The sequence below is a fragment of the Nuphar pumila genome, chromosome 10, assembly GCF_984573655.1.
Source record: "Nuphar pumila chromosome 10, dmNupPumi1.hap1.1, whole genome shotgun sequence".
NCBI classification, from domain to species: domain Eukaryota; kingdom Viridiplantae; phylum Streptophyta; class Magnoliopsida; order Nymphaeales; family Nymphaeaceae; genus Nuphar; species Nuphar pumila.
The window spans coordinates 93548905-93620993 of NC_143258.1; the positions used below are offsets into that span (position 1 = coordinate 93548905).

At 36.9% G+C, this 72089-nt stretch overlaps 2 protein-coding genes across 3 annotated transcripts; one reads left to right on the plus strand and one right to left on the minus strand.

Annotated features, from left to right (window-relative positions):
- The first annotated feature begins 20164 nt into the window (after positions 1-20164).
- Positions 20165-23877, plus strand: LOC149827396 (multicopper oxidase LPR1 homolog 1-like). Its single transcript, XM_090018504.1, has 4 exons — positions 20165-20391; positions 20683-22140; positions 22844-22895; positions 23804-23877. Exons 1-4 carry the CDS (start codon positions 20203-20205, stop codon positions 23875-23877), a joined length of 1773 nt encoding a protein of 590 aa, XP_089874630.1. The 5' UTR covers positions 20165-20202.
- A 596-nt stretch (positions 23878-24473) lies between these two features.
- LOC149827397 (universal stress protein A-like protein) lies at positions 24474-34009 on the minus strand. 2 transcript variants are annotated; one of them, XM_090019336.1, is made up of 4 exons: positions 33782-34009; positions 31431-31522; positions 30231-30352; positions 24474-24828 (listed from the first exon to the last, which is right to left on the minus strand). In XM_090019336.1, the coding sequence occupies exons 1-4, from the start codon at positions 33948-33950 to the stop codon at positions 24750-24752; spliced, it is 462 nt and encodes a 153-aa protein (XP_089875462.1). In that variant the 5' UTR covers positions 33951-34009; the 3' UTR covers positions 24474-24749. The 2 variants fall into 2 exon arrangements, with proteins under 2 accessions (XP_089875462.1, XP_089875463.1); XM_090019337.1 differs by having other exon boundaries at positions 30231-30349; positions 33782-34008.
- Positions 34010-72089: the final 38080 nt, after the last annotated feature.

Genomic DNA, 72089 nt, shown 5'->3' on the forward strand with positions numbered 1-72089 from the left:
CATATGAAAGGATATTTCATACACATCCTTGGAGGCAGATTATATGACAACAATATTATGGGCCATATATTGTATAACTTATTCATATTTTTGAATAAATTGAAATAGTCACTTGCCAAGTTGAGACGAACATCTCGAGGTTATGTTGCTAATCATGCATAATATTTTGCATTTTATTCATACTATTTTATACATGATCCAGTGAAAATTTGCATTAAAAAACTTATTCTTATCAGTGTTTTTGAGAAACTGCTTTGAAATTAAAAATATCAAAAAATTGCATATTTCAGAACTTTCCCTGCATTGTTCAGTATTTTGTTTAGTTTAGAAGTTTTTAATTTGTAGTTTAATTAGATTAGGAGTTAACTAACTAATTATAATTAGTTTAGAAGAGTTTTTTTTTAAACACGTTTTTGAGGAAGACCTTTTTTGAAATTTGTGAATTTTTTTTGGACTTCCATAAAAAAATATGTTTTGACCTAATGCTTAGTATAAATAATATTTTTCCAGCAAGAACCCAGGTCTTCTCTTTTGGAAAACACGTCCTCTGTCTCCCTCCATCTCTTCTATTCTTCTCTCCTTTCACTCTTGGTCGGTTCCTCCCTCGGTTCTTTCTTTCCCTATTGTTTCGTCTTGCTTCTAATTTTTGCTATTGCCTGCTTTTCCTTATCCTCATCACCAAATGTACGTGTAGCCCAGAGGAAAGACCACGTTCTTCCTCTCAACCCTTCCATCGAAGGTAAATCATAAGGTTTGCTTCTTCTCCCCCATCTCTGTAGTATTTAGAAACATTGCATGCATCATATTTTATTTTTGCATCTTCATCGCATAGAGCTCTTTATGTGTTTTTGCATCTAGTTAGAGCCAACTATATTTTGTTTAGCCTAGATCTACTTGTTGTTTTTCTTGTAAAATAGAATAGAGTAGTTAATTGAATCTTTGGTTTAGTAATCTAGATTGGTTTCTTTGTAAAAATATGCATAGCGTGAAATCATCCAATACTCCGGATGGCCCTGCATGATCCATTGATTCACGTAGAATCATTGAGAGGTGTGACCGTGTGTGCAAGTATGTGTGGAGCAGAACATCCAATTGATATTTTATATTCTTCCTGACCGTTGGTTCAAGTCACATCGAGGGGTCACCGATCAACGTAGGCATCCGAGCATGCCAAGGGCGTGATCATCAGATCACACAATAATAAGTCTTTTTCAATCAATCTGCCCAGTTGGTCTGTATTGATTGTTTGGATCACGTGGCTGTTGGAATCAATGTTAAGTTCGGTAATCATAATACACGTCCAATGTTGTATCTCCAGCAAATCGCACGATCTGTACAATCCACTATGTTGAACGATTCACGATGGGTCAATTGAATAACTCAGTTCAGGCATCAGCGTGACTGACATGAACAGATTGCGTGTTTTGATCTTGGGTGTTCAACACCATGTAGTCTAGATTAAGTCTCATGAGTTTACATATTAAATCATTAGAATTAATTAAGCCCAATGTGCATGTAGTCTTAGTTGATTAAATCTGTTTATAGCTTTAGTTTATTTAATCCAGAATAGCTAAGTAATTAGTGATGTGTTCTTTTATTTAATCTACTCCAGCACTATTATGGTTCCATTTATTTTCTTTAGTTCAAATAGATTACAGTAAATTGTTCCTTTCTTGTTTTGATGTCATTACTTAAATTTACGTTTTTATTGATTTACTCCATTTAATTTGTTTTAAGTTGTTTTCAAGTTATTAATTTATTCTCTATATTTTGTTTCTTTTAAATTCATTAGTTCATATTTATTTTAGCATAGTTTAGATTTCTTTACACCTGATTATATAATTGCTACTTAGCTTTTTAGTTAGTTTTGCTATTTTGACTTTTAGTAGTTTGTTATTAGTTAGTTAGATTATTATTTTTTGTTGATCTTTAATTCAACTGACCCTGAGTGTTTGTCTAGTTTTGTTTTGCTTTTATTTTGTTTTGTATTTGTGTTTTTGTAGGGAAGCAATTAGATGTGCGATAAGCCCTCAAGCAATCCCTCTAAGGTCCTCAAAAGGTCCCTTCAAAAGGCTCTTTGAGCCCTCAAGAAGCTCTTTATGAATCAAATAAACAAGAAGAACATGCATCAAGGGAGGGACTAGAGCTCAGAGCACTGAAGACCTTTTCTTTCATTTTTAGTTTAGGGTATGTTTATTTTATTTTATTTTATTTTATTTTATTCATTAGATTTGTAATAAGACCACTTTATTGTTTTTATTTGTTTAAGCCCTCCGCAGAGGGCAGTATTGTTAGTTAATTAATTACTTGATTTTTTTATTTTTTAAGGCAATAAAGAGTAGATTAGTTTTCTGTGAAATACAAAGTGTTTCTCCCATTCCTTGAGATCGACCCGGACTCCACCACTCGTGCGAGCCGGTTTTTATTATTTAGTGTTTGGCTTGCATAAAATGTTTTCATCAAAATTAACCTTTAAAAATCTACTTCATAAAAGTTACACCAGCTGTGAACAATACATGTTCTCTGTTAAACTCCTTTCAAACTATAAAATCTGATGGATGAATTAGTATGTTTTCATACTGTGTATGTTGGGTCTTGTGCTACCTCATAATTGATGTTGTTTTCGTTGTCATGAACAAGCGTTGTGACCTTGATTTTAAGAAAAAATATCATTACACATTTTCAAGAATTTTATTTCCTTTGCTTTTGTGTAGTTTCCAACTTAAAGCATTGCACTTTGAGTGTCTTTCATTCTTCTCATGTTCCTCCTAGAAAAGCATGCAGTCATTCACACATGCATCTATCTTCACATAATCAAAGTCGATGCGATTCATAAATTTATTCGCCTCGTAGCAAGAGTTTGATAATATTTTTTATTTGGGCAATACTGCCATCAACAAATCAATCAAGATGTTGAATGATATGTTACTTCAATTGTTCATTGTTTTGATATGTAACAACTTGATAATGAAAGCTAGTTTTGTTAACTTTGTACATAATGAATATAGATCGCTCTAGGGATCACACATTAAGTCTTGAAAGGGCTTATGTTTGCCTTCATCATATGGAGCTATGTCCAACATTTCTCTGACCTGATCATAAACCTCTGTCGTATCCTCGCTCTCATTGTGATATACACGCACTGTATCTATATGGTTTGGGTCACACTCACATGAGACTGAATATATTTTGTACTAAAACTATGTCCAATCAAGTGTAGTTTGATCAGTCATAGAACTTTAAATTTTTTATTGTTGCAGTCTTGATATGGACCTCGCATCTTACCAACAAAATCAACATGAGCACATGATGCTTTAAGGAATTGATCAATTTCAGATGTATAAGGTTTAAAATTTCATAGATGGCAACCCCACTACATTCAACAAGAGAAACTTTGATCAGTGAGATATATATGTATTTAATTTATATATTTATAAGTTTATATATATATATATATATCAGTTTGAAGAAAAGAAAAAAAAACTTAAGAGATAACTAGAAGAACATCATAGATACAATTATGTATACAATTTAAACCCCCTTTGTGAGAAACAGGTGCATCAGATCACTTCAAAATTCTAAATTAAACAAAAGAAAACAAACATATTTTGCATGCATTCACACAATGGAATGCACATACATGATACAATGCTGACAAAAAAAATCCTAAAATCAAATCATAAGTAAACATATATTATTAAAACCCTAAACCTAGCCAAAATAAAATGTTGGATTTAGTATGCATTCATACAAAAGAATGTCAAAACAAAAACTAAAACATAAAAAAACCTAAAATATAATCATAAATAAACAAATATTAGCAAAATATTTGGATTTTGCATGCATTTACTCAATACATACTATAATTTTAAAATTAAACTAAAAACTAAAAACTAAAATACTGATTAAGTTGATTTTCTAAAAAATCAGTGAAGAATTGATTTGATACAAATCGATTAATTCAGGTCAGTCTGATATAGTTCAGACAACATTTGTTTCTACTGAACACCATCTTTGGTTTGTTTCACAATTTATTGTGAACTTCGAAGTCTTCTCCAGACTTCCTTTTCTCCTAGTTTCTTCAACGTGAATGAAAGATGACCCCTTCTACTTATATTGCATTGATCCTTCAAAGGCTTTTTTCTTTTTTCTTTTTTATTTTTGGTGAAAAGTACTACTTTCATGGTTGATAATTATGTCATTGTTTCAAATATTCTCCTTGGAACTCCATGCTCTATAGTTTGGTAGTATTTTTCTTCTATTTGATTAACCATCATCTTCTACCCCAAAAATCTCCCTCCCCCTCTCTTTATTTCTCTCTCCTTAAATCCATCCTTTATTCTTCCCTCGTATCAACCATTTCCACTTCAAACTTTCTACAAGCCTCATACCCAACAAAAACAGAGTTACCATTAAGGTGGTATCTCATGTGGTAAGCAAGGTCCTGTGTCAAGCTGAAGGCCCAAGATCAAATCCTTCTACCACATGGGGCGGCCGTTGTTCTAGAAGGGGTCCGTCTAACCCCAGCTTGCCTTTCAGAAAAAAAAAACAAAAACACAAATAAAGTTGTAAAATGTATGCTCCGACCACCAACCCCACTCCTCCTCCTCTCAACACCAACACCAAGCCCAAACCCTCCAACCCCTCCTCATCTTCCATGTCCTCCTTTGCCTCCCACCTCCAAATGGTTAAACTCAACAACTAGATTCTCAAATCCCTTGACAAGCTCTTCAACTACTCAATCGATTTGAGGGTGCAACTTGTGGTGGAGCTGAGGTAGATGAGGGGCGTAGGAGAAGAGATTGATTGAGAGAGGGAAAAGGGCACACTCACCACTATGTGTGATTCTCCGACGATGGGTGAGTTCTTTGGCGGTTGCAGAAAGATTGAGGTAGAGAACAAGGGAGATCAAGGTGGCGCTCGTTGGTCTGCCGGTTACAAGCAGAGAGAGAGAGGGTGAGAGGAGCAATGCAAAAAGAGAGGGGGGAAAGAGAGAGAGAGAGAGATAAACCTATAACGACTATAATTATCATCGTTATAGAGTAAAACCTATAACGGCGAGATCCAGATCTTGTCGTTATTGATCTATAACAACAAGATCTTCTAGCCGTTAAATATAGTTGTTAAAGTGTTTTAAAGACAATATCTAATGGCCAAAAAATCTTGTCATTATATATGTTTTTAATGGCAAGATGTAGGCAACGGCAAGGCATTCTAGGGGATATACAGCTCATCATTATTGATGAAGCTAATAGCGGTGAGATTCATGGCCATAGCAGAATATAATGTCAAGATATTTATATCTTGGCTATTGGAAAAGAGTCACTGCTATTGACCCTCATCCATGTAGTGAGAAAAAATACATTATTTTAAAGCTGAAAGAAATAGGATTACAAAAAATATATAAAATATATTTAAAATATATTTCTTATTACCCAACGAGCTTATACAAGCCGAGCCTGGCTGAATAGATAGCCATTGTTCATATTCAACTTGCAAAACCTATTTTACAAGTTTAAATGAGCTCTTTATAAACAGAGCGTGAGCTACTTGGCTTGTTTCCCAACTCTAAATAAGGGGTTTTAAGAAATTAGAACCAACAATTTTCTTTCTATTAGCTGTCCTTTTATATTATCCATAAACCATTTCTTGGGTGATTTTTTCAGGTTAAAAAAGTGAAGCAAAAACATAGTAGTTGCTACTTGTCGGCCTTTTGTCCCTCATTTTACTGCAAGAGGTCACTTTTAGTGGTTTGGCTCCACTACCACTTCCAATCACAACAACTCAGCTTCTTTATGTGGCTAGCTCCCTCCAAATGTACGTCAATAAGTTTCTAGATATTCCAAAGATTTGTGGGTGCTCTCTCCATGATGGACTGCAGGTTCAACTCTCTTAGACACTGAAGTAACATGTTGTTTAGCAGGTCATGCGTTTACCTCTCCTCTATATGTGATTTTTTTTAATCCAGCAAGGTCTTACGTGTAGTTGAATCCAATGAGGGCCGATCGGGTTCAAAATGAAGAGAGAGGAGGGGTACAAAATATTTTTGTTTGACTGTTGATCTAGCTCATTGAATGATGCTTAGTGCAAAGATGATCATGATGTAGAGAGTTGATTAGATACAAGGCTCGGATACCAATGTTGAAACACAGTGATTTCAAAATCTGGTATGGATGGGGTTACTTACTTGAATAAAGTATGTCGCTAGAAGGAGGACTCAAACCTCAATTCTATGTGAAGACATGTGCTCTATCGGTTAAGCTATGTCAACCCTCTTCACATTATGAGTTTACCTCCCCAATTCTCCCATCAACTCATTTGTAGCTCATGTCTCTTCCATGCCTGTTGTCATGTCCATGGATCTATGTATAATTATCTATGGAAGTTTGGGCTTAACTCTACTATTAACATAGAGATAATGTCCTATTAAGCTTTATAACCCTTATTAATAACCCATGTTCATTAGGTTACATGCATCTCATAAAACATATTAAATTATCTTAATGAGCTCACCATTCTTGTGGCTCATGGGGTTCTATTTGTGAGACCCTGTAGAACAATGGATTCAATATCAGGACCCAACACTCTAATCACAGCAGCTCAGCTCCTTCAAGCGGCCAGCAGTCGCCAGACATGCCAAAGATCTATGGCTACTCTCTCCATGATGAATGGCTCATGCCAGCAATCTCACCATAGGGATGTTTGAAACAAAATTGGTACCAATTCTTTGCATACTAGGATATTCTTTATCAGCCATGGCATAGAGACACCATTTGTGACTTGTCGTATCTTAGGGACACGACATGTAGATTTACTACTTTTTTATGACATGTTCTTGACACTATTTATTTTTAATAGTTTTTATATTTTACTATTGATAAATGTATATTAGAAATTAAAATAATTAACACATCACTCATAAATTAAGCAAGGGAAAACCTTTTTTTTTGGGCTCAAGGAGCCCCCCCCCCCCCCCCACATGGACTTTTTTTTACATTGACATGCATCCAAATAGAGCACCATGACAGAAGAATGAATCCAGGGAGGCCTACGTGTACAGGTTATGTGACATTGAATGAGATCTAGGGTTGATTAAGTGCCTAACTGTGACACAAGATAATCAAATGACAATAATATAGACCCCCACAACACCAGAATGCATGCCTCAGTCACAATGTTGTCATGTGATTGGCTACGTCACATTTGTATTCTTGCTCTATGTGACACATTGATCACACAACAGAATTTTACGTGGGTATGTAAGGTTTTTTTAATCATCAATATATATATATATATATATATATATATTAACATTAAATTAGTTGTATTTAATATTAGATGGATTCAACTTAATTAAAATAACTAAAATATCTCACTCTAGATGATCACCCTTAGCATATACACTTAGCACTGTTTCAGGCCATATAGCTGAGGGAGGTAGTGAACGTGAGTCACATCACTGCATGTATGAATGCCACCTATGATCCCATCCTTTGGGACATCAACAGTTATGCACAAGAACCGTTGGTTCCCATCCCTGTCAATGAGATGACATGGAGAATACAGTCAAGATAGCCCCTGGAAACATGACAACTGTCATCGTGAAGTTTCGTTATGTTTATAAAAATGCACCCTATCCGTTCGATTCAACAACTCAGTCGGGTTACGTGTACCATTGTCATGTAAGCATCTACAATTCCCTTTTGTCTAATTTAAATGCTCGGGTATGTTTGGGTTTGTGGAATTAAGTGTAATTGGAATGTAGTTTTACTTAATTTCACTAAATCCTTTGGACAGTTTGTAGTCACAAAGAGGGATTTAGTGGAATTGTATTCCAATGCTACTGAATTCTATGAACCCAAATACACCCTTTGGATTTGAAACTGATGCCAACTGCAGGGCAGAATTTGGTGTTAAGCTTAGCACTGTGAGCTTACCTGGGCTAGCTAATTATGTAGGCACTTCATCGCCTCTATGTCAGAGACAAAAATTCACCAATCACTGGGCGAGACACATCCATGTGCCGTGTTTTGTTGATCCAATGTGATGGTCTCATCACCTGCTCTACCTATAGAGCTATTGGTTGGAACTTCCACAACAACTCAGTAATGGATTTTCTGTAATTTATTTTCCTGCATAGTACGTGTACATTCACTACGTGATGTCACCTTAATATGGTTTATTCTGTTAATGTTGTGGTGGATGCAGATTTTGGATCATGAAGACAATGCCATGATTAGGCCTTTGATGCTGGTAAAGTTGGATGAAGATTAGAGTGATTAAGTTGTAGTTGTGGTATGATGTTCACCATACATATGGTTTTCTGCTAGAATTATGATACAGTGGTATATGTATCATGTTGGGCTTAAAGTGCTTTTTTATACATTGGTTTAAGTAAATAAAGCTCAATAAGTTGTTTGCTGATACAACTCACTTGATCATAGAATGAGAAAGGAAATCTATATCAAATCCCTAATATTACTGCTGAAAGTTCCAATAACAAAATTTGGTTTATCACATGTCCATACAAAGGCTCAATTTGGTGAACAAATTTTTGAATGAGTTGATAGTAGACCTTGATGTTTGGTCTAGATGGTGCATTGGATTAGCAATAACAAAGTTTTAACACAAGTTCATTTCCTAAAGAAGGGGATCTTTCCTTCATCATGCGAAACTCAATAATCAAGCATAAACTCTGCCTAAATGTCGGCTTAACCAAGACACTTGTAAATTAAGATGAACATTGTAGGCAGCTTTGTAGGTAGTAGGTATAAGCTCCCCTTCCTTGTCAAGAGTTTCGGCAGATTCAATTAGGGGCAAAGCCAGAAATCCAAGTTAAGATGGTCATATATATATAGACCCGTATGTTCGAACATGTTTTTCTTCGAATGCACTGGGTAATGCTGCACAATTTTTTTTCAAAAATGATAATTAGTGGTGGTTTTGAACTGTCGCTAGTTGTCATTTTCCCCACCCAGAGATTTAGGGGCAGTCAAGACCACCACTCAATCTAGTGAGTGCAAAAACAAAAAAATGACGAATCATCACCGTGCGCTATCAATGGCAACACTTCATCCAATATATATCATCAAACACTTATATATATATATATATATATATATATATATATATATATATATATAAATAGTGATGATACGGTGCTCTTGGAGCACCTACTCCCTCTTATTAGCCATTGGATCTTTTGAGATAACAGCTGTGATGCATGCAGAAATGTAGTTGCTCTCACTTTAAATACACATGAAATACCTTAAATGGTACTCTCTCATCATTTCTAATGCAACTGCCTTAAAATTCTCACATTCTCATCTTTTCCCATGCAACTGCTTTAAATGGCACACACTCTCTCACAAATAGATACCTTGGTGAATATTGAACATGAACATGGATAATGGATAATGAATGATACGGTGGTCAGAGGTCAACATGACCATTTGGGCATGGGTACGGGCCATTCACTACCTACTGCAAAATATATAGTTAATATGTAATTATGGAACACTCTTGGACTTACCCGTTCTTCTGGACCTAACTTAATGAAATCCCATCCAGTAAAACGGTGCCACAGGTATGCAAATGATGCATAATTATTTCTTATCGGGGGATAGATGCTGATCTACCTCATGGCTGGATAGATAAATGTTTACCACCGTTAATACCCTTCACCAAATTTTATGGTCTGTTATACCCAAAGATCTCTAAACGAACCATAAATGACATTAGCTCAACTTCACTAAGACCTTATAAATGTTCAGGCACCCAAGTATCCCCAAAGCTTCCAAAGGGCAGAAGTCTCTGACCAGCTAAGGAAGGATTTCCTAACTTTTGATGAGCTCAAGAGCTTCTGTTATCCTTGGCCATAAACTGTGCAATCAATTCATCAAGAAAACTGGTGTAGATCCAACCAATGTAAAATCTAGCTCAAGTACCCTCAGTGGGAAGTCCTTAATGAACTTAGGAAGGTTCTGCTAACTTAAATTAGCACGGGAAACTCCGGTGTTCTTCACTATTTTTCTTCTCTAAATGACAATGTTGTTAAGAATCAATTGCACTAAGTGGTTTTTTTATGTAAAGAAAATTTCTACCAAACTATAATTTACCTAATAGAAAACAGAAAATAACAAAAAAAATGTGGGAAATAAGAAAGAAAACTAGAATTAAATTAGAAATTAAAAGGAAAACTGAAAATAACTAATTAATTGCAATATCACAATCAACTTCTTATCTACAGAGATCCCTCATATATAAATAGATGATATTTTTTTCTAATTTTAAATCAAGCATACTATCTATTCTGACCTTCTAAAAAGATAAAACTTATCCTAAAATATGAATTGTTGGAAATAAAACAACAAACTAGAGAAGAATATTGTTCTCTAGAATGAAAAACACGCAGAAATGGTGGTAGAGAAGGAGAAGGCTACAAAAGGCTTCAAAACATTCCAACGACTTATCAAAATGATGATACATGGCTGCTATATATATAACATTCAAGCCCAACCAGAATTTAATTACATAATAAATTCCTACCATAGAAAAACTAAAAACTATTACATTTTCAAGGAGAAGAAATAAATGGGAGAGGAACCCAAAGAGTTTGCATAGAAAAACTGCAGATAGCCTTAATGTAAAATAAATTCTCAAAATAAGGGTGGAATACGAAGAGTCTAGCTTATAATTCCAACAAGCCTTAATGTAAAATGAGTTTCCCAAAAATGAGGGAGGAATACGAAGAGTCTAGCTTATAATTCCAACAGCCTCTCTTAAGCTAGACTATAATGACACCTAATTTCTCTCTCAATTTATTAAAAGTTTCATTCTTCAAGGCTTTTGTAAAGATATCAGCCACTTAGTCTTGATTCTTGCAAAACGTGACATTGATATCTCCATCTTTGACGAAGTCTCTAATAAAATGATACTTGATTCGAATATGCTTGTTTTTGCCATAAAAACTGGATTTTTGGTGAGTGTTGTGGCTGAACTATTGTCGCAAAACAAAGGAGTGCTTTCACATTGAGGATGCTTTAACTCTTGAAGAATCCACCTTAGCCAGAGAGCTTGACAACTAGAAAGAGCCAATGAAATATACTTAGCTTCGATTGTGGAGAGAGCAACAACAACTTGCTTCTTCGATGCCCACGAGATTGCACCTGAGCCAATGTGAAAAATGAAACCTAAAGTGCTTTTACTATCATCTTTGTTTCTACCCTAATCACTATCACAAAATTCTACCAATTTTGAATCTTCGACACATTTATAATGAATTCCATAATTGATAGTGCCATGCACATATCTCAAGATTCTTTTGCCTATGTCCCAATGAGTATTAGAAGAAGATTCCATGAATCTGCTAATCATGCTGACAGCAAACATAAGATCAGGTCTTGTAGCAGTCAAGTACATAAGACTACCAACAAGGCTTCTATAGAGAGTTGCAACGATCTTTCTCTCACCATCACTTTTGCTAAGTTTCAATCCAACTTCCATGGGAGTATTAAGAGGTGTAGCACCCTTCATTCTGAACTTCTTTAATATATTTTCAGCATACATTTTGAGATATGAATATTTCATCTTCAGCTTGCTTTACCTCAATGCCCGGAAAAAAATGGAGAAGCATTATATCAGTCATTTCGAATTCGTGCATCATGTCCTTCTTAAAATTTTCACACATGCTTACACTAGTGTCAGTAATTATTAAATCATCAACATATAAGCATATGACTAAGAACTCCCCTTGAATGCCTTCTTTGATGAAGAGAGTATGCTCGAAAGGACACCTTTTGAAACCATTCTTCAAGAAATATCCATCAATGTAACTATACCAATCCCTTGGCACTTGTTTCAGCCCATATAAAGCCTTCTTCAATCAACACACTTTGTTTTCTTCATCCTTCTTCACATAACTCGTAGGTTGATCAATATACACTTCTTCTTCAAGGAAACCATTCAAGAAAGCTGATTTAACGTCCATTTGATAGACCGTTTATTTTCTTTGAGCAACCAAAGCTAACACCATGTGAATTGTTTCAAGGTGAGCCACAGGAGCAAAAACTTCATTAAAATTGATGGCATACCTTTGCTTGCAACCTTTTACCACTAGCCAAGCTTTGCATTTTTCAACTTCTCCATTTGAGTTGAACTTTGTTTTATATACCCACTTGACGCCAATAGATTTGTGTCCACTTGGGAGCTCAGTCAACTCCCAAGTATGGTTTCTTTCAATGGAGTCCATTTCTTGATTCATAGCAATTCTCCACTTCTCTTCTTGAGATGCTTTTTCATAAGTAATTGGATTAGCGTCCGCAAATAAAGAAAAATTCACCAAATCTTCCTCAAGATTTCTTCTTATTGTTTCATAAATTTCTTGAAGACTTCTTGTCTTCATAGGAGGAGATTCAGAACTTCTTAAAGATGAGGAAGACAATGATAAATGCGCAGATGGAGAGGAGAGTGAAGTATCTCCTTCGCCACCATCACTATTAGGTTCATGATTGTCCTCCTTATTGATGAAATGTGAATTTTTATTTTCATTCTAGACATCTCAATTTCAAGATTGTTCTTCATTGAATTTTACATCTCTGTTTATGATAATTTTCTTGGTGATTGGATTGTAAAGCTTATAAGCCTTTGAGCATTCATTGTACCCAACAAGGATACATTTTTCAGATTTATCTTCAAGCTTGCTCCTTCGTTCATCGGGAATATGAGAATAACATATGCTGCCAAGTACTTTTAAATGAGCAACACATGGTTTTTGCCCACTCCAAGCTTCTTGAGGAGTTAGGTCTTGAACACTTTTAGTGGGGGCACGATTAAGAAGATAGATTGCACATGCCACTGATTCAACCAAGAATATGTTAGGCATACCTTTAGATTTTAGCATACTTCTTGCCATCTCCATGATCGTGTGATTCTTCCTTTCCGCAACGTCGTTTTGTTGAGGTGTGTACCGAGTAGTCAACTGATGATGGATGCCCTTCTCTTTCAAGAATTTCTCAAACTCATTGGATATATATTCAGCCTCACGATAAGTACGCAAGGTTTTAATAGAGAGATCACTTTGCTTTTCAACAAAGGTCATAAATTGCTTAAAATATTTGAACACCTCAGATTTTTCTTTTAGAAAATAAACCCATGTCTTTCGACTGAAGTTATCAATGAATGTTAAAAAGTAACGATTACCTCCAATAGATGTGGTGCACATAGGGCCGCATAGATCAGAATGAACCAACTCAAGTGGTTTTGATGCTCGCCAAGATATGCTACTAGGAAAAGAGTCTCTGTGATGTTTTGGTGACAAATTTTGTCTTGTTGATGAATGTTAGGCATGCTTCTGACCATATGTTTTTTGCACATGAGAGATAAAGAACTGAAATTCAAATGCCCATATCAAAGATGTCATAACCATGATGGATCTTTAATAATAGTATTGAAGCAAGGAAGAGCAACACTTTGAAATATAAATGAAAACATTTTGTTTTGAGTCATTTTCACCTCGGCTGTGAGAGTATTCTTTTTGTCCTTGATTTCACATATTTCTCCTTTGAAATGAAGATTATATCATTTTATAATAAGTTGCCCAACACTCAAAAGATTGTGTTTGAGGCCTGAAACATTGAAAACATCGGTGACGGGCTTGCTGCCATGGTTAGTTTTAACAAGAATATCACCATGTCCCTTGACAGCAAGCCTATTATCATCACTTGTTCTAACTTCAGTTTGGACCATTTCATTTAAGTCCACAAATAAAATTTTTTTTTCAGTCATGTGGTTACTACAACCACTATCAATATACCATACTTCATCATGTATTTCTTCTTTGGTATCACAAGCAAGAAAGAGAATATCATCATCAAGAATTTTATTTTTCTCATGCATGAAAGTTACCTCCTTTTGGTTTTCTTCTGTCAATCTCTTTCTACATAACTTTATGGTGTGACCATACTTCTGACAATGAAAGCATTGAACTTGTGAGAGAGAGCAACATCTACCTCGACCTCTTCCTCGTATAGAATAAGATGAATCACAATCATCTTCTTTCGTCTTTTTATTTCTACCACCTTTGTATCCTCTTCCTCTTCGTCCTCGAGCACCACCACGAATAGAGAAATGTGTCTGAAAAGCTTGCTCGATTGGAGGATAATCAAATTGCTTTATACGAAGTTCATGAGATTGAAGTGATCCCATTAAACTATCAATGGACAAGGTGGATAAGTCTTTGGATTCTTCTATAACAACAACAATATATTCAAACTTGCGAGTTAAGCTTTTCAATATCTTTTCAACAACTCTTTGATCGTCAAGTTTTTCACCATTTACTCACATTTGATTAACAATGGAGAAGACTCGATTGAAAAATACTTTAATAGTTTCAGATTCTTTCATTTTTAAAGAATCAAATTCACTTCTAAGAGTTTGGAGTCTCACCATTTTTACCTTGTCTTCTCTTTTATATGTTGTATAGAGAGTATCGTATGCTTCCTTTGTCGATTCCGTCGTAGATATTCTTTCATAAATTCCTTCATCAACAGCTTGATAAATATAGAACAATGCCTTATTGTGCTTCTTCCAGTTTTCTTTCAACTCAGTTTATTGTCGTGGAGTGATGCCCTCCACATTGTCCATCACATCGAAGCCACTTTCAACAATGTTCCATAGATCTTGAGAACCAAAGAACGCCTTCATTTGAATACTCCACTTGTTATAATTTTTTTCAGCAAAGCAAGGAACTTGTGGTTGCACCATATTGTTGGAAGTCATCCTAGCTCTCATACCACTATGTTGAAAATAAAACAACAAACTAGAGAAAAAGATTGTTCTCTAGAATGAAAAACAAGCAGAAATTGTGCTAGAGAAGGAGAAAGCTTCAAAATATTCCAACGACTTATCAAAATGATGATACATGACTGCTATATATATATATATATAGCATTCAAGCTCAACCATAATTTATTTACATAATAAATTTCTACCATAAAAAAACTAAAAAACTATTACATTTTCAAAAAGAAGAAATAAATGGGAGAGGAACTCAAAGAGTTTGCATAGAAAAATTGCAAATAGCCTTAACGTAAAACGAATTTTCAAAATAAGGGAGGAATACGAATAGTCTAACTTATAATTCCAACAAGCCTTAATGTAAAATGAGTTTTCCAAAAATGAGGGAGGAATACAAAGAGTCTAACTTATAATTCCAACATGAATCTAATATAATGGTCCAAATACAAAATATTCAAAACAAAAAATAAAAATCTAATAGACCGGGGTCTTTTGCTCCACTCTTGCATCATTTTTCAAAATATAAAAATATCAAATTGGTTCTAAAGCGCGCAATAGGGAAAGCTAAAAAAATATCAAGTTCTTCAAGTTGATTGATATTTGCTAAGGTCTTTATTTGAATGCTGCAGTCTATATCAGGAATTTCAGAAAAGTGAGGCTCATTCCAGAATTAGGGGCAAGAAGTTGGGTGGTCAGTGGAAATTTCCCTTGTATTTTTTTTTTTTAAGAACCCTTGTGTTTTCTTTCTCGCTCCCCTTCTATTTCATGTGACACGGTTAGGTGATCGGGCCGAGTACCTTATAAAGTACTAAGGCCATACAAAACACAGAAAATTGCTAGCACGTGCAGTGATTTTCTGTATAAAATACAAAACACAGAAAATCACTACTGTATAAAACACAAAACATAGAAAATTTCTACACGCGTAGCGATTTTCTGTGCTGTGTCCCGAGTATTTTGTAAAGTACTAGAGCCTGATTATTGAGATCTGAGTTGGATCTTGATCCAAAACCATACCCACTGACCCGCATCGGGTCAAGGCTTGCAAGATAATGAACCTAGGTCAATCATGCAATGGCTAGGTCTTACCATTAAGTATAATTAAGACCTAACATTTAAAAAGTGGTTGATTTTGAAGCTAATTAAGGACGGCATCCAATCAACTAATTTTGACTTGAATTCGTTGTCAAACCCCAGCCGTTGGATGGTTTCGTCAAAGCATATATCCCTTCCCTTCACGCAACACCAACAGCTCTTGAAGCAAACAACCACAGACATGCCCAACAAGACACCAACCCTCCAACTTGGTATCGTATTATATGCCATAATATCAATGCCACCTGACCAATGTGGGCAGCCCATAGATAGACGTGCCAATCGTGTCTTTATTTTATAGGTAACCTTGGTCATAAATCTCGGTATTGGTGTTTCTATTTTCTTGTAAAATAAAAAATATTGTAAACAAATTTTAAAAATAAATTTTGAAACTAAAATTTCCCAATGAGAAAAAACTTTGCAAGAAATTAAAATTTTCTTTTACTTAAATTTCAAAAAATGCACATACAAAACATTCCAAATATGAAAAATGTACAGAATTATAAAATACTTGTAGTTTTAAAATCATGTTAATATAGCATGATATTAATGACATCTTAAACTTGATAGGTTAGGCTGCAATTGGGTGCTTATATAACAATTCTGCACAGGATTTATGATCCCATCAATGTCACAGATATTAGTTTTGGGGACTATTTCAGTGAGGAAAAACTCTTGCAAAAAGCTTCTAAACATTTTCTCTTTGAAAAATCCCAAAAAATCATTCACATGGAATTTTAAATATATAAAAATAAAAATATATATAAACTACAGCAAATGGTAGTATGTGTTAGAGACTAATTCATGGTACTTTAAAAAATAGTAATGTTTTGAAAATTTTGTAATTTATTCAGCAATACATCGGCTTTTGAAAATAGCATGAAAAAATGACGATTTATTCAGAATATCACGGATAATTGTCCGTGAATATCGCTGACCTTGTTTTTCATATAATGCATATTTGCATACGTGTGAACAGGCACAAGCCAACGACTACGATCTACATTAGCCAAAGATATTTTCTCCATTTTTTTACTATTTTCTTTTGATCTTCCTTCAACGTGTGAGGTTTAGAGATGACAATCATTAGAAAATTGTGTTTTGGTACTGGCTGACTTTGGGTCTGAGATTTGGTGCTCTACCAACCATCAAAACCGTGAGGCGTTGCCCCCATAGTTTTTCTAATAGCTCACAAACCCAAACAAGGGAAGCGATTGCAGAATATTTTAAAAAATGATGAGAGAAAACTAAATTAGCACACACAATCTACGTTTCAACTTGTCCCCCAACTCCATAGGCCCGGCGGCAGGGGTCCTAGCCTTGGAGTTATATGCTGTTGGCACGACGATCATAGGTATGGCAGGCTGAGCCAGCAGGACTAGATCTAACATAACAAATTTGCTTGTTGCATTTGCAAGCATAACGTATTTCCTTGTTTCCCTAGGGCCCAGCCAACCGTTGCCACGTTGACTAATTATCATTCTTTCACTCTTAGCCTTACCAACAAATGATTCTCTTCATATATATATATATATATATATATATATATATATATATATATATATATATATATATATAAAGAGAGAGAGATCAACTTTACTAAGTCATAGGATCAACAAAAAGTTGAGTCCGCGAAAACAAAAAACAACAGACCCAAAAAAAAGGGGCCAAATGCACGAAGGCAAAACATAAAAATAGAAGAACACAAAGATCAACCATAGTCTTGAGGAAGAGAAGGCAGCTGAAGGGGGTGGATAACATCTGAAGAGGCGCAAAATTGCGTACACATCAGTCAAGATGCAATGAATGAGCTTATTGAAAGCAACCAGAATTTGACTAAAGATGTTATCCACCCCCTTTGTATTTTCAAAAGCAACTGAAATGAGAGAGAGAGAGAGAGAAATGGGTCGGTGTTAAACCCATTTTGTATGTTAAATTGGTTTTTCTTGCCATTTTCATTTCATTTTTAAATTCTAACCATTAAGATGTGATCTATGTACTTGATTTTATAGGAATCAACTCTTGAAGCATTTGATTCCAACACATGGATGGGTTTTTATAAAATTGGAAAATTTAACGGTTTAAAATCTTTGTAAATTTTTGAGGCTCCAAACATCATTTTTCTTCATTGAAAACACATGATCCAGGTGTGGATTCTCAGTAAATCAACCATGCCCAACACATTTGGAGCCAAAACAGCGTAAAAAGCACCTAAGAAGCCGAAAAACCTATTTAGCATGTGGTTTAGCCACGAATGAGTTTAGCACAGACCCATTTTCCTATATATATATATATATATATATATATATATATAATGTTTTTGGTGCATTAGATTATAGACCATGATTCTACTAGTATAACAAAAAGTGTTAGATTCTGCCGTCACCAAACGATTATGAAGCATTAGGTATTTGGTATTTTCTGAATCCTAAGCTTGCATATCATTTGAAGAATGAAACCAAATGTACTCTAACCATTATACCAACAACAGAATGTTAATGTCAATTACCTCAAAGTGCATCATTTATGGGCTTCTCAAATGCTAATTGGACATATAAAGTTCTCAAGCATCTGTTTGGCACTTTGGCATAAATATATATGGTTGTACAGTAAACCGACTACACAGACTATTTTCAACGTTATAGAGAATTGTACATCATTGATTCGGATGCGATGTAGTGATTAACACTATATTTCTGCTTAAAAATAAATTGAAAATAAAGTAGGTGGCGTGTAGTCCATATATAGTCTACCATGTAATGGTTAAGCCATCTTACTTTCAAACTGGTTGTGCACAAACCCTTCCTCAATTATATGTGATAGAGAAATCGTATGGAAGGCTAATAACCATATTTAACATTAATTTCTATTATATAATATGTGATGTATAATTATGCTAGCGTGTGAATATCATTACTTAATGTGATTTTTAATATGGTGGCTTTAGCGTGTGATTCTGAAGGCTTGATGGGGTTATGCTGGCTGGCTGGACAGCATGAAATCTTCAATGGTTGGCCCCACTGCCATTTTCAAGAAACTCATCCCACGCGGTCGTTAATCTAGTCATCACAATGTGTATATACAGGGCCTGTGTCTCACCTTCCCCTTTCAAGCTGCATCAGCTCAAACACCCAACACCTCTTCTTGGTTCTCTCTCTCTCTCTCTCTCTCTCTCTCTTTTGCTTCTGTCGAAGTTGATTTCTTTTTCCATACTACAATCTTTGTATGATCATCAAGTGAGTATGATGACGACACTGAGCTTGAGACAAACATTTATTGTCTTGCTAAAGTATCATTACCTATCAGTTATCACCCATGTTTGAGCCACATTGCGTTCCACTTGGGTGGCATAAACCTGCAAGAGTGGAACTCATGACCTCACAGTCTCACTCTTGATAAAGTCATGGGCACACCTTTTCAAGGTTCAACCAGGAGAGGTCAAGGCCCAGTGGACTCTTCACCCTCTCCCTCTAGCGAGCAGATCCAGTGGTCTAGGCCCAACATTTTATGAGTGTTCAGCTCCTAACCACTGGCTGAAAAGAGTGGACATGAAAATGGGTGATGAGTAGGGATGGAAGTCTACTGAGGCAGAAGCCCGGGACAAGGTCTCCACCTCCGCCCTGTCTCAAAATTCTGCCTTTCATCCTCGCCTTTATCCCCGTATGGGTTCTGATTTTAACCTTCATCCCCGGTCGAAACACGGAGCGAAGCGGGGCAGGGTCCCATTTCTCTCTTGTCCAATGTCATCCCTAAAAGTTTAGTTATTTTACTAAAGGGGATCAGGGATGGGGCAGGGCAAGGCGGGGGAAAGCGTAAGTCCATTCCCGCCTCCATCCCCACATGGGTTTTGATTTTTAACCTTCATCCCCCTAAAATGTCCTCCATCTCTGGTCCAAACGGGCACGAGGTAGAGCGGGACCCCATTTTTTCCCTGGTCCACTGCCATCCCTAGTGATGAGAGTAGAGCTCTCTCAACTACATCTTGATGAGGATGTAGTTGAAATGAAGAGATGGGAGGCCATCTCCCTCTTTTCTCCCAAATATGGGCTCCCAAACAGTAGCAGGAGTAGGGGATTCAGTGAATCCCCATCTCTCCCCGTCTACTGGTGAGCTGTCAGATGGCTAGGATTGACGTAGGATGGAACCAGTCCTATGTCGAAGGATGAGATTCTTTGTGTAATTCACCATATGGCATATTGCGCGCTATATGGAATGCGGGCTGTGCTAATTTCCGAGATGAACATTTCAGGCAACGAGATGGGAATCACAAGAACATTATGCATAGCAGTGGTAGCACTCTTTGTGAAAACCATGATGATGCTCATGCTGACTTCAGCCACCGGTGGACCAATCACTGAGTCTGAGCTTCTTCAAGTTGCTGGTTCTCTTCATATGTATGTAGATGAACTGCCATTCATGCCAAAGATCTACGGCTACACCATAAGTAATGGACATTCCAGGCCAACAACTCTCAAGATTGGAATGTTCCAGAAGAAATGGGTATGATTATTCATTCCCCAATTTGCAATTTTTTTCCTTTTCTTTTTTGAACAACAATTCTCAACATCTTTCATGCTACAAGAATAGTTGTACTTTTAAATTTTATGTCTATGTTAAATATGCCATGACAAAGCTTACAAAAATTTTTGCTTCTTTTTTTATCAGTTTTTGTTAAATATACAATGGTTGTTGAACATATCATTGTAAATGTTTCATGACTGACACAACTCTTGAACACTCCCATCTGACTTCAAGCACTATAGTAACCACGGTAATTACTTTTCACTGCAGAAATTCCATAGAGATTTACCCGAGAGCACGGTTTTTGCATATGGAACTTCTCAAGAGGCTGCAACCGTGCCAGGGCCAACCATAGAGGCCCACCAAAACGTACCAACTATCATCACTTGGGAGAACTACCTCCCAGCAAATCACATACTCTCATGGGATCCAACGGTGCCAACTGCCATAGCCAAGACAGGTGGTGTTCCCACAGTCGTCCATCTCCATGGCGGCATCCACGAACCACAAAGTGACGGGAGCGCATTTGCCTGGTTCACAGCCGGGTTCAAGGAAACCGGTCCGTTTTGGACTAGACGGACCTACACTTACCCAAATGATCAACAACTGCCAGGTAACTTATGGTACCATGACCATGCTCTTGGCCTAACAAGGGTTAACCTACTCGCCGGTCTGATCGGCGCTTATGTGATCCACAATCCGGCTAGAGAATCACCCCTAAAATTACCTTCAGGAGAATTCGACCAGATCCTTTTCGTCTTCGATCGGAGTTTCCGCACAGATGGCTCACTCTACATGAACAGAACAGGCAATAACCCTTCAACACACCCTCAATGGCAGCCTGAGTACTTTGGTGATGCAATCATAGTTAATGGCAAGGCATGGCCTTACATGAAGGTCCAACGCAGGAGGTACCGTTTTAGGATCATCAATGCTAGCAATGCTCGCTACTTACGTTTAAAATTGAGCAATGGCCTACCTTTCATTCAAGTAGCCTCAGACCACTCCTACCTAAGAGAACCAGTCACCATGACAACCATAGTGCTTGCAACATCTGAAGTCGCTGATGTAGTAATCGACTTCACTTCTTCAGCCGGCGAAGTAGAGCTGACAAACGATGCACCGTATCCATATCCAGATGGTACTCAAGTCGACGCACTCAATAGCAAGGTGATGAAATTTGTGATAATGCCCGGAAACCTACAAGTGTCCGACAAGTCGGTGATTCCAGCCAGATTGATCACATACCCGAAGGCGGCCACCGCCGACAAGTTTGTAAAGAGATACATTGTTATGTATGAGTATCAGTCAGCAGAAGGGAATCCTACCCATTTGTACATCAACGGAAAGCGTTTGGAGGATCCGGCGACTGAGACACCGGTCTCTGGCAGCACTGAGATTTGGAAGGTCATAAACTTGACGCCTGATAACCATCCTTTGCACATTCACTTGGCTAGTTTTCAGGCTATCGAGCAAAGAAAGCTCTTGAACCTTGATCAGTTCACAGCGTGCATGAGTCAACTGAATGATGCAATCAAGTGCAACATCAGCAGCCATGCTAAGGGCAACTTGGACCCTGTTCCAGCTAATGAGAAGACTTGGAAGTATTCAGTGAAGATGAGCCCATGGTACATGACCACCATTGTGGTCAAGTTTGGCTATGTCCACAAGAATGAACCACTTGGGTTTGATGCAACAGCTGAGCCCGGTTATGTGTACCATTGCCATGTAAGTATCTCCAACCATTCTGAACCCAATCTCGAGCCACGATTTGGTGCTAATTTCGAACACGGATCCCATCATATGACATATGATGACATGCTGATTCTACCTGTCCAGATTCATCCATTGGACTGCTATGATATTGACATCAGTCATCGTTCAATCTGTTTTCTCTAGTTTCATCTAATGACTGCATTTTGTTTGCACCTAGCAGAGAGACTGTTGACCATCTATAGTCCAGAATCAGCAAAGCTAAATCAATGGAGTGAACCACTTCATTTTGTGATACTAGAGGTTCTCAATTGAGAACTATGGCCTGCAAGATTTTTTTTACTTGGCATTCCTGATCTGCTCATAGGAAAATGGAAAATTCCATTTAGAGGCTAACCATTTTCCCTAATTCCAAAACTGATCCTCACGTCTCTGAAGTTTCTGATATGGGCCACAGGTTTCCATATTTTCATTTGATTCAAATCAATTTAGATTTAATTAACCTGATCTAATGATCAATGCTATGGGTAGGTCTCTACTTGGTAATATCCAGAAACGTTTAGGAAATTCAGAAACATGAGGGCTGTTTTGGGGATTATGTCCAAAAGCTTGGCCCTATATGGAACTTTTCCTAAAGAAATAAAAAAGCTATAATAACAAAACTGAATTTTGTCTTATTTTTATCTTGTAACTCACTCTAATTTGATCATGTCTGCAGATTTTAGACCATGAAGATAATGCCATGATAAGGCCTTTGTTGCTGGTTAGGGGTACAGCTTAAACTTAAGAGAAGGATTGCCATAAACACTGGTCAACTGTATAGAATGTGTATTCTTTTGTCGCAAATTGTGGCTTTGCAAGTCTTATTTTTATTATGTGGTTTTGAGTTGATTTATGAGTTAGGATGGCTACAGTGTGAATAAAATATTGGTGCAATGAAGAAGCATATCGGCCTTTTTATGTAAATTATTTTGTCAAGAATGAATCTTGTAATTTCCTTGCATCATATTCTTTATGGGTAGTTGGATGATTCAAAAGGGTGAAGGGATCTTCATTCCAGCATGAGCCCCTCATCCATGCTGGAGTTTGGTTTGGTAATGACATGTTAAGCAGTAGCATAAAGTTGGAATTTATTAAATTAGATATGTGATAAGGGAATTTTATTAAACACAATAAGGGAAGAGAACTATGGCAGAATAAAAAAATGTGGCATCCTAAGTGATGCAAAAGAAAGTTACAATATACACTTACCCTACGTTTTGCTAAGCTAATCTATGATCTAGAGAAATTTGATAAATTAACGGGAATATTAAAGAAGATAATTCAATATTCGTTCATCCAACATCTAAAAGAGTCCTTATGGTGTGTATTTATAGAAAAACCATAAAAAAAAACCTAATTTTAATCTATATCTGAGATGGATCCAATACCTTACTAAAACCCAAAACATAATCTAAAACCTAATGATCTAAACTCAAAATAATAATATAAAGTCCAAAAAAATGAAAATGGATTCAAATAGATCCTAGGCCCAGTCACATCTCCCTTCTACACCTCACCAATTCAGAGGCATTTTCCGGTCATGGTAAATCAATAATTGACCAAGGACGAAATTGGTCCATTAGTTTAACTCAGACATTTCTCATTAGTTTCTTAATTCGAACTGGCTTTGGTGCAGGTGCAGTTGGTCGCACTGGTCATACTCTATACAACGTTTGGAGCTCACTGTGTTTGTCCTATGAGATTCCATAGACATATGTGTAGTGTTATGTGCAGATTGCCATAACAATTCTTGCTCTCAGAAATGAATTGATCTAATGGTACTCCATGTGCAGCCAGGGTGGTGATAGGTTTGTTTTGGAAGTTAGAAACATCAGGTTACTCAGCTTTCTTTTGCTCTAGGAACGCATTTTGATCTTCACAATTTGTTCTGCTTAAAAATGGCAGGCATTAGACAAGAGGATTGTTCAAAAGCCATGCAAACAATGATGAGAAGCATTGTGTGTGTGTGTGTGTGTGTGTGTGTGTGTGTGTGTGAGAGAGAGAGAGAGAGAGAGAGAGAGCACCTATAGGGGCACGTGGAATAGTGTCCAAAAAATTTGCTGGAGAAGGTTATGTTCGGGCATCAAGACTTGAGAAACATGAACCATGGGATCAGATGAGATAACCGGATGATAAAAGTGACTATCATAACCAACAAGCCTCGGGATTCAAATCGGATAGGTGCTATTCCCCAGCTTGGGTGTCAAACCGAAAAAAAGACACATGAATCATGAAATCTGATTTCTTGAAAAATCCAAATCATAGAGAATTGGAGAGTTCTTGCCAGATAAAGAGATGAACCGAAGTGAATGAGCCAACAAATTCCAATAATGCAACACAAAGAACCATTTCTTTCCAACCACCTGCTCTTGGCAACGAAGAATACTACACCCTCTAACATAAGGACAGCATCAATAATGGTACCAAATATGAAGATGAAAGGGTGTAGAAAAAAAGTTCATTTATTGAAAGTGCTACTGTCATTGTGACAGTTTCAAGAGTCCTGAACATGATGGCAATGAAACCATGAAAAGTGGATACCACATTGCTGCACAAGACCATCACAGACGGGATCAATTGATTTAAGCTGGCTTTTTCACAACGAGAACAGGGCACTTTGCATGATGCACACAGTAATTGCTCACACTTCCGAGGAAAGTTCTGTACCACAAAAGAAGATTATACTTAGCCAAACCAAAAATGAAAGATAGCAAAGGATCATGTGGCATGTGCCACAGTACAGAAATAGAATACACAAGCATCATGTGGCATGTACTACAGTACAGATATAGAATAAACTTCATAGGATAGGTAACCTAGTTTTTATGGAGCATGAACCATGTATTGACCTGAGGATCCAATTGCTTCAGAAAACCAACTTAGGCAGTCGGTTAATGATAATTTCACAGCATGAAGCATTAAAACCATTGTCCAATTACATGGCCACAACAACAAGCAGCAAAGCTGGTAATTTGACTATCACAATCATAGTTAGAATGCCTCATGTAAATGCAGCTTAATACAGTCAAACAGAACAAACATGAACCCACAGAATGCATATGTAGATCGTAAATCTGGAAACAAAGTTATAGTTCATTATAAGCAAATACTTCAGAAATAGACACCACAATTTCAAAAAAATAATAACTTAATATTTGTTTTATTTTAAATTAAAAACAATAAGTCAATGATTATTTTACATAAATTATCTGAATATATGTTGCATTTTATTTTGCCATGCAAAATTCTCAAAAAAAAGCCTCAAGAAACTGAAATACATTTACAAGTGAAGTAGTTAATAGATTCATGTTAAAAGCAACAATGATATATATATATATATATATATATATATATATATATATATATATCATGAAATGCAAAGATATTCATAATTTTGAAGTTCATGACTCATGTTCTATTGACATTTTTTTCTTAAGTAGAAAGCTTTTTTAAGACTATAATCATATTTTTCAAGAGTAGCAATACCATTATTATTGTAGTATAGTATAAATAATTCATAAATTACAGAACTATAATGAAAATTATAATGTTACATTCTTTCCATAAAAAAATCAATTGTATATGGCACGACTTTCTCATGTATCTGGGATGAGTTCCAGAGTGTGTTACTGACGAGTTTCTTTAGCATTTGGTACTCCTATATACAGTTTCTGGAGTGAGTTTTGTACCCGTACTTAGTATGAGTACACCTGACATGTGAAAAGCAGAGGTATGTCAAGTACCAATGCAACCAGGTATCAAACAGAGAATTATAGCATGAAATACTAGAATTTTGTTGACTTCAAGTCTCTCCTATGTTACTTAAATGTTCGACACCCTCTCTCTTAGTGTAAAACATATGCTAACACACACATGTATATATATGGGACCAATGAAGGTACATATTTATGTAATATATGTATTACGTGTAGTACATATAATAGTCACCACTATCAGTTTCAGTAATATCTCAGTGAGGCATTTTTTGAAAGATTACATCATTTAAAAAAAGTCTTGGCACTTTTGAGAAAAAGAAAATGATGCAAAAGAAAGGAGATATTGCTAATGTATTCTTTTGCAGAAGCATAAAAGTACCTATGTTACGTAGACACTGACACCGGAAGAAGTGTCGGACACAGCCGGTCTTAAAAAACTAGATACTTGAACACGACAATATATATAAATATAAGAGATAAAATATAGATTTAAAGAATTATGCAAACAAAACCATAAAATATAAAATGAACATTACCTTTCCATTTGTAATTTGATCGTTGATAATTTACAGTTTTATGGACATGTAAGATTGTAAATACAAAAAGTATAAAACAATCATCAAGACTAATAGGAGTGTCAATGCGTGACGGATACTTCTCAGATAAGTATCTCCCACACCCTAGAATAGTTGACACTTTCTTGTTTAACAAGTGTCCATAAAACTGGACACCCCTGTCCTTTATGCAAGGAACTGGACACTCGAATGCACACTCTTTGGACATGGCATGTCCAAAAAAATTTAAGGTGTTGGACACCTGACACACGTCCAAATTTTTGGACACTTCTAATTTTAAAAATGGTGTGTTGGTGCAGTGTCCAGGAGTGTCGATGTCGGGAAGTGTCCGACACCGACACTTCAGCTTAGGTGAAGTGTCCATGCAACATAACGTAAAACAAAGAAAAATCTTTGAAACAAAAAAGAAATAAGGAAAAATAAAAATATTTAATCACAGGGAACTAACATAAATAAAAACATATTGAGATATATTATAGCAATAATATCGTGATAATGAAGATAATTTTCCATTTAAATCATCTTGTCATTATTTCATGAGAATATCAAGTTTATTTTAAAATATCAGCTATATGTGTGAGTAAGATACACATAAAGACACGAATTATGTATGTATGTAGGTAGGTTTAGTCAGGCATCTAGCTTTACTAAACCTCAACATGACTGACATTTATATGCAATACCTCCTAGAACAGGTTGCAGCAAAAGTAACAACCAAATATTTTAATTGTTTAGAGTGGTCCTAGATTCTCACTAGGCTGGCTTAGCATGGTGATGCAGAGCAGGACCGGACCAGGCCGGGCCTATACAGAGTGACCCAGGCGTGGCCAGGGATCTCGGCACCAATGGGATGGACGATCGGACCCAGGCGATGGATCCGACCACGAGCACGGTACCACGATTCAGGGACGTGCCCCTGCATACCTATTCCAGGCGAGCGAAGGTCGGAAGCACACACGTCGACAGCGTTCCAACACATGGGTGATCCAGCATGTCAGCAGCATCGATTTAATCTCGGGTCCAGGGACTGGACACGAGATCCAGATCCATTATGCAGTCTATAAATACCCAGCCTTAGGGTTACGTAGGCTGGAGAAGATTGATTATTCTTTTGGGGTTTTCCTTTTCTGTCATCATTTGTGTCCTGTTGCAGTCGTTACATACTTTTTTCTCAATTCTTTTCTTCATTGTATTTCCTTTCAATAAGAGAATCAACGTAGACTGATTGGCAGAGCTCCTCCATCTGTATTTTTCTGTTCCGTTATTATTTACCTCTGCCCGTTGGGCGTGCATTGTGAGAGTGCACCTGACGACAGCACCCAAGTGTGACAAGTTTACCGATCTCCGCTGCATCACATGGTCAGCAACAATGCTCCAAAGGTTTCAGTAAACTCTATATTTGAAAATCATGTAGGCCACCTTTATATCGGTTCTTGAAAATATTAACTTTACAATTGAACAATATATTTGGACACGTCAGCCTTTAGAAAAGCTTTATTTTTTCCTTCTATGCATTTCTAGTACTTTGACGATATATCAACATTCTCGACATTAAAAAGGAGTCTGAAAAATCAGAGAAAATGGTGAATTTGCATTTATACTATTTTCTAATGATTGACCATAAAGGGTTGACATGAAAATTTTAAGGTGTATATATAGTATTTGTCCATGTAGCCCACCAAGTAATTAATGAGTTTGCTTAAAACCTAACCCAGGCAGGGACATACCAAGTAATTGCAAACAATAGATGCAGTTGCTGTGTCTCCACTCATTGTATTTGGATCCATATTTTCACTATCAACACCAATGGGATCGAAGCATGCATATCCATAACAATTTAGTTTCTTATTTTTGTAAATCATCTGAAATATTGGTTTTTTTACCATAAGATTCCATCTTTCTATCGTTCATCTTTACCTCATTCCACTTTTACTTGAATATGAAATCTTATGCAAGAAACCTGCCCTAACTTAATAAAAGTTATCCTACAAAAGCAAGCAGTAGACTTGAAAAGGCAATCAATATCATTGCATTGCCATTATTATAATTTAGGTAAAAATGATAAAGAATATAAGAAGATATGTGCATTAAGATTCTAGATTATGTCTGGGAAAACATGATGTATTAGGAAGTGAAAATTGATGATTGGTAGAAAATAGATCAATCATTTGGAAAGGAATGAGAAAAAGACAAATTAAACTGGTCTAGCATTTAGACAGTATCATCAAAATAATTTCAATAGAGAAATGCTCATCACAAATTAACAAAGAGTGATATTTCACTTGAAAATATCAAGGAAATCTTTGCATGCTTCAAAATAGTAGAAGCATAAAAAAAATCTCAGAGAATAATAATGTTAAAGAAGAAATGATAGCTTAGAGGAGAAATGGTAGCTTATAGATATCCCCCTCTGAGGTCACAATTTAATATATTATTCTAACATCGCACTTTTCTGTTCAAAGAACAAAGAATTCTTTAGAAAGCACTCTCACAAATATCTGGAAAGAATATGGCATCACAAAATATAGGTGCTCCAATGTCCAAAATCAAAAAGGTAGTGACAGGAAAATATGGAATTAAAAAGTTCAATTTCCCAACATTCTGCACTTATAAGGAAACACACAAACATATGTAATATATATATTTATATGTATATGTATATATGTGTGTGTGTGCAAGCGTGCATTGTGTGTGTGAAAATGACTGTTATTTGGAATTTTTATTTTGTTGACTTCATGTTAAAAAACTGTCTACTCTGGTTTAGGTGATTAGAATGCCTCTCCCTTCATTTTGTCGGTAGCAAGGCTCGTTACAAAGATTCAGTTAGGCTCGGATAAGGTTCAACTGATCCTGCCAGCATGAATCTTAATTCATAACCTTAAACTTATAGGAAATGCGCCATTCAGGCTTTCTTTGCAGCATGTCCCTCTGTTGCTAACTCTTTTCAAGAGTTGGCAACAAATTAACTACATTTTACATCCTGACAAAGCAAAGTCAGAAGACTTCAAAACTTATAGTTCCATCATAGTAGTTTATTTGTGTATATTCTAGCTTTCAGACGCTTTAACCCACACCCCCCAACACAAACACACACACACACCCAAAAAACAAAAAAATGTAAATCAAAGGTGGTCAAAAGACAGCCAAAGTGTTATGGTTACCAGATTGCAGGTGACTAGGTTCCCGAAGATTCCAGTAAGCTTAAGATGATATGAATAATATTTATTATATCTTGGCATGCAGGATAAGATGATCTGAACTATAAATGCCTTGAATAAAAACATAATCTTGGCTTTTTTGATAAGCAAGGCTACTGTTGGTAGTGAGTGACCTAAAAGGTATTCATGACCAAAAGAGATAATTATGGTGCTATGGTCAAACATTCAACTTAGATAGAAATCTCACAGAAGAATCTATATGCTTAGCTGTTTAGATACTGTGTTTTAAGGCCTTCCCAATTTCACATAAATGTGCTCCCTGATTTTAACAGCTATGGCCTATGATGCATTATTTACATATGAGCAAGAGAAAAATGAAAAATAACATGTTAATTTATGCCCCTTTCTTGTGTAGAACTCATGACTAGATATGATCTCAGTAAACAAATTATTTGGGCATTGGTTCCATAGTGTAAAGAAATATACCCTTAAAACAGTTTTTGAAAAAACAAAAAATCCAGGAAACAAAGATAAAAGCAAAATATTTCTGTTGAAGCCTAAGAATATCTATACATGCTAAGACATGAACAACATGCAACAGATATGCATCTAACCTTTGTATAGTGCCAAGACCACGACTCCCCAAAACAAGAAGCTCAACCTGGATCTTCTCAGCAGCTTCACATATCACATCTTTAGGATCCCCTACCTCTGTTAATGTCTCTGCAATGACCTGCTAAAAGCAACTATCACTTATCCAATATGAACATTGTGTAGCATGTGTAGCATATTAAGAATAAGCATAAATGCTGCTGTGAGGTTATATATATAGCATCAGGTGAAAGGTTATACCTTTTTTGAAAGGTTATATCTTTTTTTAAAGAACCAATTCATTACTAATTAGATAGAATGACAAGAAATAATCCTACAAGCAACAAGATATATGTTACACGGATACAGATGTGGACATGGGACACGATGCAGATGCCCTTGGTAAGACATGGCAGATTCAAAAATTAGGACATGGGGAAACAGCCACATGTATGTTTGTGTGTGTGCATATATATATATATATATATATATATATATATATATATAGAGAGAGAGAGAGAGAGAGAGAGTTGCCAATCTTGTTCTTGGGAAATTCTGTGACTGGATTTTCCTTTGAAGTTTTCTTAAAAAGTGGTTTTATTTGCGAAAATCTCGGAAAAATCTCAAATCTTTTGAAAAAATAAAAATTGTAAAGAAATTTACAAAGGATAAGAAAGAATAAGTTTTAGCAGTGTTTTTCTTACAAAAAAAAAAAAGTTAGAACAGTTTTTATGAATAAAAGAAACAAAGAATCAGAAAATTTATATGCACAAAAAATAAAATAAGAAAAGTTTTTAAAACATATTGTGATAATATCACAATAATTTCATTATGACCAATATTTCAAAAATATCATGATATTTTGATGTTCTCATTGGCGATTATAAAAAACACAACAATATTGCATTATTTTCAAAATAACGGGACAGTGGTGACTTTATGTATGCATACATAAATACATACATACACACATACATACATATATGTGTGTGTGCGGGCGCGTGCGTGTGTGTGGAAATATATTTGCTACAATTGATTGTACCTACAAACTATTTCGCAAAATCCATTTTTTTCTCGTCATTTTTTGGTCAACATAACCTCATAGATGTGATCTACATGCTTCGTTTAGCAGGCATCAGCCTTTGGTTGCCCGAATATGAAATGTTAACAAGTCAACTATATTTCTTTATACTGACTGAAGATAGATGGCAGAGCAAATATACCCCCTCCTTGGAACATATCTCTTTTGCTCGTTCCAAAAGAGCTTTTGTGAGCTTTGTTTGATGTTCTTGGACAGACTGAATCAATTCAGTTGCTGTATATAGAAAATGTAAACATTGCTTAGAGACAATGAGGAACAATATAATTCATGCAGTGTAGTGGGAAATTCCAAATTCAATTTGTAGAAGCTAAAATAACATATTTTTAATTGAATAACAATATACTATGTAATCAATTGTATTAACTGCATTAGCAGGATCAAGCAAATAATACATTTAACAGATTACATCTGTTGGTTTGAAAAAATTATATTCTTTCCGATACCAATATGCTTCAATGTAAACAAATGCACCCCTGAAAATCTATAAAATTTGCACTGCCTTCATCAATTTAGAGCTAATGATCAGCTGTAAACAGGGAAAATATGGTCAGAGAACAAATAGGCTTATTGCAATAATGAAAGCAACAGATATGGACATTGGGACTTCTACAGCAATTGAAAATCTCATGAGCAATTAAAAATTTAATTTGCTCATGAATGATCATCAAAAGATATGCTCAAAATCATTATGAAACACACAATGATACAAATTTTATTGGAGAAGATAAACCATGAAGTGTATGCTATCTCCTTCCACAAAAAACTTGAGATATCTCAAATCAGTTATCCCAGGAAGTAAGGATGTAGCATTTTTTTATCAGCACAGCAACCAGGACCATCATATATGTGTGTCTTCATAAAAGTGTGTGATCCTTTCTGCTTCTGCAAGAATATTTTGAAAGAATAATTTATGAATAAATCATTAAGTGTGTGTCAGTGTCCTGGTTCTCATGTCCAAGATGATCTGATTTTGAAGAGTTAGAGAGAAGGAGAGAACAGAGGAGATAGTGAGAGTGAGACATTGTGGTCTAAAATGTGAATAAGAGATTCAAGAACCTCCCCCTAGGCCAGAGGTTCATGAATTTAGGGGATTTTGAGGACCTCTGTTTGCAAAGGCAAGGGATCAAGCATGGTCCCATGTCAAACCAGATTAGATCTGAGTTATCCAAATTCCAAATGCCCCCTAAATCTCACATTTTTCTAAGCAATGTTAACAGAATTAAACAAATTTCATAGGTTTTCCGTTGTAAGAGTAGATCTTCCCAGAAGTGATGAATCTTGGCCTGATTGAGCGGTTCTGCTAATAAGATTTGTTTTTTTGTGTGCTTGTGTGTGTGTGTGTATAATTGTTCATGCTGGAATCAACGAACAACATACACAACATCTACATGATTTGTACTGAAGTTGGTAGATATGTTGACCGCCGACTACTAACGGACTGACAGTATAGATTCAACAATATAGGGAAGAAAACAACTCCCCTGTGCCCAAGGCATCTTAAACTCATCGTCCACAGATGTGTAAGAAAATGGTCTTATGGTCATGGGAGTGGTCCGAGTCATCACATTCATCATTCATGCTATCAGCATACAGAGGATGGTCATGCCATGGCCCAGATGAAAACATGCAAGCTCATACCATGCAGCAAGAAGTGAAGCTACCCTGAAGTATGGAAGTATGCTATCTCGGCTAATTTAACACGTTTCTTACATAATGGGAAAACTACAAAGAAATGAAACAGCAAGATAGATTCAACATACACCTAAGGGATATTGATGCTTAATATGCGTTTTTGACACATAAGGGATATTATTAAAATAACTGGAGTCATGAACCAGTGTTGGATGCATTGACTACCCAGAAAGTTGGTAAGATTGTGGAAGACAGTACACGGACGCCTCTGGTACATCACCCCAATGATGGACTAGATTCCCCAAAATCATATAATGACCCGATGGAAGGGAATCTGTGTGGATTATATCTTGTTTCTGTTATGATTTGCACTGTTCGTTACTCTGTTGTCCTGCATACTTGTCGCTACAATTGGGATTTCTTATCACCCGTCTCTTGTATCTGAATAAATTTGATTTATATTTTGAAACGAAATGGCTAAATCACGAATACACACAACAGAGAGAAAGAGATCATAGAAGATACAGTAACTAAAAACATAAATCACAAATAACCCTTGAAACTAATAATGAAAAAGAAAAGTGGAAACAAAAGAGGAAAGAGAAGGGTCTACGGTTTCCTCATCTAATAAGTTAAAAACCAAAATTGAAAAAGAAGGCAAGAGTCTAGTAGAACATGATCAAACACTTCCGTCCACAATATCAAGCAAACCATCATGAACTAAACCAACACAACCAACCAACAAAATCTTCTTCTGCAACAACAAACGAGTCGAAAAGAGAAGATGGGTATATTCCAAAGAGAAAGGAAGAAAAAAAGAGAGAGAAAAGGGTGACATACGAGCGGCGCCATAGCCAGCATAAACGTAGCTGAAGTTTGGGAGGGACTGAGCGTGGAAGAGGAGAAGAGGGGAGGAGATTGTGGACTTGAGGTACTTGAGCACCCATTCGAGAGCGTAGTAGCTGACCTCGCTCTCGTCGATCGCCAACATCACCTTCTTATCACTCATTTCTCCTTCTTTGCTTCTTCCTCGTTACAGATATTCTGAGAGAGAGAGAGAGAGAGAAAAGGGTGATTTGATCCTTGACATATTTATGGCAGGAGAGCAAGTCGGGGGTAGGTCGAGTCTTCATGGCGTGTGAGAAAGTGAGATACTGCGATTTGCTCATTTGGAACATCCGTTGGCAGCTAATGGTCAAAGGTAGAGTCCCAAATTTACCAATGCAAAATTTTGTTAAAAATCCATAGGAATCGGCTCAAATCGGCCAATGGAAACCGATTCCGGGTCCGAATCTGATCCAACCCAGATAGTCAGATTTTTGGATTTTATGGATCCAAATACAGGCCGAACCGTACAAATATGTTTGGGTCAATTTCAATGTTACTAGAATCGAATTGAATCAGCTCGTCCTGCTCGAATCCAATTGGCCCCAAATCAGTTCACTTCAGAGCTAATTCAATCATGAACCGGTTGGATTTGAGCTAAATCGGGGTTCAATAAGCTCTTTTCCTGTAATTTTTTATTTTTTTAAAAATTTAGTTATTTTTTGAATTTTAAAAAGTTTAAATCCAACCATTCAACCCGATTCAGTCCAGCCTGAGTCGGCTGTTTCTCTGAATCTTTTTTAAAATCAATTCATTTCATAAACCAATTTTAACAGTATTGGTCTATTCAGATCCAGGTTGGAACCAGATAAACATACACAAACTAAATCCTTTGAAGTTGTTATATTTATAAACTTGATTGATGCTACCCACAAGGTGCAAGTTGACAAATTGTCAAGACTCATTGGTGACAAAGACCCTTTATGCATGCATCGACCTTAGAGCATTTATCATGCTATTGTATATGATATTATATTCAATCACCACTGCATATCTCACTAGATGACGCTGTTCTTGAAACCCTCTCTCACACGTCTCACGGTTCCCAAGAGTGGTGAGGTGGGAATTGAATATAACCACCTAACCAGTGATTCAGGACGATAACTGCTCTCTCTCTCTCTCTCTCAGAGTTAGGTGGGGACAAGAATAAATGTCTAATGCGACACATTAGAACTACTAAATTCCGTTTGAATCTTTGACCTAATGTTGGGATGTGAGATCTGAAAATCAGAGATGCTTGTACCTTTGGCTCTGACATCTCCTGCTCTCCTTCACACACCAAAGTCCAGATACGTGTATTAAAACTAAAATAAGGATTGATTTTAAGATTCAATGCTTGTTTACTATGAAACTTGTGTGTGTGTTACACTAGATTCAATACACAAATTTGAATCAGTGAAATTTTAACACCCATGATGTTTTGAAAGCCAACGATAATTGTTTGGTGGTGTTAAGTTTGTTGGACTTCTAAATTAATTATTTAATTCAAACAATTATATATATATATATATAAATTCAAACAAACAAAGGCTTTTTTTAATTTTTGATATATTTTAATTATTTAATTTTCAAAACTTTTTTATTCTTATGAGATTTTTGGTTTTTTGATTTTTTTTTAAATTTTAAATTTTTTTTTTTATATTTTTCAAAAAAACTATATACAAAGTCTAGGTTTTGAAAGCTTACTTGGGGTCATGGGATATATATATATATATATATATATATCAATCTTGGGTGAATAGGTTTACAGATATGTACTTGATTTTATAGGGATTAACTTTTGAAGCGCATGGGTGGGTTTTTACAAAGTTCAAAAAATCAACGATATAAAATCTTTGTAATTTTTAGAAGCTCCAAATATCATCTTTTTATTGAAAATACATAATCCAAGTGTGAATTCCTAGTAAATCAACCATGCTCAATACATTTATGGGTCGGAACGGCCAAAAAAAACACGGACATGTACCTCATGCCTTGTACCCCTCATACCTTTGAATATTTCCAAGGAATTCCAGTCCACCTTAATTTTTCCTGATGTTCCATCATGTTTTTTTTCTTTTCTTTTTTTTGATAGTAAACGCTGAGGGATTAAGACTCTGTCCTATTATTTCATGAGATCAATAAAAATATTACCCTTTATATATATATATATATATATATATATATATATATATATATTGGTAGCTACTCAATCCATAAGTGCTCCACCCGCACTCAATCAACCATTCATCGCATGCACGTGATGGACAGGCAATGCGCAAAAACAAGCAAAATAAGCATAAAAGCATATTTTTTGCAAAAAATACCCTTTAGCTATGCAACAAGGACATGGGCGATATTTTATTTTTGTGTTTAGCGGCATTTCAAAGTGCTGATAAAGGTCCCAGCAAAACTGAAAACTTTAGCGGCCATTTGAAAGCATTGCAAAAGATTTTTTTGGAGCTTTTTCACATTTTTTGCGTGATTTTTGTATTTTTTGCATGCCAACCGTCCATCACATGTGTGATGGACAGTCAGCATGCTTGAGTTCGGATTGACTATCTCTGAATTGAGCACCTAGCATATATATATATATATATATATATATATCCATCTTTGCTAAATGAAACATCCTAAATAGGTTTTTCATGCTTTTTTCATTTTATTTTTAAATTCTTATTGTTCAAATGTGATCTATGTACTTGATTTTGTAGGGATCAACTTTTGAAGCGTTCGATTCCAACACATGAGTGGGGTTTTACAATGTTCAAAAAATCAATGGTCCGAAATCTTTGTAAATTTTTCAATCTCCAAATATCAATTTTTTATTGAAAATACATCATTCAAGTGTGGATTCCTAGTAAATCAACCATGCCCAACACATTTATGAGTAGGAACCACAAAAAAAAACAATGCTATGTACCTCATGCCTTGTACCCCCTCACATCTTTGAATATTTCCAAGGCAGCCCAGTCCACCTTAATTTTTCCTGATGTTCCTTCATTTTTTTTTTCAATTTTTCGTTTTTTGATAGTAAACGCTGAGGGATTAAGACCCCATCCTATTATTTCATGAGATCAATAAAAATATTACCCTTTATTTATTTGACCATCATTAGATGTAATGTTGTTAACATCTGTTCGCTAAGTTAATCGGTTTTTCAAACAGAACTGGTCCAAAATGAATCGAATGGGTTCTTTTTCTAATCAGGCCATTTCAAAGAGCATATTTTATTTAATTTTACTTTTTATAAATATATTTTCTTCCAAAGATATGCATGATTGAACTCGTTCAGGACAGAATCAGCAAGAATTAATCGATGCAGGATCAGGTGTGCAGTCTGCTGATCACCCTCCATCTTCAGTTGTATGCTGTGGATGGTGATCAGGCACAGCAACCCATTGCATTTGTGCAATGAGATTGCACCCGATCCCAACTCGCACAAATCAAGGATTGTGCTAATTCAACAAAAAAATGCGATGATCTTATTGAAATGCTTGAATTGACCCCGGTTTCATTTCATTGAAGGGCCGTTTCAAATCAACTTTGATAACATCGTTTGGATGAGCAAGCATGCTTTGGCTTGCAAAACTACATAAAATAACATTTTACTGTCTTTTCGACCCTACAGGTGAATGTTCAAGGGTGGACATGTGCAATAGTATGTTAACTATTTTTTTGTCACGGCTAAGGTCCGGTTTGCGTGCCACAGATTTGGAGGGGTTTCTGCGGAAACACACAGCATCCCATGCATTTTTGCATGCGCACAGTAGCAACACAAACTGGGGAACCTCTTTCTAAAAATAAAATCAACCACACCCCCTTCTTTCAACACAAGCGTTTCTTTATATGAAAGTGTTTTTCATTGGGAAAGGGGGCACAGACTTGTTTACCGCAGAAGGGGACTTGTTTACTGTGGAAAGTGCACCCTAAAGGCATGCTTGAAAGCAAGAAAAACTCTTATAGGAAAAGAAAATTTGACCGATGAGAAGTTTTGATATGATAATTTTTTTAAATGAACAGTTATTGCTTGTTTGTGTAGCATGAGAAAAAACAGAGAGAAAATGTGAAAAAATGAGCACGAGAGGGAAGCCCCTCTCTGAGAGACATATATATATAGAGAGAGGGTTGATCAACCACCCCACCGCACCCCCCTCAGAGAGAGGTGGTCAACCATGAGAGAGAGAAAGATCTGGAAATGGTGGTGGGCAGCTCTTAGAGAGAGGTAGTTTGACCAGATAAAGAGAGAGAGAAGAGCAATCAACCATGCCAGAGAGAGATCTGAAAATGATGGTGGGATTGTGTAGGAGCAAGATGAAGATAAAAGAATCTCTTTTTGTGGCAAACCAATGGAATGAGGTATCTTGTGGGTGAATGGTTGCCCTAATCCCCCAAAAAAAAAAAATTATAGGAAAAATTCCTTCACCCCCAGGTGAAGAAAATTTTCTTATAAAAAATCAAACTCTTAAAAAAAACTTTGCTTTAAAAATTTTTCTCTAGTTTCGAACGATTGAAAAAATCAAATCATTATAGTAGGAAAATTAATCAGGCATAAGCGTACCTAATATTTTTACCACCTACAACTTTCAAAGCTTAGCGGGCAGGAATTTTTAGAAATATGTGATCATTCCCATGTAAAGTCTTTCCATTACATGGGAATGAAAAAAAAAAAGAAGGGCAAAAGAAAACTTGGCTGCATATCCAAATGAAATTCTCAGTGCCCTTTGTGTTATACCAAAGATGAACAAGATTTGATGTTCAATGACAAGATTACTATTGGGCAACTAATTCGCGTCAAGCTATGATGTGATCTAAGACCAATGCTGGGCCATGAAGAAATGGGCTGTAGTGACAACCGGGCAGCCCAGTCTGTTTTCGACCTGGCCGAGCCAGCTTATCAATTGTACGTAGTCAACACTACAGCCTGTCCATTTGGGTAAAGTCAGGCTGATGCTAGCTCAAAACTCCAGCCCAGTTTCAGCCGCGCGCGTGCCCTATTTTACAAGCTTGGACATAGGTCAGGTCTGGCCACAGCTTGTTGCAGCTATAGCATGGAAAGACACCTAGCCTGTTGACATGTCAAGCTTAAGCTCAGTTCTGCCCGAGCTTTGTCCCAACAATTTAAACAGGCTCGACCTACTTAGGCCAGGCCACGAGCGTCCGATGGGCTGTTTGCCCTAGTGCCCAGCCAAATTGTAAGTTGGGGTTCGAAAAACATGATGTCACTCTTGAGATGGGCATTGAGAGGGATGCGAGACCAAACTCGTCTTGAACTAGCTTTTGTTCTCTACTTTCTATTTTTTTTACTTTATAAGTTGCTGCTTAGGGTTTGCCAATGTCTGTTCTTAGGGTGATCCGTTTGTTAACATGATTCCATATCTTATCACCCTTTTGTTGATAACAAAGGAAACCACCCGTATGCAGGGCGGACGGACATTGGAACGTTGTGGACAGGGACAGGGAGAACGATATTTTAAAAAGTGAAAAAATAAAAAATAAAGAATAAAGAAAAACTTATCCTGGCTATATAGTGTGTCTTAAAAAAGAACATGTTTGTGCTGGACAGGATAGTGTGTTTTGTCCAAGCTTGGATAAGCAGTCAAACGCTCCTTAACGGACCTCAACCATGTCTTCGTCAACCCACCCCTCATAAATATGTATAAACCTCAGATTACCCCAACCCTACACACTAACGCTCCCTCCATGCTTTTCACCTTATGGTGAACAATGCACGCCCTAAGTATTAAACTAGTGATGTCGTTCAACTTTGTGGGTTCCCGAACAGGCAGAATCCTACCAGTTATACAACCATATACCATTGTGGGATTCAAACTTGCAACGTCCCAACACAAGACAACCCCGTTAGTCCAGGGCTGTTTTTTGTATTTCTCATTGAATTATTTTTTATTTATTTCATATTTCTTAAAAAAATATCGAACTTATTGGTGGATGGACAATCTTCATGGATGAGTTGAGGACAACAGTAGAGTGCAAATAGTACTTGGTATGGACTAACCTTATACGGTGCAAGAGAAGGAGAAGGCTACAAAAGGCTTCAATACATTCTAATGACTTGTCAAAATGAGGATACATGACTGTTATATATATATAGCATTCAAGCCCAACCAGAATTTAATTACATAACAAATTCCTACCATAGAAAAACTAAAAGACTATTACATTTTCAAGGAAAAGAAATAAATGGGAGAGAACCCAAAGAGTTGCATAGAAAACTGCAAATAGCATTAATGTAAAACGAGTTCCCAAAATAAGGGAGGAATACGAAGTGTCTAGCTTATAATTCCAACAAGCCTTAAAGTAAAATGAGTTCCCCAAAAATGAGGGAGGAATACGAAGAGTATAGCTTATAATTCCAACAGCTCCTCTTAAGCTAGACTATAACGACACCTAATTTCTCTCTCAATTTATTGAAAGTTTCATTCTTCAATGCTTTTGTAAAGATATCAGCCACTTGGTCTTGGGTCTTGCAAAACTTGACATTGACATCTCCATCTTTGACCAAGTCTCTAATGAAATGATACTTGATTCGAATATGCTTGCTTTTGCCATGAAAAATTGGATTTTTGGTGAGTGCTATGGCTGAACTATTGTCACAAAACAAAGGAGTGCTTTCTCATTGAGGATGCTTCAGCTCATGAAGAATCCACCTTAGCCAAAGAGCTTGACAACTAGAAAGAGCCAATGAAATATACTCAGCTTCGGTTGTGGAGAGAGCAACAACAACTTGCTTCTTCAATGCCCACGAGATTGCACCTGAGCCAATGTGAAAAATGAAACCTGAAGTGCTTTTACTATCATCTCTATTTTCACCCCAATCACTATCACAAAACCCACCAATTTTGAATCTTTGACACATTTATAATGAATTACATAATTGATAGTGCCACACACATATCTCAAAATTCTTTTGCCTATGTCCCAATGAGTATTAGAAGGAGATTCCATGAATCTGCTAATCATGCTGACAGCAAACATAAGATCAGGTCTTGTAGCAGTCAAGTACATAAGACTACCAACAAGGCTTCTATAGAGAGTTGCATCGATCTTTCTCTCACCATCATTTTTGCTAAGTTTCAGTCCAACTTTCATAGGAGTATTAAGAGGTGTAGCACCCTCCATTCTGAACTTCTTTAATATATTTTCAGCATACCTTTTTTGAGATATGAATATTCCATCTTTGGCTTGCTTTACTCAATGCCCAGAAAAAAATGGAGAAGCCCCATGTCAGTCATTTCGAATTCGTGCATCATATCCTTCTTGAAATTTTCACACATGCTTGCACTAGTGCCGGTAATTATTAAATCATCAACATATAAGCATATGACTAAGAACTCCCCTTGATTGCCTTCTTTGATGAATATAGTATGCTCAAAAGGACACCGTTTGAATCTATTCCTCAAGAAGTATCCATCAATGCGACTATACCAAGCCCTTGGCCCTTGTTTTAGCCCATATAAAGCCTTCTTTAATCGACACACTTTGTTTTCTTCACCCTTCTTTACATAACCCGGAGGTTGATCAATATACACTTCTTCTTCAAGGAGACCATTCAAGAATGCTGATTTTACATCCATTTGAAAGACCTTCCATTTTCTTTGAGCAGCCAAAGCTAACACCATGCGAATTGTTTCAAAGCGACCCACAGAAGCAAAAACTTCATTAAAATCAATGTCATACCTTTGCTTGTAACCTTTTACCACCAGTCGAGCTTTGCATTTTTCAACTTCTCCATTTGAGTTGAATTTTGTTTTATATACCCACTTGACGCCAATAGATTTGTGTCCATTTAGGAGCTCAGTCAACTCCCAAGTATGATTTCTTTCAATGGAGTCCATTTCTTGATTCATAGCAATTCTCCACTTCTCTTCTTGAGATGCTTCTTCATAAGTAATTGGATCGGCGTCCACAAATAAAGCAAAATTCACCAAGTCTTTCTCAAGATTTCTTCTTGCTGTTTCATAAATTTCTTGAAGACTTCTGGTCTTCATAGGAGGAGATTCAAAACTCCTTGAAGATGAGGAAGATGATGATAAATGCGTAGATGGAGAGGAGGGTGAAGTATCTTCATCACCACTTGGCTCATGACTCTCTTCCTTATTGATAAAATGTGAATTTTTATTTTCATTCTCGCCATCCCAATTCCAAGATTCTTCTTCATTGAATTTTACATCTCTGCTTATGATAATTTTCTTGGTGATTGGATTGTAAAGCTTATAAGCCTTTGAGCATTCATTGTACCCAACGAGGATACATTTTTCAGATTTATCTTCAAGCTTGTTCTTTCGTTCATCAGGAATATGAGAATAACATATGCTGCCAAATACTTTCAAGTGAGCAATACATGGTTTTTGCCCACTCCAAGCTTCTTGAGGAGTTAGGTCTTGAACACTTTTAGTGGGGGCACGATTAAGAAGATAGATAGCATATGCCACTGATTCAGCCCAAAATATGTTAGGCATACCTTTAGATTTCAACATACTTCTTTCCATCTCCTTGATCATGCGATTCTTCCTTTCTACAATGTCGTTTTGTTGAGGTGTGTACCGAGTAGTCTTCTGATGACGGATGCCTTTCTCTTTCAAGAATTCCTCGAACTCATTTGACATATATTCAGCCCCACGATCAGTACGCAAGGTTTTAATAGAAAGGTCACTTTGTTTTTCAACAAATGTCATAAATTGCTTAAAATATTTGAACACCTCAAATTTTTCTTTTAGAAAATAAACCCAAGTCTTTCGACTGAAGTCATCAATGAATGTTAAAAAATAACGATTACCTCCAATAAATGTGGTGCACATAGGGCCGCATAGATCAGAATGAACCAACTCAAGTGGTTTTGATGCTCGCCAAGATTTGCCACCAGGAAAAGAGTCTTTGTGATGTTTTCCAAGAACACAACCTTCACAAATTTTGTCTTGCTGATGAATGTTAGGCATGCCTCTGACCATATGTTTTTTACACATAAGAGATAAAGAACTGAAGTTCAAATGTCCATATCGAAGATGCCACAACCATGATGGATCTTTAATAATAGTATTGAAGCAAGGAAGAGCAACATTTTGAAATATAAATGAAAACATTTTATTTTGAGTCATTTTCACCTCGGCTATGAGAGCATTCTTCTTGTCTTTAATTTCACATATTTTTCCTTTGAAATGAAGATCATATCCTTTTAGAATAAGTTTCCCAACACTCAAAAGATTGTGTTTGAGGCCTGGAACATAGAAAACATCGGTGACGTGCTTGCTGCCATGGTTAGTTTTAACAAGAATATCACCACGTCCCTTGACAACAAGCCTACTATCATCACCTGTTCTAACTTCAGTTTGAACCATTTCATTTAAGTCCATAAATAATTTTTTGTTTCCAGTCATGTGGTTACTATAACCACTATCAATATACCATACTTCATCATGTGTTTCTTCTTTGGTATCACAAGCAAGAAAGAGAATATCATCATCAAGAATTTCATTTTTCTCATGCATGAAAGTTACCTCCTTTTGGTTTTCTTCTGCCAATCTCTTTCTACAAAACTTTATGGTGTGACCATACTTCTGACAATGAAAGCATTGAACTTGTGAGAGAAAGCGACCACGACCTCGACCTCTACCTTGACCTCTTCCTCGCATAGAATAAGATGAATCACAAGCATCTTCTTTCGTTTCTTGATTTCTACCACCTCCATATCCTCTTCCTCTTCTTTTTCGTCCTCGAGCACCACCACGAATAGAGAGTTGTGTCTGAAAAGCTTGTTCGATTGGAGGAGAATCAAATTGCTTTATACAAAGTTCATGGGATTGAAGTGATCCCATTAAACTATCAATGGACAATGTGGATAAGTCTTTGGATTCTTCTATAGCAACAACAATATGTTCAAACTTGCGAGTTAAACTCCTCAATATTTTTTCAACAACTCTTTGATCTTCATTTTTTTCACCATTTACTCGCATTTGATTAACAATGGAAAAGACTCGATTGAAAAAAGCTTCAATCGTTTCAGATTCCTTCATTCTTAAAGAATCAAATTCACTTCTAAGAGTTTGTAGTCTCATCATTTTTACCTTGTCTTCTCCTTTGTATGTTGTATAGAGAGTATCCCATGCTACCTTTGCCGACTCCGTCGAGGATATCCTTTCAAAAATGGCTTCATCAACAGCTTGATAAATATAAAACAAAGTCTTATTGTTCTTCTTCCAGTTTTCCTTCAACTCAGTTTGTTGTCGTTGAGTGATGCCCTCCACATTGTCCATCTCATCGCAGCCACTTTCAACAATGTCCCATAGATCTTGAGAACCAAAGAATGTCTTCATTTGAATACTCCACTTGTTATAATTTTTCCCAGCAAAGCAAGGAACTTGTGGTTGCACCATATTGTTGGAAGTCATCCTAGCTCTGATACCACTATGTTGGAAATAAAGCAACAAACTAGAGAAGAATATTGTTCTCTAGAATGAAAAACACACAGAAATGGTGCAAGAGAAGGAGAAGGCTATAAAAGACTTCAATACATTCCAATGACTTGTCAAAATGAGGATACATGGCTGCTATATATATAACATTCAAGCCCAACCAGAATTTAATTACATAATAAATTCCTACCATAGAAAAACTAAAAGACTATTACATTTTCAAGGAAAAGAAATAAATGGGAGAGGAACCCAAAGAGTTGCATAGAAAACTGCAAATAGCCTTAATGTAAAACGAGTTCCCAAAATGAGGGAGGAATACGAAGAGTCTAGCTTATAATTCCAACAAGCCTTAAAGTAAAATGAGTTTCCCAAAAATGAGGGAGAAATACGAAGAGTCTAGCTTATAATTCCAACAAACAGCACATGATTTTCATGAATACCATGGGCGAGCATGCAACGAATAAAATTTAGTTGTTCTAAGATGAGCAACAGGTCCTGATTCCATCATACAGCAGTGAACCAGCTTCTGAGAGTTGTATACACTTAAATCGTACAGCCCCAATCAGCACTTCTAGCCTGTGCTATGTAAGAAAATATGTCCATAAGGGACCCATATACACAATATATGAGCATCAACTGAAATCAAATTTTTGTTTCATTGGGTAGGAGAAATAAAGAACAGGTAAATGGGGGGATGTTATAGACCAGAATTTATCAATCTCAAGTTAGCTTAGGTGGAAAATGGTTGACTATTCTTTCAAAAAAAAAAATGGTTGACTAATGAGACCCAAATTTGTAGCATGCACATAAACACCAAAGTCTCATGGTGCAATATCTGGCAAAAGCTCATAGGTGTGAGCTTCAACTGATCAGTTTGGCACACGTGTTTAGCGTGATTTTTACTACAATGAACCACTGTTGAGGTTGAGTGTTTTCAAGATAAAGAAATGGTTTATTTATTGTAAAATTTTAGCACACTTTAATGCAACACAATCGACAACGAAAGTTTTTGACTAGATAAATATCTAGATCACATAAATAGGGCTTGATCCAAAAAAAAAATCATGAAAATGTGGATATATATATATATATATATATGTTAAATGGATTTTTTATGAAGTGACACTGAATGCTTAGCATGCAGCTCAGCTGCTGATGTCCAATCCATCTCAAGAAATCCCAAGATGGGTGGCCTCATGCCCACCATGCAGCGGCCCTGCATATAATGTGAATACTTTCCTTAATGAGTTGGAGGGTTCGAAAAACAATAACTTCTTGCTTATCACAGGTTTGGATATGGATAGTTTTGCTTCAACATCTGTGGACTCCAAACGAGTTATAGGAGTGGACCCATAGAAGGAAACAGATCAGGCCAGGCCTTGGTAGTGTTGGATCATGGGACAACAAATCAAAACAAGAAATCCAAACAGAAACTGAAGGTTCAGAGAATGGCAAAGCATGCAGAACGTTTTTTATCTAATGAATAATTCGAGGCAATCATGGAAGTTTACCATGATGATCGTAGTATTAAAATTGCTGATAGCTAGTATAGCAGCCCTATTAACGAGGATTTCTTATTGAAATCTTTTATTTCCAACAGTAATGCATCAACATGAAGGTTTTATTTTGGAATATACATGGTCTTGGCTGATCTTGGGCGAGACTGGGGATCCAAACTTTTTTTTTTTTTTAGGAAAAATAGAGTGAATGTTGTATTTCTTTATGAAGTGAAAATGCCCATATATAGGAGCTGCTAATTGAACATTAAATTGCTTTTAAAATTATTGTTTTTCCTAGCAATTTTGATTCCTCTCCTAGTTGTTGAATCATGTGTCAATGGAACATTAGCTGTATTAATTTTGCATCACAACAGCTTATGACAGTTGTGAGCGTTTTCATTGCATTTAGCTCTGCTGTTCTATTTTTGCGGACAGAGCTAACGTTATGTGCTTCCCCCGCCGTTCCGTCTCTTCGGCCTGCAGTGATACTGCCTCTGTTCTAAGGTCAGCAGTGTGGGTGCTCGTTGAATCTGGTTATCTGTGGAGGGCATGGCTAAGGCAGCACGCTGTTTGCGTTTTCATTATGTTCTTGCTGTTTGGCATTGTCTCTGTATTGTCTTTGCAGAAGCAGGTTCACTCTGTTTGCAGCTGCGCCTCCTTCCAGCTGCGTTTTCTGTTTATCTATGGTCTGGTTCTTCTGTACTGCGTTGACCTCCAAATGATCATCATTTGATTTGCCAATTTCTGTTCTGATATATATGATTATTGCTCTTTAAAAAAAAAGGCAGTTTTGTTCTAGTCCCTTTCATGCTCTTTGGTGATTATGGGTGTTCATAGCTGCAACTATTATGCTTATAAAAGGCAGCTTTGGTCTCAAATTCATCTGGACAACTTGAATCCACCTTCCTTGTGAGATGGAACGTTGTGGAGAGACCAGTCAGAGCGTTAAGGTTACAAAATCTAATCGGATCCACTCATCCCTTATGTCATCCCTGTCTTCGTACCCCTCCTTGGGATTTCCTCGATGCAAATTGTTTTGATCAAATCGGACTTCACAGATATGATCTATATATTATTTATTGATTTAGTAAATATTAATATTTAAGTCGTTAAAATCCGACTTCTGTAGGATTTTTTGGCTATTCAAAAATCAATGGCTGACAAAGCACAAGATTTTGTGATCTAAAAATCATATTTTTCATATTAAAATACAATCCGAGGGTCGTTACCTATTAATTCGACAATGCTGAATCCATCTATAGGGTCAGATTTAATCAAAATGATTTGCATAATCAGATTTAAGAGGGGTATGAAGATGGTGAATGACACAGGGGATGATGAGTAGAACTGAACTCTTTTTAATAGGCGGCTCCTTTCTCGATACGGAGGCAGCCACTACGTGGCTTCCCCTGCTTGGGCAGCCCAGAACACTGGATCTGCTCCTCAAAAGGACTCTTCAATGGTTTTCTTTGAACTGGGGCAGAACAGCAAAAGAGGACCTTAGTGGATTAGTATTGTCCATCTTTGTGACAGAAGATTTTTTTTTTAATTGGCAAGATCATGTTAGGCAGACCCAACCAGAATACAGATCGATGAATTGCATATCATTAGGCTAGGCAACTATTAATCCGGGGGGGTTATCTTTCCAAATTCTGTTGGGTTTCAATACCCCCATTTTAGCAAGGCTGAGAGCTGCATAATTCTGCGATTTCACAATATGACACCTTTGTTTTAGACAGAGAAAGCTGGGGTTAGGCAGACCCCTAGCAGTTATACAACTATACCATAGGGATTGGAACTTGCAACGTCTCAACACAAGGTGACGTGCACTAACTGCTCCTGCCACACAAGGGGAGCCCTTGGTGCAATATGACGACACTTGAATCTACTGAAGATCCACGTCCTGTCTACGAAATCCAGCCCCAAGGAGTCAAGAGGGACTCATCGTTCAATCATGCGATTTATGGCTGATACCACATCACACGAGGAAGATTGCAAAATAATTACTGGAAGAAGAAGGTGGTCTTAGCATCGAAGGCATTTTTCTACTTTATAGGTGATCAGTGCTCATGAGGTGGTTCTTGCTGATTGCCAATAGGTAATGGATCTGGATTCTTTATTTTTGAATAGGTAATGGGTCTGGATTCTTTATTTTTGAATAGGTAATGGGTCTGGATTCTTATAACTAAGTATTCTTTTACTGGATAGTTAGGATTGGCAATCCAATGCTAGATGGATGTTAGGCTTATGATTATAGAGGAATGGACTAATGTTTTAGATGATTTTCTTGAAGAACTAAATACAACAATTGGTGATGGACATGGGGTCGAGTTTTGGAAGGATCTGTGTTGAGGAGATCGTTCCTTAACATTTTGTTATTCTGTGCTAATTTATGCCTTAGATAAGGGAAAAGAAATTTGTGAAAGATTGTTGGTAGCTGAGGGCTGGTTGGGAGATCACACGTACCAGCTCGAACACAAGTGAGGTGCTACATGTGTGAATGAGGTGAGGGTTATAAACAACCTTTCAGATTGAACATTATATCTTCTAATAGGAGCTTATTGTGGTAGAGAGCTGTCATAAGATTTTATCAAATCTTGCTACAGTAGCTTACCACGGCCTTCAGTTAGAATATATCCTTAATGTTAAAATTTTGATGAAGGGCATGCCTCCTAAAGCATTTTTTTGTGGCTTGGATGGTGCTAAAGGACAAGGTGAAAACTTTTAATTTTTGTTAAACCATTGGGGAATTTCCATTGCTAATCAATGTTGTATGTGTGCTTGGAACGAGAGATTAATATTTTTCATTTGTTTTGGAGATAACCTTTCTTTTGAGTTCTTACAACTTTGTTTTGAGAAGATTTGCAGCTAGATTTCTGGGAAGGGTTCCGCCACCCTGGACAGGGATGACCGTGGTTTGTCACCTGACATGCAAGGTCGAAGCTGGGCATACTCTCCGTTGGGTAGGGGGAACCTTGAGAGTTTTAACGACCGAATGCTTGTCAATCTGCAATTGGTGCCCGGAGGGGGTTGGTTCCCTTGGCCTAGCCAAAAAAAGATTTGCAATTAGATTGTTATGGAGAGAGACTCTTAGGGTGCGTTTGTGTCATGAAAAGTGAGCTGTTTCGATGGGCATGCATTTCTGCAGGGCTCACAGTGACAACACAAACAGCGGTATCTACAGTTTCCGCGAAAAAACCCTTGATGGGCGTGCCAAAATACAAGTTGGACTGGGTTTTCCGCAGAAAACGGTTCTCGTGGGGGGTCTGATTCCATTTCTGCAGTAGACATTTCCATGGAAGGAGGTGCCGCGACAGCCCCCTTCAATGACATGCAAACGCCCTCTTAGTGGCCTTATTTTAGCAAAATTATGAAAGCTAAGAGACCAAAAAAAAGAGTGCGAGTGGGAGGTTGAAGACGGGAAAACATAGCGGGACGACTCGTACCGCAATGAATTTTCTTTTTCTCCAGCAGATATGATATTATCAGTTTCCTTTTTCTCTGATATTTTTATATCATTCTTTTCAGTTTCTTTTTTCTCTGATATTTAAAGATCATTTTTGTCTCTATGCTGAATGGTTAAATATTTCTCTAAATGATAATTGTTGAGCTACTTACATACTTGTGTCATTTCCCTGCCATTCTTGCCTTGGTTGTTATTGATGACCTGACTTTCACCGCTGAGCTGCTTGTTGCCCTTTGTACTGCCATTTTTGTATTGGTTGATGAGCATAATCACGTCTTTCCTTGTTTTTTATTTTTATCTCATGATTTGTTTTCTTCTTATTGTTTCTTTTTTCTTTGTTAATGTTACTGTCAATTATTTTCTTCTTTTTTAATCTTTCGTCTTTGTTGATTCGTGTCTCTACATTTTTGCCTTTATCTCTGTCAATGTCTTTGTCATGCTGATCTGTATAACTCAATACTCCCCTTCAGACTAGACTGTGGGTTTGGCCAAAGTCCAAGTTTGGGTCTGATGACTTCAAAAGCGGAGCCTGCGAGCAGTTTGGTGAATATATTATTAGCTACTTTTGAGTGATATGAAATGTGCGTAGTGATGAGTTGCTTTTGCGCAACCTTCTCTCTTACAAAATGGTAGTCGATAGTTATGTGCATGATATGCTTATGGAAGACCAGATTTATAGTTATGTATAGAGTTGATATGTGGTCGCATAAAATGATAGTCGGTTGATCAAAAAATAAACCAATATCTCAAATAATGAATGAGATCCATGTGATTTCTGCAACAATAACAACAAGAGATTGATATTCAACTTCGCAACTTGACCTGGCAACCGTAGGTTGCTTCTTTGCACTCTAAGAAACACAAATTTCACCTAAATAAACATAATATCTAGAAGTAGATCGCTTAGTGTCTAGGCACCCAGCCCAGTCAACGTCTGAAAGCCCATATAATACTATCAAATTTTAAGAAATAATATGCCAAGATCTTTCATGGCCGATTCATGGTTGAGCTGTTTGACAATATCATTTAGGAACTCAGGATTGTTATCCGTAATGATAATATCAATGTACAAAAAGCAAAGTAGGTTATATAATGTATCCCCTCGGAACACACAGGTGCGTGTTCTCGGGTCTGAATGAGTGCCACGTATGTACGCACGTGGGGCTCGTTTCCCTGTGTGTGTCTTCATCACTTAGCATCGAAGTTTGATGCATTTGCAAAGACTTAAATGTCCTTTCCCGCTATTAGCACCATGAAACAATGTTTCTAGTGATGTACCAAAATGCCCTCCAGCCAAAAAATGGATGATAACCTTTTGTTTTCACCCTAAGCAGTAAACACTTCTGCTTGAAGAGTTTTAACCTTGACATATGTCGCCCTCTCCATTTTGGATCACCCTTACACCTCCGGAGGAGCACTCTTTGTCGTCGTCTGCTGCTGCGAGAGCACTCTTTGTCATCGTCTGCTGCTGCGAGAGCACCCTTTGTCGTCGTCTATTGTTAGAACACTTTTTACCGTCGTCTGCTGTTGGACCACCTTTTGTTGTCGGACCACCCTTTGTCGTGCAACTGAAGATCTATCAGATATTAAATCAACAAGAGCAGATGCAAAACACTACAAGAAAAATGCGTAATGGCGACATATGCTATCTATCGCTAATCCATCATTGTACATGTTTACGACGAATTTTATGATAGACTAGCGACGGATACCATCCATCGCATAACCCTAGTCGCTAAATTGCGACGGAATTTATCTATTGTCAATCCGTCGCTATATTGTGATGGATTAGCGACGGATCATGTACGTCATAAATTCATCAGTAAACGAAAACCGATTTGGTTAAGCGACAGAATTTAATTTGTCGTTATTTCTGTGGCTACTATTTATTGATGGATGAATATCCGTCGCTAATTAGCGATGGAGTAGCGACAACTTAAATTCTATCGCAAACCAACGACTACCTCAAATTAGAGATGGAATAACTACGAATATTATCCGTCGCTAATTTGTTATAAAAATTTTAAATAATTTTTTTAAAAATATTTTGAAAATCAAGAAAAATTTCTTGTATAATTCATATATCCTGCTTATAAAAAAATAGTACAAATAAGAAATGCATACAAATTAAACAGAAATGCAAAGTTAAGCAAACTTTAACTACCAAGTATAGTCCTTGCGAAGTTATAATTAGTTACAAGTTTGTCAAACAAATTACACAAAAAAGTCTAAACCTCGTCAAGTTTGTCAAACAAATTAAACAAAATCTTCCATGCTCTTACGTTTATGTGTTTCAACAAACACATCCTTGTAAGGTGTTGCATATGCTAAATGCAATCGTGATTCCTACGAAAGTGAGTTAGGTTTTTGTTTTGACTAGTTTAGTATTTATACATTTTGCTTCAATTTGCTCGAGGACTAGCAAATGATAAGCATGAGGGTATTTGATCATGCACACATTTCGCATTGTATTCATATTAATTTATGCATGATCCAATGGAAAATTGTATTAAATTCTCAATTTTATCACTAGTTTCGAGAAACCGCACTCAAAGTGAAAATATCGAAAAATCATGAGTTTCAAGTCATGCCCTACGTTTTTAGTGTTTTATTAGTTTAGGAATTTCCTTTTAGTTATACTTTGATTAAATTAGGTTCTAAGTAGCTAAGTTTAAGCAATTTAGGAATAGGCATTTTTAGAAAAATCATTTTTCAAGCAAAGCCTCTTGGAGAAATTATCGAAAATACTATGGACTGGTTTTAAAAAAAAAAGTAGTTAACCTAAATTTTATATTATAAATAGTAGTAGCCAAAGGAAAAACATGTTTTTTCCTGGTTGGAGTTCACGCCTCCCACCTTGAATTTCACGTCTCTCTCTCTTCCCTCTCTCTTGTTTTCTCCCTCTCTAAAGGTCGGTTTCCTCCTCCTTCCTTCTCCCTCTTCTTCTCCCTTTTCTTGTATTCTTGTTGTAACCTCTCCATCACGGGCTATCTCATCCTCTTCATTGGAGAAGTGTTGCAACAATCCAGGATCAACCGTTCTTCTCTCAACCAGTCTAGCGAAAGCACACGGTGAGTGTCCTTTTGCTTTCCTTTTCTTTTTACGTGTGTCAACATATTCTATTAAAAAAATAAAAATAAAAAATAAAAATATATATTGAATTCTTTGTCAGCTTTGTTTTTTTTTTTTCCCTAGGGTTAATGTGTTTTTTGTGATAAGTAGGTTTGTTGCGTTGGCTACACTCATCAGTCTATTTTGTTCTTATTTTCGTTGGTAGTTCGATCTCAGCCTGTCATAATCTGTCAATGTTCTCGTTTGTGTTTTTTTTCGTAATTAGCATGTTAGTCTTGATGTTTCTTAACCCATATGTTTGATTGATTGACTTGCTGTTTCTGTTTCTTTTGTGTTTAGGTTAGTTAGTTTTAATGTCAGTAGTCATGTGTTCCATTGATTTGCATTCTGTTCATCGTCTGATTGTTTGTTTAGGTTAGTTGCATTCAAAATCCCATGTCAGTTCTGTTCTGTTAGTCAGTATGCATTTTTTTTAGATACAGTCATCCATTATTAGTGGGTTAGTATTTTGCATCAGCGTTTTTTTTTGTGTTGGGTGTGTTTCTGGTTCTTTCTAGTTTTAATATCATTCATCATCCACACAACAGCCAGAGTGAGTGGTGTTGATTGTTTACGGTTTAATCCACACACGCTTTACTAAATTAGGGTCTTGCATCTGTTTGATTGATGGTATTTTGTTTTGCTGTGTTAGCATGCTTAACGTTCCTTTGGTTGAGTGTTTGATTTCTCATTATAGTGTGTAATAGATAGTGTAAGCTAACACGTGATTCAACATTTGTGATATTAGTTAGTCCATTAAAGTATTTGCTGCAATATACGTGATTCTCTGAGTAGTTGATTTAATATTGGTTACATCAGTCATATTCATTTGATTGCATTAGTGAACGTCCTAATTGATTATTTCATCAGTTCATTTCTATGTAGGTTGTTAATTCATTGTTAGGTGTTGTTTGCATGAGCTAATTCATTAGCTTGATACTCGAGTAATTTTGTAGTCGGTGTAGTTGAATTTCTTTGTTCGTTGTTATGAGTCATACTAGTGGGTGATTGTCTGTTCATGTCTTTATGTGCCTTTTTGTGATTTTTCATCGTACTTTCATTTTCTTGTAGATTTTCTGTTTCTGCGTTGTGGTTTATTTTTGTGTTGCAGGGAACTGTTTAATGTGCAATAAAGCTCTTTTTGTGCCCTCGATGTACCCTCTGAGGTCCCTTCAATCAGCTTTTCGAATTTGCATGCTTTTGAAGGGCACACTTGCATCCCATGGAAGAGCCCAATGAAGAGCATTTTTGTTATTTTCTCAAATCATCACTTTATGAGAAGAATATCAAGAAAGGGTACTTAAGTCTTTGCAACAACACCAGACTCCAATGCTAAGTGATGTCAACATACACGGGAATACGAGCCCCATGTGCTTGTATACGTGGTGCTCATTCAAACCCCCGAACACAGACGTGGGATTCAGTGAATCATCGGGGGCGAACATACACCACCCTCCCATGGAAGAGGGCCCTAGAACACTTGCGGCCCGCAGCACCCTCTTCTGAGGAACACAAATCAGACCATCCCCCATGGGAAATAAAACTGTGAGAAAGTGTGTGTGTGGGGTGGGGGGGTCCTTCGTGTAAAATGGGGCCTGCTTAATTTCCACAAGGTATGAAGCTAGCTCCATGTTTGCTTGGTACCGTGGGGCCCGTGAAAATGGCATGAATTTCCACGTATTTGAGCGAAAAGCTTCCTGTTTTCCGTGCAACGCAAACGCATCCCTAAGCCTTTTTTAAGTCATGAGGTGGTTTGTTCTGTCCCATGCATACTTTTAGTGTGCTATTGGGCACCCACAATCTTTGGGGGGGCAACAGCAGATGGTGGGTGATTAGGTACAGCAGCATACTTAAAGCGTGCAATCACATTAATTGCACCTGATCTCAATTCTGCTATACCTGGATCTTCTCTTGAAAAACTAAAATAGCACGCTCGGTTTGTGTAAACATACCAGGTTCGGTTCAAATATCTTGCCAACTGGATTCGGTGAGGGCTTCACCGGCTAATTATTAGCATAGTGACCGACCTTTTTTTCAGCAAATCTCGTGAGAAATTGAAAATTTTTCATAAATCTCATGTTTTTTTTGGCGAAATCTTGGCAATAAAAAAATAAACTAAAAAATATAAAAAATATTTTTTATAAGAAAATATTAATAAAAAATATTTAGAAATAAAAATACACCATTTTTTCATGATAAATAGCCATTTAAAACGTAAATATCACGTTTAAATCATGGTATTTATGTTTTTTTCCGTAAGTCTCATGGTATTTTGAAAATCTTGCGAGGAATTGCCATTTAAAACTTTCAGGCAATTTCTCACGATATTATCGCCAGATTTTCATAAATCTCCCGGTATTTGTTACAGAGCTAATTAGTAAGTGTTTGGATATTCTGGTTCGAGGTTTTCACATCCGAGTCAAGGAAAACCAGAATTCTGTTGCAATAAAAAAGCCCAAGTGCATGTAAACTTTGTATCTGACAAGGGCAAGTAGCTAATCGAGTTGCATCTAACTTTGGATCCAACTATGCTGATCCTCATCCAACACATATCTCATGTTTATATTAGGGTTACAAACTGGTCGGAGTTCTGACCATGGTTTCAACAGATCTTATCCATATTGTTAGTTTAATTAAGATAGTATATGTCCCAATTGGTTTGGATCCCAATGGATATGTTCGGATCTCTTCAGATTCAGGTTGGAATCGGTTAAACATATAATCAGGTTGGAATCAAGTCTAACGTGATCTGTTCCTCTTTTGTATTTAAAAATCAATAGGTTTAACACATTTTTAGCAGATCCAATGTCAGAAGGTCTCATTTTCTAACCAGATCTAAATCTTTATGACTAGGTCTGGTTTTGATGCAGATACTGGACAAGACGCACAATTCAAAAATCGGTCAGGTTCAGCCTGACTCAACCCGTATCCAGCCCATTTGCAACCCTAGCTTAAAGTTCTCATGTGGGAAATATGAAACCATCACATAAAATATGATTCCACTAAAGAATCCAAGGAAAGAATTAGAGCCTTTAGGGGGTGTTTGTTCCATGCCCTTTCCTATGAAAGAGACTCTCTTTCATAGGAAATAAAGTCTCTTTCCTACAAAGTGTGAAATAAACATATCTATGCTAAATACATGGCACATACTAAATGCAAAAATCAGCTTCCCTGTCAAAATAGGTTCATACCACTTCCCTTAGGAGAGCACTTTCCCTCCAAAGTGGCCCTTTCAATGGAATGAGGCTTCCCTTGAGTAGTGATACAAATACCCCCCTTAGAAATTCAATTCCTGAAATTGAACTTGTAATTCCGTGAAAGAATTAGACTTTTTGGGAATTCAATTCTAGAAGTTGAATGCCTCCAATTCACTGAATCCAAGCCCGTGGGGGCTCCTCCTTTCTGGTTAGGGGCAACCAATGTATGCCACTTGATAGAAGATAACCATGGTTCAAAATCCTTGGGGATGCCCCTTGCCGCAAGGCTGAAGCTGGGTGTACTCCCTGGTGGGCAGGTGTACCTTGAGGGTTTCACTAAGGGGCCTTTGGCTAGGGATGCACAACGAACCGAGCAGGCTCGGGCTCGGCTCGTATGAAGGTATGCTATTGGGGTTTCATGATTCATGGATTTTGCAGTGATGAAAGTTTTGAGTTTTTTGTGTACATGTGTTTATGAAAAATTTTAGGGTTTCTTCCCATTTGCATCTTAACTAAAGATGAACAATGAACAAATAAATTAACAAATTAAATAATTGTCTATATTTAGATCGACTTATTTAGAAATTAGCACAAAGCATAATACATCCATGTTTGCAACATACAGAGGAAATCCTTGTTTTCACCTGTATTTTTGTACTTGGCTAGGTTTATTTGATCGTTGATTTGCATGAATTTGATTCAAGCTCTTATTGGTAGCGACTTGGTGAAGGCCTTTTCATTATTTTGGGCTTGAGCAAGGTGTGTGACTCTAAAAATACTTCAATATCAACACGTAGGAAATTGTTGTATGTGCATAGAGACCAACCAAGTTTCCTTTACAGGCGACCATTGGCATCCATTGTAAGATTTCATAGTTATTTTGAGGACACTGTTTAAACAAAATTGATGTGCTCAGGACGAGCTTAACTGACTGAGCTGAGCCTGGGCCGAGCTCGAGCTGAGCCTGTACACCATTTTACTTTGCCTAGCTGAGCTCGGCTCGTGTGTATCCCTACCTTTGGCCTAGTAAAAAAAGAAAAAAGAAATTACTTAACCCAAACACACCATAAAGGTAATTGGTTCTATATGATTGTCAGTGTAGGGTGGATATCTGAATCTCTAATACTCGTGGTTTTCATACATGAAAAATGAGTTATAGTATCGACAGGGGCTCCGCTTGTCTGGTAAGAGCAGGTAGTGCACGTCACCTTGTGTTGGGACGTTGCAGGTTCAAAACACAATGGTATTGTTGTATAACTGGTAGGGGTCTGCCTAACCGCAGCTTGCCTTTAAAAAAAAAGAGAGAGAGAAATAAATAGTCATTTCCTGCCCATATTGTTGATTGTATTTTGTCACATTTTATGAAGTTCTACATTTTTCTTGAGCTTTACTAAAAAAAGGTTTTTAATTTATTATGATATTTCTATGGTGTGATTGTTTGCCCCCCCTGATCAGTGTAATCACCAAGCTTCTTCAACAATTTTTTTCTTTCTTTCAAAAAAAAATTTATTATGAGATTTTTCCTCGTAGAAAAAAAAACTTGTTGCCCAGATTCGTAGTGCATTTCTTTTGAAATATTTTCAAAAGATCTTATCACTTCCGTGTGAGCTTCAAACACATTTAAGCAAATCAACTGTCCATGTGCTTTTTAATGTACAAGATCACGTTTACTTGATTTCTTTTTTTATTGTCAGAAACTTTAATGTTTACTTGATCAAGTATGTCCATGGTTCAGATTGATGGTAAATATGTACCTTAAACAAAATTGCTTCAAATTTATGCATCTTTAGTAGGGGTGTCAATGGGTCAGATTTGGTTCGAACCCAGGTGGAACCGGACTTGCACCCAGTTTTTGGGTATGGTTTCAGGTCTGAACCCGGGTCTAATCAGGTCCACTATAATAAAAACAACATGAACCAGACCCGGACCATACCCAGTAAAACCATATTTTTTTATCATTTTTACATTGAAAAATTGTGGGTCATAATCGGAACTTGGGTCGGGTCTGGGTCTGGTATAAAATTTCATTAACTATACTCAGGTCCATGTATTAATAGGACATTCAGGTCTGGACCTGGGTCTTATTATTTATCACCATACCCAGACCCTATAGGGTTTGGTTCGGGTAAACCCTAACAGTTGACACCCCTAATCTTTAGAGCCCTTCACTTTAAGGATACATAGGTTTTCTTCAATTAACCAAGAACATGGTTTATGGTGTTTCCAGTAAGTGAGAGTTGGGTGGTTCAAATCCCATCACCTCCACTTTCCACAAGGTCGAAAACTCAAGTTGAGTTCTAGAAAAGGGTTGAGCTAGGCAAGCTAAGCATGACCTAGTGCGTTAGCCATTAGGAACTGAGCCAAACTATCTTGAACATCTCAGACTTGGGCTGGGGCTTAGCTGGTGTGCATTCTTAATATGCAATGTGGAAAAAAATAGTGGTTTAAAATGTTCTTATTCCAGCTAGTTAGCCAGTTAAAATTCGAGTACAAACATCTTTATGGTAGCTTAGGTACGTGCATTTTGAAATCTTTTACTGGCAAGGTCAAGGAAAAAAACCCTACTACCAACCACACATTGGCCAAATAGGCTCACTCATCCCTATCTTGGTACCCCTGAGTAATCCATACCCCTCCTTAGGATTTTATTCATGAAAGTTATGTTGATCAAATCGGACCCCACAGATGTGATCTACATCATTCATTTATTTAGTGAAGATCAGCATTTAAATTGCGATAATCCGACTTGTGTGTAGGATTTTTTGGTAATTTAAAAAACCAACGGTTGAGAAAAAACAAAATTTTGCGACTTAAAAAATTATATTTTGCTTTGAAAAATTACAATCAAGGGTGGATTCTTAATAAATCAATGGTGCTGAATTCATCCACAGGATCAACTTACATCATAGGACTTAAGAGGGGTATGAAAATGGGGGATGACATAGGGAATAAGTAGAACCCAACTGCACATTAGCAGGCCTCCATATGATAAAACCGTTGAGATACCCTACCCAGCAAAGAGCAGCCAGCTTCAACCTATAGCAGCATGGGATTACCCCAGCGGGTTCCAAACCGTGGTCATCCTGTGTTAGGTGATATCACGGTCCACCCTAGTCAAGAAAGCAGAGCCCATGTGGGGGTAAGCCCACGTAGTTGTAGGCTGTAGCGACACTGATCGTAAGTACGGCAGGCAAAGCTAGCACAGCTAAGTCTCTGATCCTGGGGGCGGTTTCTCCGTGTAAATATATAAAAGAAAGAGAAAAAGAAAAGACAACCTACTTAGCGGTTGTTTACATGATCTCCTCAACATTTTGGTTAATAAACAACAATAAAAAAGAAATTGTATACCTTTTTTTTTTTGAATTTATAACCCGAAGAAAATGCACCCAGCATGAAGACCTGGTCGTTCTGGCTCAGCCTCTAACACCTATGGTCGTCGTGCCAACATCATAAAACTCTGAGGTGCCTGGGGCCTATGCTACGCGTTCGCTTGAGCAGAACGGTAACGCCCATGAGAATCGAACCTTGACTGCCTGTCTAGTATCCAAGGCCACATCCCTACCTTAAAAAAGTATTCCAAAAGAGTTAAAAAATGGCAGGTGGTTGAATGTAATAGCTGAAAAGTTGGGCAGCTTCTCATAAATAGCCAAAAGAAATTGATGGCTTTTCTCAATTCACTCTAAAATTTAGCATCTAAATGGCCTCATCTTAGCAGGGCTTCAGTGAAGTTGCTACTAATTTTAGAGACACCTAAACGATGTAGGGATCTGACTTGAAAAAGTGAAGCCTGCCGTTCCAATCCATAGCATATCAGGTCTCTTTGGAAATCATGCTATTACAAACACTTCTTGAAAGGTTTCTTTCTACTTGTCAAAAAGCAAAATCTGAATGCCAATATGGCATATAAAGTTTTTAAAGTGATTAATGCCTCAATTTTTTAAAACGTTTATTGCACTACCAGATCACAACAAATATCAACAAATGATCAACAGCAAGAAGCTTTAAAATGTGAGGTGGCTGTGGCCCCTTTCATCATGTTCTTTAGAAGTCTTACTTTCCAAACCTTGGCACCTTACTTTTCTTGGCTTATTAGCATACTTTAAAGCTAATGTCCACATCCCACTTGTACCACGTCTTCTATTGCCTCCCATGATTCTGAAAACAGATCCCTCTTCAATGGGATTCAAAGGGTTGAACACTAAGTCAAATTTGATTTTTTCTGATAATTGTTACTTTTCTTCTAAGAAAGTACCTTTTCACATACCAACGGGGAGGCTCCGCTCGTCTGGCAGGAACAGTTAGTGCATGCCACCATGTGTTATGTGTTGGGACACTGCAAGTTTGAATCCCAATGGTATGGTTGTAAAACTGGTAGTGGTCTGCCTAACACCAGCTTTCTCTGTCGAAAAAAAAGTACCTTTCACAAACCAATGGGGGCTCCGCTTGTCTGGTAGGAGCAGTTAGTGCATGCCACCTTGTGTGGGGGACGTTGCAGGTTCAAAACCCAATGGTATGGTTGTATAACTGGTAGGGGTCTGCCTAACCCCATCTTGCCTTTCACAAAAAGAAATGCTTCTCTGCATATCTTTCATCCTTTGACTCTTTCTTGAGCATCCCCTGGTTTGCTTGTCTCATTTCAAAACCAAAAATCGCAAAAATATTAAATAGTATCATATGGCCAGGAACAGGTCCAAGTGGACCATGTCTTCACCCTAATCCTTGAACTTATCCATATGCATTGTGCTTTAATAATTTGTCAATTGAACTTTTACATGAAGCCTAGGATATGTCCACAACTAATTCATGAAGAATGTGGACCAATGAGTTATTAGCTTCCATGCATCATTTGGTCAAAGAGAATTCAAAAAAGAGTGTGAAGGATGTAAAAGCTATCTTAAAGTCACATATGTTCTACCATTTAGGAGGATGGGAACCCACTTTGCCAATCTTATTGTTGGCATTTGTGGCCCATGGCAGCTGTCCCTCAAGCTCTACTTTCTCCTACAAGGCATAAGTTCATTGCATCTAATGAACAAAAGCCTCTTTTTTTCCCCTTCCCCCCTTAATTTGATGGCCGAAAGCACTCACTTAGTTGCTTATCAATCCCTTATGACAAACTGTCTTGGTACAATGATTCATTGGACTAATTCAATCATCTTCATTTTTTGTTTCTTAGCCAAGGGTTTTGGTTTGATGTAGTTGTCAATTGCAACTGTATGGTTTTGTTTCTTAACCAACTGTATGGTTCTGATCACGTCTTGAATTTTGACTGAAATTTTTGGCTTTGCATAGTAACCAATTAATCATGTCCCTATTCAGTGAACAATAAGAATATATATCAACTTTAACAGATCCAGGGCACACATTGGGCCAAATCTAATGTAAAACAACCACGAAAATAGTCGGTGGGAGCCCGTATAATATCCTCATACACACTTCTCTCAATGGACAATGTTTGATGAAAATTCTCTTCTACTGAAATATGCATACAAGTGAAAAAAAATGGTGTTTTTTGTCACTGCATTTTCCATCAAATAAACTTTCGACCTTTGCTTTTATCGTATTTCTTTTGTAGTCTGCATATCGATATATTGTCAACTAGCAAGTTATAACCCCCCCATCCCTCCCTCGAGGCCAACCCCATTAATGACTATGTTCTCTTGTAGCAGTTTTAACTCTTTTCATCTCTCAATTTGCTGCAACTAGGCCGCCCCATCCCTCTTTGACCATTCGATTAACGGTTTTCGCGCATAGTTTAACCTCTTAAACCATTCTAAGAGCTGCCCATGGAGCAGCTTCTTTCTGTTTCAAGCCACCATTGCCTAATTCTTTTCACAAGGCACGCTTCACACAACCACCATATATAGTTCAAATCTATATTTCACCCATTGTTTCAGTGGATCCCTCATTCTAGTGTAATGGGTGCATGATATGAAATTATAATATATCACATAAAGGCTGGGCCTTGATGCATCCTCTCCCACCACCCCCTCTTGAATATGAATTTGTTCAGCTTTCACAAAAACATGGGTTGGTTATTTTGTTGAATCATGTAAATAGTCCACCTGAGATACCTAGGTCTACTAGGTCACAGTCTTCAATAAAGACTGCAAACCGCCTCATACTATTTATATACCTCTGCTCCCTATTTGATTCATAAGTGTGTAGCAATCTGTTAAACCCCCTTGCAATGCACCAATTTTACCATATTCATGTGCCCAACTCGTCTAGTTGTTCCCAAAAGATCATCTTTAGGGAAGAGAAGTCACGGTTATTCTTGAGTCACTAGATTATTTAAACATAAAGAAAAAGAGCAACCCCTCAATAAGTGATTTATAAAACCATCACCAACAACTTCCATCATTGTTTCCATAACATAAATTATATCTAATTTTTGTTGTCTAATCAAATTTGCAAAAAAATAACTGCTTGTTGAGCTACCCAAATCCCCTAATGTTCTATGCCAATATACATAATTTTTAAAACATAACATTCAGATTGAACCTTCTGAGGACCGTACGTGTCATCGAAGGGGGACCCACAAGGGGACTCGTACGACTCTGTGGTTCGAGCTGCTACTTGGTGCAAACATCGTTGTGTTGCACCTGAATTGGGCCCAAATCATCCCATAGATCTGAAATCAGCACTGGATCTGGCATATGGGGTCTGGGTTGAATCTGAAAATTGGGGTCCACTTGTTGCTTCAAGACCCAATTTGTTTTCCCTTCGGAGGCAACATGTGGCAACTAATGCCTTTCCCATTCAGCATGGAAGCCTCAACATTTATGGTGAATGTGATAAGAAGGGTGGTCCACACTAGCTTTTGTAGATTACCTTTCTTATTGTTGTAACTGCTTCAGAACAAAAAAAAATGATTACTCTCACCTATATAGATGATGACCTCATTAGGGTATTTAAGGATTACCTCGTATCTAAATCCATGTTAATTTGAAGCTATAGTTTCTAAGTATGACACTACATTGAAAACTCATATTCAGTTGCTCTTAGAGGAATATAATCCATGAAAAATGCAAGAGCATGACGATGTAGTTGATCATGTCAATAAGATACTTGTGATGACTAAAGACTTAGCCATTGTTGAGAATATAATATGAGATTGCATACAAATTTCTACCATCCTACATAGCCTGCCTTATTCATAGAGGACAATCACTACTGCTTTTAGGTTGAATTTTAAGAACCTTAATGAGTTGTTCAATCAATTGAAAATTGAGCAACAATACATGCAGCAGGATAAAAAAGAAAATTATATTTTGCTAGAGATACTTCAAGTAGTAGCCATGGTCCACCAAGATACCCAAAATTTAAAAGAAAGTCATTTAAAATTTTTAGCAAATTTGATAAGAAAATGAGTCCAATATTTCACAAACCACATAAAACCGCCTCCCAATTAAGGTGTTACAAGTATGAAAAACTTGGGCACTTCAAAAAATATTATCAAATTCGCCTAAACAACAACAATAACAACAACATGAACAACAAAAATAGCATGCAAAAGGAGAGGCGTGATATATGAATGCTCGTATGCGAACCAAGAGCTTTCTGGATAGTGGGTGGACTCAAGAACAACTTGACATATTGCCAAGAGCAAGGAAGGCATGGTGGACATGGTAGAGTACAAACTAATGGAGAATTGAGTGTACAAGGGCAACAATATCTACTCTATTTTATAGGTGTTGGAACTTACCTCATTGAAACACCTGAAAATAATGTATTGTTGTTTGATGTCCTTTATATACCATCCAAGAGGCAAATTTTGGTGTTTGTTTTTGCCCTGACTAATAAGGGATTTGAAGTCAAGTTTGTTCATAGAAAGTTGACTGTGGAAAAACATGGTCAAGTCAAGTTTGTGGGGGTCTTTGATAAAGAACATGGATTATACAAATTGCTAATTTCTGATATGAATAAAATTGCATCTTCTTATAATTATATTGGTATTGTTTTTAATGTGAATATGAATGAATGAAACCAAAGATTGGGACATATTAGTCTAAATAAAATGAAAAAACTCGTCAAATTAAATTTAATGCCTAATTTTGAAGAAACATCTTTTTATAGGTGTGAATCATGTATTTATGAAAAAATGATATGAAAACTATTTTCAATCGAAGTAATTAGAGCATTTGAATTGTTAGAAATTATTCATTCGGATATTTGTGGTCCTTTTAGTTCCAAAACTCATAAAGAAATACAATATTTTATGTCTTTTATTGATAACTACACAAGATATAGTTATATATCTTATAATAGATAAGTCTGAGGTATTAGAAAAATCTAAAGAATATCATCAAGAAGTTGAAAACCAACTTGAAAGAAGGATTAAGGTCATGAGGTTTGACCGAGGAGAAGAATACATTTCAAATGATTTTTTTGAATATTGTAAAGCAAATAGAATTAAACCTTAAACAACAACACCTGTAATACCTCAACAAAACAGTGTGGCTGGAAGATATAATATGACTCTTTTGACATGGTTAGATGCATGTTGTCTCATGATTCACTACCCAAGGTATTTTGGAGTGAAGTCATTTATACAACAATATATATTCCAAATAGGGTTCTATGTAAGGTTGTATCTACACCTTATGAGTTATAGACTGAAAAAAATCAAATCTAAGTCATCTTCGAGAATGGGGTTCAGTAGCACATATAAAAGTTATAAATTGATCTAGGGATAAACTAGATAGCAGATCCATAAAATATACCTTTATTGGGTATCCAAAAGGATCCAATGGTTACAGATTATACCATTTTGATAAGAGATTAATCGAAAGTAGAAATGTTGTATTATTGGAAGATCAAAACATAGAACTAGTAATTCACAAATCAAATGAAGAAGATCTATTTGATCTCATATATGATTTTGATAATTCACTAAAACAGTTAGATAACGATGAATCAACAATTGGTGATCAAGAACAGTAAGGTAATGATGAACCTTCAACTTCATGTCGGACTTTGGTTGGCTGCAAAAGGTCAAGGGCTCCTTCTTCATATCTTGATGACTATTATGTATATTTGTCAGAGAAACTATGTTACTCAATAGATCTTTATGACATGTGAGATAACCCATCATATACTAAGACAATAAACTCACTTGAATCAATAGACTGGGTAAAAACCATGGACGAGAAAATTGAGTCCATTGAGAAGAACGAAGTCTGAAAATTGACTGATTTACCTGATAAAAGAAATGTCATTTAATGCAAATAGATATTAAAGAAGAAATTCAAGTATGATGAAAGTTTAAATAAATTTAAAGTTAGATTGGTAGTTAAAGATTTTTCTCAAAGATAAGGGTTAGACTATGTTGATACATATTCACCCATTGCAAAATTTGTCTCTATAAGGATAATCTTGGTTATTGTAGCTCACTGTGATTTAGATTTATATCAGATAGATGTTAAAACAACATTCCTAAATGGTGAGCTTAAGGAAACCATTTTTATAGATCAGCTTGAAGGATATGTTATTAAAAGCAAAGAAGATAAAGTGTATAGGTTAAAAAAATCTTTATACGAACTTAAGCAATCTCCACGTCAATGGTACTTGAAGTTTTATAAAGCAATTACTATATTGGGATTCATGGCAAATAGATTTGACCACTGTATTTATGTTTGAAAAAGTAGGAGAAAATTATATATTCTCTCACTGTATATGGATGACATTCTCTTGACTGAAAACGATAATGATATGATTGCCAAAACTAAATCATGATTAAATTCTTAATTCGAGATGAAAGATATGAGAGAAGCATCATATGTTCTTGAAATTAAAATTATTTGAGATCGAAATTCTAAACTTTTGAACTTGAGTCAAGAAAGGTATGTTAATTATATACTCAAGAAGTTTAGAATGAGTGATTACAAACCTTTTAGAGTACTTGTGGTAAAAGGTGTAAAATTAAGCAAGAATGATTGTCGGGGTGAAGGACAAGAAAAACTGAAACTCTCTTATGTACAAGTTGTTGAAAGCTTGATATATGATATGCTACACTATGCACAAGACCTTATATCAACTTTGTTGTTGGTCTCATCAATTTGTATCAGAGTAATCCTTGTTGGCCTCACTGGCAAGCAATGAAGAGAATTTTTTTATATTTGAAAGGGGCTAAGAGCTTGCAATTGTATTTTCAAAATGATACCTTAGAACTAACTGGATATTCTGATATTGATTTTACAGGCAGCAAAGATTATAGTAAATTCACTTCTTGATATATTTTTCTCATTAGAGGAGGTACATTTTCTTGGTCATTCAAGAAACAAAGTTGTGTAGCTCAACATACTCAAGAAGTGAAGTATGTTGCTTACAATGTTGTTGCTATCTTTGTCGTTTGCATAAACAACTTCATCAGTGATTTGATGTAGGATATAACCAATAGGGAAGTATAAATTTAGTGTGATAATCAAGCAGCAATCACTATTATGTAGAGTAAAGCGAATAACTCTAAAAGTAAATACATAATGGTAAAATATCATTATATTTATGACATGATTTAAATGAATGAAATTACAGTTAGTTACTTTAGATGGATGGTTAATAGCAAACTACTTGTTTCTATATAGATGATGTTTGTGTAAAACTCTTATAGTGGGAAGATAAATCCAACATCATAACTCGGTATAGATAGACAAGTGAGAGATGTTGGATCCAGACAAGATTCGATTTCAGTGGCTATGCTAAATTCAAATTTGGTCCCATGCGATAAGGTTAGAGGTGGGCTCACTCTCATCTTATCACATAGGATCCCCATAAATACAATTTTGAAAATTGTTTTTTATTGCACTAAACTTATCTCCATGATAAATTGGTTAAACATATCTTATGATACATTGATTGTGCTGGGGATCAGGCTGCCCAGAGGAGGCATATAAATCCCAACTCTTGCAATTCACACATATTTGAAATAAGCTATCCCTCCTGGCAAAGGCATGAAACCAAAAAACCTCTCTCTCTTGCGGCGCTCTTTCTCTACTATGCACACTTCATGTCGATCCTATTGAATCTCCTACACCACCTCCTTCTCCTTTCACCAAAAGTTGTCCTCCCTACCAAACTTCTCAGTTTTCTGACCACCCTCCACCTCACATCCACCTGGTTTTTAGGGTTTTTTTCTACGCCATCCCTTCCTTTATGCTGGGTGTTGTGGCAACCTATAAGGGTTCACCTTCACTACACTCCCCCATGGCCTGATGCTCCCCCATTATTTTAAGCAGCCCTGCCCCCTCTCTTGCGTTGTTCGATCGATGCTTGACGCAGGCAGACTGAAGGGCATATGTACCATTCGAGATTATGACATCCTGGTATGTTTTTCGACCACCCTCGTCACCACAGATCGGTCGGTTCATCATCCTCGCTTCTTTAACAATAATGTTTTGGCTTGGCACTTGCCTATTGTGCCTTGGGTTTTCTTTGCATCCAGTCCCATTCCAACATACAATAAGGTTGGGATTATTTTTCCCTTGTTGTCTTGCACACCTGCCACATCTTTTGTGTCTGCTGAAGTTGAGTAAGCGAAATTGTTCACACATCCAGTCCCCATGTCTCAAATGCAATTTTTTATCTTCATTTCCCAGGGTCGGCTCTTATAAAATTTCTAGAGTGGACTACTTGTCAGCCACCAACCTGTTAAGAATCCATTTTTGGATATGGACTCTACAATTTCAAGAAGTCATGAACTCTCGATCAATACAGACTCAAGCAAACATGGACTCTAAAAAATACATAAAGTTCCTCTAGATAAACCATATACAAGAGGCAGTCCAAATGAAGACTCGTGTACACCAATCGGTTATTGTGTACACCAGTTAGTTATTGTTAAAGAGTCCAAATGAGGACTTGTGTATATCAGTTTGTTATTGTTAAAGAGTCCTATAGTAATTTGTTCATTATCATTTTTTATAAGCACTATCGAAAATGATAATGTTGTCATCGTCCATTATACTTTGTATTGCATGGCTATATATACATTACTCGGCCATCTTAGAGAAACATAGTGAGAAAATCCAAGTTTATTATATTGTGCAAATCTTTTCATGGTATCAGAGCTAATCCTCTCTAACGAGTTATTCATGGTTGCCTCATCGTCTTTCTCGTTTCCCATGACTCAATGGAATGCCATCATCAGCCTTGTCTCGATAAAATTGAATTGACACAACTACCTATTCTGGAGATCCCAACTTGAATTTGTTATGATCAGTCAGGATCTTTTCAAATTTGTTGATGGGTCTCATCCACAACCAGATCCCTTTATTATCGAAGATGGAGGTAAGATCGAAAATCCAAGTTACCCTATTTGGATTTGTTCTGATCAGCTGGCCCTCAGTTGGATTAAAACAACTGTCTCTGAAGTGGTTCTTGGACAAATTATAAGAACCAAAATGGTCTGAGATGTCGGGCTTCTTCTGAAAAAACCATATGGGTCCCAATCTCCTTTGTGACTTATGCTTCTGAAGAAAGACCTCTCTTTTATCAAAAAAAGAGAGTATAGACATGTCCTATTTGGATCACATCAAATTTCTTGTCAATTCTCTTATTGTCACATGTCATCTGGTAGGCGACGAAGAGTTGGTACAAATAACCCTAAATTGTCTAACATATGAATATGAAAGTTTTGTAACCTCTGTTATCACCAGTTCTGTCATGTACACCATTATGAATCTTTATGATCTACTCCTTAATCAAGAACGTCGTGTTCTTTTAACTCGTGTCAAGCCTTCTAAAACTCAAGAACATCAGCAAACTGCCATTTCTATGTTTCAGGGCAGAGGATGGGGCCGCGTATCCTATCATGGTCATGGTAGAGGACAAGGGAGAAGTTCCTCTCCAAACATGTCCAACAACAACCCTACACCCCAGACTCAGAATGGTTGTGGAGTGGTTATTTGTCAATATTGTAGAAAACATGGGCATGTGGCCAAAACGTGTTGGGATATCCCTCAAGATTTCTCAGCCATGTCTCTTTAGTAACCTATTGATGATGTTTGGTATCCTGACACTGGTGCCACCAATCATCTCACCATGGATGATACTCAATTTTCTAAAAAATCGCCATATCAAGGGAGTGAGCAAATCATGATTGGTAATGGTAAGATGCTCCTTATCTCACATATTGATAATCTTACACTCAATACCCATGGTTCTTTTTTTGATCTCAATAATGTTCTTCATGTTTCTGCTATCACGAAAAATTGTTGTTTGTGGGCCAATTTAATGTAGATAACAATTGCATGTTTGAATTCACTCCTTTTGAATTTCATGTTAAGGATCAACAGACAGACAAGATTCGCCTCCGGGGACTGAAATCCAAAGTTGATGATACACTGCAGGTGGCGGTTTATGCTGGAAAAGTGGCATCCTTCTAGACCTGGCACCAACGTCTTAGTCATGCCAATAAAAAGATAATTTCCTATTTACAATCTAAACATTTTATTTCTCTCAATAAGCATGATAAAATAAAAGAGTGTGAGAGTTGTCTTATTGGCAAAGCTCACAAACTCCCGTTTGGAAAATCTTGCTTCTTTACTTTATCCCCTCTCAAACTCTTACATGCTGATGTATGGGGGGCAACACCAGTATCTTCAAGAGAAGGGTTTCGCTTTTATCTTCTTTTAGTAGATGATTTTCTTGGTTTACTTAGCTTTTTCCTTTACAAACTAAGTTCCAAGTTTTTTACTGCTTTAAGAACTTTAAAAATATTATGGAAAACCAACTACAACTCTCTATTCGCACCTTTCAGTCCGATAATGGAGGAGAGTTCTCCAGCCGTGACTTTGAAATCTTTTTGAGCAACAACAGTATTCTTTATTATTTTTTGTGTCCTCACACACCTGAGTAAAATGGCCTTGCGTAGCGCAAGCATCGGCATGTTGTTGAAACCGCCTAAGTCTGTTACACAGCTCTTCACTGTCTGAGTCCTTTTGGGTTGATGCCTTTTGAGTTGCAGTCTATCTTACTAATCGTCTCTCAACTCTTGTCCTTAACCGCAAAAGCTCGTATGAGGTTCTTTTCCACATGACCCCCAACTATAGTCATCTTCGTATTTTTGGAGCCTGTTGTTATTCTCTTCTAACCCCTTACCGCTCCACACAGTTTCAGCCTAAGACTACCCCCTGTATTTTTCTTGGCTATGCCTCTCGCCATAAAGGCTACATTTGTTTTGATCACGTCCAGTCTCGTCTTTATATTTCTCATCATGTTTTCTTTGATGAATCTGTTATTGGGCTCCCCTCTTCCTCATCACAGTCTTCATCTACCCTTCTCGTGTGGGTTCTTCCTCCTCCCATCATTTTACCCCCTTCCGACCCTCTTCCACTCCCCCCCCCCACCGATCACCCGTTCTATGACAAATTCTCTTAAACAATGTGCTTTCACCACCACCCGATATCCTTTGTCTCTTTCTTGCTTTAGTGTTACTCTTCTTACTCATGAACCCACTACATTCAAACAAGCCAACTTTGATCCTAAATGGTGCAAGGCTATGGAAGAAGAGTTTCACGCTCTTCCTCTTAACCACACCTAGCATCTTGTACCCCCAAACCTCATTATAACATTGTTGGCTTCAAATGGGTCTTTCATATTAAACGACATGTTGATGGTTTTGTAGCTCGTTACAAGACTCATCTTGTTGCTAAGGGCTTTTATCAAGAGAAAGGTGTTGATTTTTTTGAGACCTTTAGTCTCGTTGTCAAACCCACCACTATTTGTGTTGTTCTTGTCCTCGCAGTTTCGTCAGGATGGCCTATACATTAGTTGGACTTTAATAATGCTTTTCTAAACGGCCTTCTGTCTAAAGATGTCTATATGACCCAACCATCTGGCTTTGAAGAGCCTATTTTCCCTTGCCATGTGTGCAAGTTAGACCTAACCTTGTATGGTCTCAAGCAAGCTTCTCGTGCCTGGTACCAACGCCTTAGTTCTTATCTTTAGTCTCGCGGGTTTCCCAACTCTCTCTCTAATGCCTCATTGTTTATTCTTCAAGATTGTGGGTTGACTCTATATATCTTGGTTTATGTTGATGATATTATCATTATTGAAAGTTCTACTATTGCTATTCAACAACTAATTCGACAACTCAGTCTTGCCTTTTCCATCAAAGATCTTGGTCGTCTAAATTATTTTCTTGGTATTGCAGTTATTTATGGCTCGTTAGGACTGCTTCTTTCTCAACATGCTTGTGCACTCAACCTACTCCATTGTGCCACCATGGTTGATGCAAAACCAGTTTCAACGCCTCTCTGTTCCACAACTCGGTTGTCTAAAGATGATTCTCCATTGTGCCATGATTTCTCGTTCTATCGAAGCATTGTGGGTGGCCTTCAGTACCTTACTATCACAAGGCCTAACATTGCCTTTGCAGTTAACAAAGTATGTCAGGTCATGCACCAACCCACGGTTGCTCAGTGGTCCACCGTTAAATGGATACTCCGCTACATCAAAGCCACGATTCATCATGGTCTGTTGCTCCTACAGTCCTCTTCTCATCAACTTAGTGCCTTTTCGGATGCTGATTGGGCTGGCAGTCTGGATGATCGCAAGTCTACGAGTGGCTTTGTCATATTTCTATGAACCAACTTAGTCTTTTGGTCATCCCGCAAGCAAAAAACTATCGCTCGCTCTAGCGCATTGAAGCCGAATACAAGTCTCTCGCCTGTGTTGCATCGGATATTCTTTGGCTCAATTCCCTCCTACATGAGCTTGGTTGTAAGCCCACTTCACCATCGATTATGTAGTGTGATAACCTGGGAGCTCTATACCTCGCTGCCAATCCAGTTTTCCATGCTCGTACTAAACATGTTGAAATTGACTTTCACTTTGTCCATGATCATATGCAAAAAGGACATTTTCAGGTACAGTTTGTTCACTCTTCTGATCAACTGGCTGATGGCTTGACTAAACCACTTCCATTTTCTCGGTTTGCCTTTCTTCGTGACAAGCTCAACGTAGTTGACCCCACGATGAGCTTGCAGGGGCGTGTTAAGAATCCATTTTTGGATATGGACTCTACAGTTTCAAGAAGTCGTGAACTTTCAATCAATACAGACTCAAGCAGACATGGACTCTCAAAAATACATAAAGTTCCTCCAGATAAACCATATACAAGAGTAAGTTCAAATGAGGACTCGCGCACACCAGTCGGTTATCGTGTACACCAGTCGGTTATTGTTAAAGAGTCCAAATGAGGACTTCTGTATATCAGTTTGTTATCGTTAAAGAGTCCTATAATAATCTGTTCATTATCGTTTCTGATAAGAACTATCGAAAACGATAATGTTGTCATCATCTATTGTACTTTGAATTGTATGGCTATATATACATTACTCGGCTATCTCAGAGAAACACAATGAGAAAAATCCGAGTTTTATTATATTGTGCAAATCTTTTCACAATCCTCCCCTCATCGTGCCACTTCCATCTTCAAAAAAACGTTGTTCAATGAAGAAAAAGGGAAAGACGAGCAAACTGGTCCACAAGCGCTTTCTACTGGATCGTTCTAATAAACTCGTTCACCATTCTCGATTGAATATGTGTAAGCACCTCTCTCCCACCTTCTTAATAGGC

Bases quoted from the DNA above. Each gene is read 5' to 3' on its own strand.
- LOC149827396 (XM_090018504.1), top strand. From the start codon at position 20,203: ATGATGATGCTCATGCTGACTTCAGCCACCGGTGGACCAATCACTGAG. The intron at 20,392-20,682 runs GTATGATTATTC...TTTTCACTGCAG, and splicing joins GAATGTTCCAGAAGAAATGG to AAATTCCATAGAGATTTACC. The intron at 22,896-23,803 runs GTACAGCTTAAA...GCTTTGGTGCAG, and splicing joins GCCTTTGTTGCTGGTTAGGG to GTGCAGTTGGTCGCACTGGT.
- LOC149827397 (XM_090019336.1), bottom strand. From the start codon at position 33,950: ATGAGTGATAAGAAGGTGATGTTGGCGATCGACGAGAGCGAGGTCAGC. The intron at 30,353-31,430 runs GTATATTTGCTC...AGTTGCTTTTAG, and splicing joins AGATATGTTCCAAGGAGGGG to CAGGTCATTGCAGAGACATT. The intron at 24,829-30,230 runs GTTAGATGCATA...TTTGTGGTACAG, and splicing joins GGTCTTGGCACTATACAAAG to AACTTTCCTCGGAAGTGTGA.